Source organism: Myotis myotis, unplaced genomic scaffold (assembly GCF_014108235.1).
Source record: "Myotis myotis isolate mMyoMyo1 unplaced genomic scaffold, mMyoMyo1.p scaffold_m19_p_5, whole genome shotgun sequence".
Classification (NCBI taxonomy): Eukaryota; Metazoa; Chordata; class Mammalia; order Chiroptera; family Vespertilionidae; genus Myotis; species Myotis myotis.
Window position 1 is genome coordinate 86,794,617 of NW_023416357.1, and position 72,089 is coordinate 86,866,705.

Here is a 72,089-nt window from a genome sequence, read left to right on the forward strand (position 1 = left end):
TAGCAGAGCATATGAATACCCCCTAGCCAAAGAGCTTAAATGGTAACTCATTTTTGTATATCCCCCCAAGCTTTGTTTTCCCCCCAATAAATTTTGTTTTCCTCCCACCATTTTTGTCTGTGAATCTATTCTTTGGTTTTATGAGACAAAGAGCTCAGACCCGACCACATTTTGGGTATATTTTGGGTATATTTTGGGTTTCAGGGCTGGGGAATCATGAATTTGCGGTGGCATCTGCCGGGGGCTGGGGTGGTCTAAGTTTCTGTATATAGCAGAGCTCTGTCACCTGACAGCTAGAATGTGGACTTCATCCAGGGGCGGGATTGTTAGTGGGGTGCAATGGACTGGGGGCAAGGGATTTTAATTTGGAAAGAGAAGGAACTGAAGAAAGTGAGAATCCTAGAAAGAGAACTGGAGGGTCCAGAGACTGGAAGTCCCCATATTAACAAAAGAAAGGGTGTGGTGGGAAAAGAGGAGGAGGCTGAAAGGAGACAAGTTTAGAGTGTAGAGCATTGGAGTTTAAGATTTCAGAAGTGCAGGTGTTCAGAGAGAAAAAGAGAAGATCCATTAGTGGAACTGAAGAGGTCAAAGAACTGGGAAGTGAGGGCAGCCGTGAACTGGCCTCTTTCCTCTGCATCCAAGTTTCTCAACCATTCCAGGTGGGCTTGGAGTCCACCACTCCATGGAAACTGCTGTTATGCACATCAACAATAACCCTGTTGCCAAATGTCTAGTCCTCATCATACTCCACAAGTTGGTAGCCTTGGGTAAGTTGACCAAGTCCTCTTCCTGGAAACCTTTCTTCCTTGGTGCTCAGACACACAAGCTCTTGGCATCTATCTCTTCTGGCTACTCCTCATCTCCTTTGCCAGCTTTTTTTTTTTTTTTTTACCTAACTAGAGGCCCAGTGCAGGAATTCGTGCACGTGTGGGGTCCGGCCGGCTTGGCCCCAATCAGGGAGGATCAGGGATGGGCCTGTGGGGAGGAGAAGATGGTGGGAGGTTGGCTGGCCCGCCCACCCAGATCAGGGCCTGATAAGGGCCCTTGATAAGGGCTGGGCCAGCTGGGGGAAGGGGCCATGGGTGATTGGCTGGCAGGCCTTGCCCCCAATTGGGGTTGGGGGACCAATTGGGGGCAGGGCCAGCCATTGGGGGGGGCTGCGGGTGGTGGGCCGGCCGGCCCTGCCCCTGAATGGGGTCAGTGGGGGTGCCAATCAGGGGCCAGCAGCCTGGGGGAGGGGCCATGGGAGGTTGGCTGGCCAGCCCTGCCCTTGATGGGGTGGTGGGGCCCATCGGGGGGCGTGGTTCGCGGGGGGTGGGGGAGGGGATGCAGGAGGTTGGCAATCGGGGTGGGGCTGGCCAGGGGGAGGGGCTGCGGGCCTATCGTGGTGGGGGGACTGATGGGGGCGCGGCTGGTGGGGGGGGAAGGGAGGGGGCATTTGGCCAGCAGTCCTTCTCTTGATTGGGGTGGGAGAGTCCGATCAGGGGCAGGCTGGCAGGGGGGCGGGGCTGCAAGGTTAGCTGGCCCCACTCCCTGATGGGGCCGGTTTGCTGGCCACAGTGGGCGTCATAGCGACAGGTTGTTAGGTTGTTAAGGCCGTTAGGGTAGCTGTCTTTATACAGTGGGGCCTTGACTTACAAGTGTCCTGACTAACGAGTTTTTCGAGATAAGAGCCATCTCTCTGTTGATTTTTTGCTTTGAGTTGCGAGCTAAAATTCGGGTTACGAGCTAGCTTCAGATACCCCACCACTAGTTGGCGCAGCGAACATCACAGTGAACACCACATCAGCCCAGCATCATGTGTCTCACTCATTCACAATTGATTTGACATATGAGTAATTTGAGTTATGAGCTCCGTCACGGAACGAATTAAACTTGTAAGTCAAGGCCCCATGGTATATATATATAGATAGATGTGCCCAGACTCCATCCTCAGACTTCTTCTCTACACTCTTGCCCTAGATCAGTGATGGTGAACCTTTTGAGCTTGGCGTGTCAGCATTTTGAAAAACCCTAACTTAACTCTGGTGCGGTGTCACATATAGAAATTTTTTGATATTTGCAACCATAGTAAAATAAAGATTTATATTTTTGATATTTATTTTATATATTTAAATGGCATTTAACAAAGAAAAATCAACAAAAAAAAATGAGTTTGCATGTCACCTCTGACACGCGTGTCATAGGTTTGCCATCGCTGCCCTAGATGATCCCTTTTGGTTTACATTCTATCCTTACCCTGCTGTCTCTCAACTTAAGTCTCAAGTTTCCACCTTGCTCCTCAACTCCAGGTGCTTGGATCCAAACATTTTCTTGATATTTCCACTTAGGTGCCTATTGACACCTCAACTTTAATGTGTCAAAAATAGAAGGCATGGTTTCCCCTGCTTAAACTTCCATCCATCACTACTGATCCTCATGTTAGGTATTGGTGAATTCATCATTCTAGTTCCTTAGTTTGTTGCTTCTTTATGTTTCCATTTTCTTATCCACAAAACAGAGTGAGTAATGGTACTTATATCAGAGTGCTCTTGTAAGGACTAATTGAATTATTGCACATAAAGCACTTAACAGGCCTGGCTGGGTGGCTCAGTTGGTAGAGCACCATCCCATACACCAAAAGGTTTCAAGTTTGATTCCCAGTCAGGGCACATAACTAGGGTTCAGTTCAATTCCTGGTTGTGCTGCATATAGGAGGCAACCAATCCATGTTTTTTTTGTTTTGTTTTGTTTCTTTGTGTTCTCTCTCTCTCTCTCTCTCTCTCTCTCTCTCTCTCTCTCTCTCTCTCTTAAAATCAATAAAATCATCCTCAGATGAAGATAAAAAAGAAAAGCACTTAACATTATTTTCCAACTCATAGAAAATGCTCAGAAGTTATCTATTATTAGAATGTATATATATGCAAAATCCTGACTCTGCATTGCCTGCAGCTAACTGATAATGAGCTCCTAATAATGTAACTGGCTTAGAATGGAGTTTTTGTTGCTTAAAAGCCATTAAGTCTGGCTTAATAAGGAAGAGTTCAAGATCAGTGTAGGCATGTAAGATTGGAGGAGGAGAGAAATTCCTTATTGCTGTTTTCAATTTTGTTTTGGTAGCCAAAACATGTGGGTAAAAAATGAACATTTCATCTGGATTAAAAAAAAAAGAGCATTTTTACTTTTGAGCCCAAGAGGCCAAATGTGTCATCTTTGGCAACCCACTGCCCGGGCAGCCTGTGGATTGCTGGGGCCCTAGCAGGGTTTTGTGGCCTAAGGCCCAGGCTCAGGGTGAGAGTGGGCGGTGGGGAGAGGTCCCTGGCAAAGCTTTGTTCCAGGGCCTGGAATTTAAACAAATCCTGTTTTCAATTATTCAAATATTTCCTAGCAAACAGATGTTTAACTTCACGTAGCTGTAATCTGACAACAATCAGCTAAATTTCCCATGCAGCCAAGGGAGCAGTGCAAAAGCAGCATTCGCCTCTCCCAGAGCCCTGCTGCTGCAGAGGCTTTGCCGCTGGGATCCTGCACCGTCTTCTTTCCCTTCTCTAAACACTTGGGCATGTTCTTTGGCTGTGAGAGGAGATGTTACTTCAGAGCCCCCAACAGTTCCTTCTTCACTGTTGCCATCTTGCTCCCTCCAGTCCTCTTGTACGTGGATCTGGAGTCGGGGAAATAGTCTTCCTACCATTGTGCACAGAGAACGCCCTTCTTGTACGGGAAGGCCACCCTTCCCCACCCGTGCTTTACTGGACAGCATGCCTGTAAAGGGGTGAGGAGACCTGGAGCTTCCCTCCAGAGCAATCCAATCAGCCTCAAACCCAGGACCCAGTGGGGTGATGGATGCCCCAGCCATGCCCCCTTCATCTCCGGGACGGTATTTATAGCAACTCTGCAGAGTAGGCTTTAAATTTTTAAAAAGAAATCAATAAACCAAGAGCTGCTAAATTTAAACTGTTAGGAGAAAATCAAATATAGAATCTTGAGCGAGAATGAAAACAAATAAGTGAAGAGATGAACCTCCCTGGAGATTCCTTAGTCAGTTTCTCTGAGTGCTCTAAGTGACAGTTTTTATATCCTGAGTATTCTTGCCCCCAAAGCTCTTGTCATGTAAGTGGAGAGGGCATATAGAGGGTAGGAGAAAGGGAAGAGGAAGAGGCTATGTCTGTACGTGCTTACACACCCCCACCATGAAATGAGCCAGGTTGTTAAGCGTGCAGGTACTTATGTATACTACCTGAGAGTGTACTGATTTCGCTTCAGCTCGCCCCTCAATCTATGGTAAGATACTTGGGTTTTTATGCCCACACCTGACAAGGGACAGGGGCTTCAGTTCCTGTTTTAATGAATCCAGCCAAGACAGTGAAGTACAAGGGAGTGACATGTGTCCACGGTAGAACTCGAGAAGAGTCCTGTTACTGGATCCTACTGGCCAGCAAAAGATACAGGAAGCTTCTGGTGAGAATTAAAGAGAGAAAAAAGAACAAAGAGAGGAGGAAGGAAAAAAAAGAGAGAGAAGGAACCCCAAGAGAACAAAAGGAGTACATGGTAGGCGAGGGGCGGCTGTGCCCAATGCCATTTAAAGGTTTTGAGAAATGGAAATGAACGCGCACATTCAAAAGAGAATTACCCAGCCCTAGCCAGTTCGCCTCAGTGATTGGAGCATCGGCCTGGGGACTGAAGGGTCTCAGGTTCGATTCCCAGTCAAGGGCATGTACCTTAGTTGCAGGTTTGTTTCTGGCCCCAGTTGGGGCATGTGCAGAAGGCAACCAATTGATGTGTCTCTCTCACATTGATGGTTCTCTCTCTATCTCTCCCCTTACCTTCCGTTCTCTATAAATCAATGGAAAAAATATTCTCGGGTGAGGAGTAACAAAGAGAGAGAGAGAGAGAGAGAGAGAGAGAGAGAGAGAGAGAGAGAGAGAGAGAGAATGAATTAGCCTCTTTCAAAGAAGCCCCCTTGAAAGGGAAATTGTTGCATATTTTCAAAGTGCAAATATTTTGACAATTTGTATCATGAACCTACAATAATGTCCATACAATTTGAATAGCCATTCTTCGCCTAGGAACCAAGTTTAATCATCTCAAATATAAAATTGCTCTGCATGCGAAGACGTGACTCTCAGCCAGTGGTTCTCAACCCTCTTTAAACTTTAGAATTACATAGAGAGGCTTCAAAATATACTGGTGCCCAAGCCTCAACCCAAACCCTGGGGTGGAGCCAAAGTGCAGCCCATGGTGGTTGCTGTTGTGGTTGTTTATTTGTTTGTTTCAAAGCTCCCGGGGTAATTTCAGTGCACAGTCAGATTGGATGACCAGTGATGGAGATCTTTGCTTGAATGAAGCCTTCACACTATTCAGACTAACTCAAGTTTCATTTCCTTTGAAAGGCTGCCTTAACTCTCTATCCCATCCCATACCCCATCCCAGATACCGTCTACATGTTCCTGTTTCACTGTCTTCGAGGATTACCATTGATTTCTTTCTCCTTGTCTTCCTTTTCCCTAATAGGATCTTATATCACTATATTGTCTTTGGTCTCTAATTCTGAGGACCCTTTCTTGTTGTAGCTATGTAGGATGTTAGAGAGCAGGTGATGGGTCATTGATTGCTAGTAATTAAAACTCTAGCCTGGAGAGGCCATACAGAAAGTTCTGGTAGCTTCTCTGGCCTCACCTACTTCCTACAGCAGCAGCCAGGGACTCCTCCTCTCCTGGTTTACGGTGTTTCCATGATTCCCCTCCCCGGGTAGCGCCTTCAGCCGCTTGAGCTCATTCATTTAGGGGATGTTATGAGAATTCCCAGGCATGTTGACCCTCTTTCTGGATTAGAAGCCACTTTGAGACATGCTGATCAGAATCTTCCACCAGCTACCACTTTTCAAAGTGCAGTCCAAGACGTTGTGTCCCCTCTTGTTCCTGGGGAGTTAGGGGGATGTTTTCTTTCCAATTTCCATTATTTCTACTCTCTCTGACTCATTTTGTTAGTTTGAGGACGTGGAAGAACGACCAAGCCCACTTGACTGCACCATCTTTATCAGGAAGTCAGAACGAAAGTTCACAGTAATGTAATAAAATGCTAATATTTATGGCATTCAATCAAAAGACCAGGCATCAATATATTCATGTGGTATGATAGTGACATTTTAATATAAAAAAGGTGGGAGGAAATAAAATGATAACAGCAATGGAATTTTTATGGGGGATGATGAAAGAGGTTAACATAAAACTTTTTAGTACTTCTCAAGTTTTCCACAACATTCTTATTTTGCTTTTATAGTGATAAAAAGTACTGTAAAAACGAAAAGCAAAAGCAGAACTCTTGGGAGCCTGAACTCTTTTTCACTTAATCCTCTCACTGCTCGGATAGTTAACCCTCCTCTGTCAGAATCGTCCAGATTCTTCGGTCTCTTCCATGACTGTCCTAATTGGGACTCATCTTCATCCAAAGCCCTGAGGCTGGTTAGTGAATCAGTGAGTGGTGAGGCTGGGAAATCCCACTGATGGTTAGCATGGGGCTGAGTGCTGGCTTCGAGGTCTCCTCTTGGGAAAAATCCGAGATGCGTTGCACACTGACAACTGCTAGACTTTCTCATGTGCACTGACTCTGCGCCAGGCACCATCCCAAGCCCTTCACATGTTCGGGTGTACTTAATGCACAGGATGAACCAATACATTTGGAACTACTTCAACCCCAATTTTTTAGATGGAAAAAACCAAGGATAAAATCTTAGAGCAAGTCACAGAGCTTGAATGTATACTTGTGAGCCCAGCTCTCAATTAAGATCCTGTACTAACCCTTGTAGGAAGATGGTAGCATCACTGGAAAGATTCAAAGCAATGTCCCAGGGGATACCTTAAAGAGGGAATGAGAAAACTGGTGTGGGTCTGACAGGTTCGATATCATTGTTCCAAGCTGGCAGGTAAACTGCAGAGTGATGGTGAATGAATGAGTAGAAGATGGAGTGGTGGAGTGTTAACCATATTGGGTACCAATCTGTCCCCAAGCACCTAAACCACTGACTAGTGCCAGTGTCCTGCAAAGCCAATCCCTACCACTGAAGGCGCTTCAGGAACAACTCATCACCCACATAAGGACCCTCACCTGTCATTCTGCCTCCAGAGGGAAAGTTGGTTAGAGGGGCAGTATTTGGGTCATGGTCTCATTTGTTCTCTCAGGACTCATTATGTCACAAAAATGCGTCCACACACACATTCCTCTATTCCTGAGTGCTAATGGGCACATGGACACTTAGTTCTTGGCCTATCTGAGGACCAAAGCCAGATCTCCAGTGCTTCCCTGAGGACTGCTGTGTGCAGAACAGTCCTTATTTCCCTCACATTTCTCCCTTCCTCTCTCTGTCCCCATCCCTTCCCTCTTCCCCTTATCCTCTCTGGCATTCCTCCTTCCCTTTCTCTTCCTTCACTCAGCCTCCTTGGAACTGTGGTTCTGAATCTTTCAGAGGCCACAGATGCCTTTGAGATTCTAGTGAAAGCTACTGACCTTCTCCCCAGCAAAATGCACAGAACACCCCCCCCACACACACACACACACACGTGTATGAAGTTTTCTTATGGACCATCATGAGCCTCTCTGTGCCTGCAGAGATCCCTGATCTATAGGTGAAATTCTCCCTTCCTTACACTATGCCACAGACAAGAGCATGGCCTCCACATGCAAAATCCTCTTGGCAGATCAGAGAGTGAGCATGCTCAGTCCCAATTCTCCTCTCCTCTCACTCAGGCCCGTCTCATGGCCAAGTGATTGAAGGCACGAACCATGAGGACAGGTCACCTGGGAAAAAAATTCTGCTTCATTCCTTTAGTTAAGTGCCCTTCAGCAAGTTTCTTCACAACTAATTGAGAATAATGTTAATTTTCTTGTAGAGATTTATTATGATTCCTTTCATTAATAAATATAAAAGCCCTTAGAATAATGTCTGGCAGGGAGAAAACAGAATCAGTATTTGCCATCGTTATTATTTGAGTGCTCAGTATAAGAGCAAACAGAATAAGCCTTTGTATTAAGGGCTCATTGTAGCTTCCTCCTCTCGCTCCCTGATTCAGGCATTTGTAGACCCTCATAAGAGCAGCCTAAATAATTTAAATATCCAGGAAACATTTAAGCCCTCTGGAAATCACTAAGATACGCTTATTACCACCAAAGAGCTTAAAATTTATCCCCACAAATAAAATAACCAAAACAACTGTAATGCCAGGCAGAGTCTGACAAATAGTTCAAGAGAGGAATTAATCCAGGGCCAAGGAAGAGATTCTGTCCAGCTTTGGAGGTGGGCGGCTTTGGGAGGCGGAGGTGAAGTTGGGCCATGAAGAATGTGTAGGGCAGGCTGCCGTGAAGAGCACGTTTTGCAGCAGGAGTGGTGTGGGGAGGTATGAGGCTGCCTGTGTTGGGGTGCCTGGGAAACGGGGTTCTGGAGAAGACGGTCCTGGGGAGTTAGAAGAAATGGGAAGAAATCTTTAATGATGGTTTGTAAAGGTAATTTGGCTGAAGAGCAGAAACCCAGGAAAGCTAGCTTACGTACATGGTGATTTATTTTAATATATTGTGGTTTCTCACAAAGTCCACGGAGATGAAGTATAGCTGGGTCACTCAAGGGACTTAAACTAGGAATCAGAAAGAAGTATCCATTCATTGCCCCATCTCTCTGCCCTGCCCCTCCCATGTCTGCCTCTCTTGAGTCTCTCTCCTGCATATATCGTCCATTCTTTTTGCTTGCTCTCCAGCATTCAGAGTATCAAAATGGTGGCCCTAAACCAGGGGTGGGCAAACTTTTTAACTCGAGGGCCACAATGGGTTCTTAAACTGGACCGGAGGGCCGGAACAAAAGCATGGATGGAGTGTTTGTGTGAACTAATATAAATTCAAAGTAAACATCATTACATAAAAGGGTACGGTCTTTTTTTTTTTTAGTTTTATTCATTTCAAATGGGCCAGATCCGGCCCGTGGGCCGTAGTTTGCCCACGGCTGCCCTAAACTCATGTCCACATGATGTGTGGGGTCCATGTACCCACAGACTGACTCCATCTCAGCAGGGCTACTGTGCATGGTTGGGTAGATTAGGCCCTGCACGTGGATATTCTGCCAAGGGAGTGAGGAGTGGCTGAAATCCAGTGAAATTCTCTCACTAATGTTTATTGGCCAAAGCAAGGTCCATGAACAAACATCAAAGTAGATGGGTGTGTGTGTGTTCCCACCATGGATCCAGGAGTATTTCTGAACAGCTCAAAAGCTGATTACATACTAAAAAAATGTAACCTGTACAAAGTGGTATTCAAGGAGAACTTTCCACATCAACACATTCCTTTTAACTGCTGCATAATATTCCACCTCAATCTTTTGAACGACTGCATCTCTCATTCCTATTAAGATAGGCTGCATAGCATTGCATTGTAGGCTGTACCATGATTTGCTTGTGCTTTCTTTTCAAGTGACAGTTGGGTTGTTTCAATCTTTCTAATATAAATAACAAGGCAATCAATTTCCATGCCTATATATTTATTTTACACTTAAATGTGTAGCTCTAGTATATGTAGAGAACTAAAAAAGGTGGGTCCCCTCCCTCCCATCGTTACAGCAGGATAAAAGCTAGACAAGCATCACATTAATAACCGGTGAACCCATCAGAAAACTGATGTCATCAAACAAACAGGTACCTTCAGGGAAACACAGAACCTGGGCATTTATTATCTGGAGACAGAAGCCACTGGATACCATATAAGCTGGTAGAAACATTAAAGTAGAAAATTTAATGATTTCCTGGGAGCCCAGTGTGAACCAGTATGAGAGTGTAAAGCTCCTGGGGCTGTGGTCATGGGGGAGGACGTTCCCACCCTTTGCAGAGTTTTCCTCCAGGAACCCTCCCTCACTCCCTCCCTCTCTCTCAAAAATCAATAAAAACATATCCTTAGGTGAGGATTAAAAAAAACATTGAGGGAATTCATTGCCAGCAGATTACTATATAAGGTATGTAAAAAGAGGTTCTTCAGGCAGAAGGAATATTATTAAAATAAAAAAATTAAATCTACAAAAGAAATGAAGTATGTTGGACATGGAATAAAGATAAAATAAATTTTTCTTATTTTTAGTTGCTCTAAAAAATAACTGATTGTATAAAGGAATAACAGTAATTATGCATTGGTGTTTATAGCCCATGTAAATATATAAGGTCTGAACACAGTGACCCAGGGATGTGAGGGCGAGTGTGCTGTTATAAGGTCCTTTCACTTCATGTAAAATGATATAACATTAGGAGAAAAGATGGACTCAGGTGATGTTAAAATGTATATGTAAACCCTAGGGGAGCCACTAGAGAAGTTAAAAAGAAGTAAGTTAGTAGAGAAGAGAAAATGGGATCATAAAAACCCCCAATAAAAACCAGTGAGGGCAGAAAACTAACCAAGAAACAACAACAAAACAAAGCAGGAGTTTTGCATTCAGTTTCATGTATTTCTAAGTTAATTGTGTGTCTTTATCTGTGAAGTATTTTTCCAGGTCTATGCCCACACACTTTTCTGTTGATTAGTTGATATTTTTCTTATTGGTTTAAAAGTAATGTTTATAGTTTAAGGAAACTAACCATTTCTCACATATGAATTATTGCCCCCACTTTGTCCCCTGTATTTTGCCTTCATTGTATTTGCTGCCATCACATTTTCTGAGTGGCTCAGAAAAGTCTTGCCTACTCTAAGACTGTATTTTAAACTCTCCCCTTATTCTCTTTTAATTCTTTTATTTTCTACTTCTAAATATTTGATCCATCTGAGGTTATTTTAGATATCAGGAGTGATTAAGGCATTAGTTATTATTAAACATTTGGAAAGCAGTTTGTTGCTTTTCCCCCCCGAAAGCTTATATTTTTTTCCATAAAGTGGAATTATAGCCTCCACTCTAGCCACCATGTCTGATATGTAACGGTGACAGTTCTGATTCATGTGCATCGTGAAAAATCTGAAAAAAAAAAAAAAAATCACCCACAACTACACTACCCAGGGATATACTTACTATTATTTTTTACCCAACATTTCTCTATGAAAAAGATGTAAATATTAGTGCCCCAGTGCACGAATTCGTGCACATTTAAAGGATATTAATTAAAAAGTGGCTGGCAGGGCGGGACTAGGCAAGACAGGCCTGACACGCCCTGGAGCCAACCTCCCGCAGTCCTTCCCTGGCTGGCAGCACCTGAGGTGGCGCCACGGCTTGAAGGGCATCTTCGGAGTGAGCAGGGTCCCTCCAGCAGGTGGGGTCCCTCGGTCTGGCCTGCGGGGATCGAGCTGAAACCGGCTCTCCGACATCCCCCGAGGGGTCTCAGATTTGCAGGAGGGCAGTTCTCAGGTGACGCACCCCAGAATCAGGTTCCCTCCTCTCTGGTTCTGGAGTGTGTCACCCAAGAACCACCGCTGCCAAGTCACCACAGCTGGGAAGCTCCTGTGTTGAGCATCTGCCCCCTGGTGGTCAGTACACATCATAGCTATTGGTTGGACAGTCACTTTGCCATATATATATGTATATCACTTTAAAAAAATGGAATTGTAGCATGCATACCGTTTTATCAGCTGCATTTTCTAACACACGATATATGTGACTATCTTTCCGAGTACATACTTTCAGTGGAGTTCTGGGTCGAAGCCATGATTATGAGGGCTTGGGAGTGAGCGGAGGGAGTGGAGACATTTGGACTAACTCTTTCACAAAGCACGGTGGTGACAGGAAGGAGAAATATGGGCCACAGCCTGAGGACCAGCTGGGTTGAGAAATCATATTTTAAGGGTGGGTGAAACCATCTTCCTGTAGACCCGGGAACAATTGGAGAAGCGAGAGGGACTGATGGAGAAGATAGGATAGGAGCCGAGTGGAGAGCTCCTGCCAGGAGGTGTGAGCACAGGAGGGTGGGTTGGGTGAGGAGACAGAGAAACTGACACCGAAGGGATGGGATTGAAAGGAGTTCACTCTGTGTGGCTGCAATCTCCCTGAAGTCGATGAGGTCATCAGCTGAGCGCAGTTGGGACTGGTGTGTGTTTGGGGCCTCCAGGAAGTGGGAACATTTGGACAGAGACCCTGAGAAAGTCAGCAGGGAGCCAACAAGAGCAGCAGTGAGAAGCCAAGTAGGGGAAGAGTCAGAGCAGCTTCAGGGCTCTCTACCACCACTCAGGACTCCAAGAGTGGGAAAAGCAGGAAGGAGGCTTGGCACAGCCCTGGTGCAGATGGGGAGATGGGTGCAGCAGAGCCTCTGACTGGTAGGAAGCACGCTTTGGTGTTTGGAACTGAGGACAAAAGCAGGGGAAAGCTCACTTTCATAAGCACCATGCCCTGACCTCTGCTCAGACTGTCTGCTTCTGTCTTATCTGAGTTTCCGTGTATGGCCTCCCACCGATCTGCTGGCCCTGCCAGGCAGCCAGCCTCATCATCCCTTCTCCTCACAGCGGGAGCCTCCTGGTGTCCAGGTGTAGACCCCCTCACCCCCAGATTCCAGGGAGCAGGGAAATCAAGTGGTACTTCATTGAACTCCTCAGCAAAGCACCTGGGTTCTCCACTTACCAAGAACAAGAATATTCAGCTTCTCACTACCCCTACGTCCCACTTGCTTGATTGCTCCAACAGCTTGAGCTTCTTGCTGGTGGCAGGCCTTGTTCTGAGCACTAGGGGACAGGTGTGGATCACATTGAGCTGCTGTCTGAAGGAAGTTCAGAGCAGGAGGCAAGCGGGGTAACCTGCACCTCATCCAGGCACATGATTCCAACTCAGCAGGGTTCCAACAGGAGAGGTCTGCAAAAGGCAGCCCTGGAGGCGAGTCCAGAGGACAGCAGGAGAGGACCCAATGAGCAGAAGGAGCCCCAGGGAGCAAAGGTTCCGAATGAAGGCGAGCCTACAGTGTGGGTCACCCACGATCAGAGTGACTGGAGCACCAGGCACTGCAGACCCCATGCTGCACAGTGCGGGTGGGCGCTTTCCTGTGGGCTGGGTCCTAGTTCCGGTTGCCAAGGTGTGAGCAAGCGCGGGTTCCACTAAGTCTTGGACAGGAGCCCTGCTCTGGGGGCTGCTCAGCATGCGGGTCCTAGGCCCTCAGAGCAGAGATGTGGCTCTCTGTCCTCTGAGTGGATCTCCGCCTGTGGAAAATATCTTTCTACTTTCCTGGTGCTGTAATCCCTGCGGAGGCCTGTTCACTGTGGGCTCTCTGATCTGTGCTGAATGGAGTGCGCTCCCAAGCTGAGTCACTCCCTGCCCCTGGTCTCAGATTCTTCACTCACTGGGCAGAGGGAGGTCTGGAGGGTGTCTAGACCTCCTTTAGCACTCGGTCCATGCTCCTGCCCTTCCAACTCTCCCTCTTGCCTCCTCTTGTTAGGGCAAAAATAGAATATTGGGGACTAGCTATAGTTATAAGAAATATTAATCATGCTCTGTTCACCGTGATTGCCTTGTTATGATTAAAGAAAGCACATTCTAACCTGGCTGGGAGTTGTAAGCCCCTGGGACCTGGGAGTCAACCTTGGTCCTGGGAATCAACCTTGGACCAGGAAGTCAACCTTGGAATGCCATCCATTCTCACTCAAGAACTGCCTATTATCATGGAAAAATTAACAACCTTGTTGCCCAAACAATGGAGTCCTGCCCCAGCCCCCATTGGCTACTTCCTCATGCCTGTCATTCCTACCTCCCCATGGAATCTTTGTCCTACCCAACATAAGCAGCTGGCTTATGAGGGGTTGCAGAGCAGATATTTGTGGATGACCTGCTTTTCTCCCATAATGCTGGCATTACTGGAATAAACAGCTCATATATGCTGAATTGGCTCAAGTAGTGACAGGCAGTCCAGACTCCTTGGTTGCCCAGTTATACTCTCCCTTCCCTCGGCTGAGCTGCGATTTATTGGAATCATGTCCAGTATGTGGCTCATCATATGCTATAATGTAATCACTCAGTTATAGGATCAGGTCAGCAGGACACCAGCCAGGACGGGAACTAAGTCAAAGCCGGGTGTTCCAGGGACAAGGTCCAATGTCTCTCCAGCAAGGCCTCTCCCAGCTCCCAGCGCAGGTTCGAGGCCTCGGAGCTGGGCCTGGGGAAGGAACCTCATGCGGCTGTGGGGCTGTGAAACTACGGGAGGGACAAGCGTGGAGAGCCAGCCCTCCCAGACCAGCAGCCCTGGGGCCCAGTCACCAAGCAGCTTGTAAAACAGTGCCAGCCTCTAACTGGTTCCTGGGGCTTTCTCCTGCCAAAGGTGTGCGCCTCACCCCCATATTGAAAGAGCAGAGAAGTGCATTGACTTGCTAGTCAGGCACGCTAACTGGCTCCTCAGTGCTTAGCAAGACTGGAACCTGGTCTTCGGGTCCCAGAGAGAAGTGATTTTCATTACAGTCCATGCCTCCTCCTCAAATGCCTGCTCATTACTGTGGTTCCTTAGGACCAGTGGGAAGGACTGTGGGTGCCACCAACTCTTGGGTTAAAAGGGAGAGAAATAGGATGAAAAAGAGGGGTGAAAAATGAGGGAAGTCAAGAGGGTAGAAAGCAGACCACGTGCAACAGCCAGGGCTGTGGAGGGCTGAGGAATATTGATCACTGCCCCTCCCTTTCCTCTCTCCACTGGCCCAATGAGCTTTCCAAGGGAAGCATGTGCTTATGGGAACCCAAAGGGCGAGTTAATGGGGATGGCCAGGTACCCACCCTCCCCCCATCTCTTTCTGGAAGATCTCACTCCCAGGAGCCCTTTCCCTTCCAAGACCCTCCCAGGCCCTGGATTTCATTAAATACCAAGGAAGTAAAACACTTCTCAATCATCTGCAAGATTTGAACTCTTAAAGGCTCATGTCAGTGGTTTCAAAATGTGACCCTGGACTAGCCGCATCCACACTGCCCAAGAAGGTGTTAGAAATACTAAGGCAGATGAATTCAATGTCAGGCAAGGTTGGAAAACGTCTCCTTCAGCAGTTACTCCCTCTGCTGATGCCAGGTAATGTGCCCTCGTCCTGGAGAGCAGGGACAGACCAGTATTTACTGAGCACATGCCAAGTACCAAGCCTGGTGCTAAACACCTCATCAAGACACGTCTCTTTAGCAGATGAAGAAACTGAAGGTCAGAGTAGTTCAATGACTTGCCCAAGACTGCTTATATCAATTAGCCTCTCATATAATTGGCTTCATTATATGTCGTTGGGTGCAATTCCAAGAACCAATCCATGACTTAGTGAGGACTTACTGTAAAGTAGTCCCTCTTATCTGCAGGGGATATGTTCCTAGACCCTCAGTGGATGCCTGAAACTGCAGATAGTACCAAACCCTTCATAGACCAGGTTTTTCCTGTACATACATCCCTTCCTACTTAACCCACTGCACCTCTGTAGGAGATGTGGCAGCAGCTTCTTCAACAGCAGGCGCAGCCCCTGAAGGAGTTCCTGCATTTCTCAGCCCAAACCTCTCCCTGAACCTGTGCAACCAGCCCTTACTTGCAGTAAATGGCTTGGTGTCCCTCCTCTCAGAGGATCCCTCGCTCAAGTCTTTGTACAGGCTCAGTGCCTTCTGGCCCAACACAGTGCCGCCAACCGGAGCGAATTTTCTGTTCATGTCTTCCACCCACACACTCAATGCCTTTTCCATCTTAACTAAGCCCTTGTCACGCACGGTGGCCGTAACTTTTGCAGTCTGAGGCACAACGGCAAAAGTAGCATGAATTTCTTTTCCCTTCTTCACAATTTCATGGATAAAAGATTCATTCTTACTGTAGATCTTAGCCACCTCAGCATGGGATTTTTTTTTTTCTTTTACTTATGAAGTTGAGAACTTTCACCTTCTCACTTAAAGGGAGCATTCACAGCTCCTCTTTGGCATCTCTGAATTGCCAGCATCACTCCACTTACACTTCGGGGACATTATTGAGTAAAAAAAGTGCTACGTGACCAGAAGCACTGTGGTACCAGGACAGTCGGTGTGAGAATGGAGAGGCTACTAAGGGACCAATGGGCAGGCTGTGTGTACAGGGAGCATGGGGACACTGGACAAAGGGACAATTTACATCCTGGATGGTGGGAGGTTTCAGCACCATACTCAGGACGGCCTGCAATTTAAAACTTACAAATTGTTTATTTCTGGAATGTTCTGTTTACTATTTCAGACCACAGTTTACCACAGGTAACGAAAACCATGGGAAGGGAAATCATGGGTAAGGGAGGACTACTGTGTTATTGTAAAGTAGTTTTAACCTTGCAGATGCCCTGACAGGTTCTTGGGGACCCCAGAGGTCCCTGGACTGGAGTATAGTGAGGAGTCATCTTGGGTGTTTCAGGAGAGCTTTTACAGAATCCATCTTTCACAAATCCTGAATTATGGTCCCTAGTCTGGCAGGAAGCTGTTGCCACATTTTCTTTTTTTTTAAAAAAAAACAAAACTTTTTTAATCCTCACCCAAAGATATTTTCCCCATTGATTTCTAGAAAGAGGAGAAAGGAGGGAGGAGGGGAGGAACGAGAGAGAGATAAACAATCGATGTGAGAGAGACACATCATTTGGCTGCCTTTCACACGGGCTGGGGAGCCTGCAACTGAGGTATGAGGTACATGCCCTTGACTGGGAACAAGATCCACGACCCTTTGATCCACAGGACGACGCTCTAACTACTGAGCAAACCGGCCAAGGCCAGATTTTCATCTGAGAGGTGGGCTGAGGCAGTGGGGAGAGGAGGCACTGGTGGGGAACGGAATGTGCTGCTGGAATCTGAGCCAGGCCCCATGGTCAACTGGTTGCCGGTAAGAAAGACTGGGTCACTGGCAGCTCGCTAAGTTTGCCGCAGGCCTTCCCTAAGGGTGCCAGCTGCGGAGGCAGGATGCCCAGGCCAGCCCCGCTGCACCTGAGCTGCCCACGGCTAGCACAGCCCATGACTCTGCTCTGGCCTGAAGTGGAATTACAGCCTCCAGAATATTTAAGCTGCCTGGGACCCACCAGTGGGGAAACTGAGGCCCAGAGAATGCAATCTGTTCAACAGCACACGGCTCCTCCCGGGAGGGCTGAGTAAAAGTCAGGTGCTGCCAGGCCGGACTCAGTGTCCAGCTAGCGATCCCTCAGGAAAGCTGCTTGTCCAGGGGAAGCCCTGAGTCAGAGGCCCCCGTTAGCCAGCGCCTGTCGTGAGTGTGTTATATATGGAAGTGACCTGCTCCTTGGATGCCATTTCTCCTTCTTTACATTTTAACAGCCTCTCTGGGGACAAAATGTCATTTCTACCACCCACGTCTGACATGTAACTGTGACCGCCATCCTGGATGTCGTCAGCAGAACCTGCAGGCCACCCACCTGGGGGTTCTTGGCTCTGTTGTTCCTTCCTCGCTGCACCCACATGGTCCCACAACCAGGGCAGCCCGGGGCCCCTTCATTCCTTCCTTCCTTGCTTCCACTGGTCACTCACAACGTCCCTTCTGCCAGTGCTGGGGACACATGGACAACTTGGAGCTTACCCTTGAAAAGCCCACCATCCCAGTGGACAGAGGAAATGAAGGGCACCAGGCAGGGTGTGATGAATATTGCAGGGCTAGAGATGGTGCAAGAGGAAACAGGCTAAGGCAGGCGCTTAACCAGCCATGAGAAGTGGGGAGACTTGGTGCACGGAAAGCCAGCAGCCTGGGATGTGAAGCCAGGGGTGAAGGAGCAGGTGGGAGTGGCTGGAGGGGTGAGGGCCCTGGGGAAGGGGTGTTATAGCGTTCCCTCTCAAGGCTTCTGGAGGGAGCTTACCCAGGGCTGTGGGGTTGTAACACCTCCAGTAGAAGAATTATGTGGTGGCTTCTCCAGATTTTGATCAGCCACAGAATCTGTCTGTCCCACCCCTGGCAGGGGTCTGTCTGCCTCTCGCTCCTGGTGAAGTAATGATTCCCCTGGGACTAGAGGAGGCTGATGGTAAGCCCTGTTTTAAGCAAGAAGAGACAAGGAGAGAGACAAGCTGGAGGAGGGGTGGGCTGGATTCAGAATAGACTGAGCTGGTCTCAGCCATTGTGCTCCCACTAATTAGCACCTTGGGACTCGTTACTGTGTCTAACAGCGCCCCTGTTCCTTGTGTCTAGGCCTCCCTTGGGGGTGTTCAGAGCCAGGACAGCATGGAGGTCCCTGCTGGGCACTGCATCCCACAGCTCTGCTTTCTATGCCCTCTGAAGAAGCACCTGATGGTCCCCATGGGACTGAGCCCTCTCTGTGGAAAGGGTTTTTTGTTCAGTTGTTTTTAGATTTCAGCCTCTTTGCCTCTAGAAATTTTTGATTAAAAAGGAAATCGTATAAAGCTGTAAGTTAAACATACTTAAGTTTACCCTGTTTTGAAAACTCTCCCTGTGTTAAGATGATCACAGATCAAATGTGTTTAGAGAATAAATGCCCTAAAAACCTTGCCATCACATTGCATCAGCATTGAAAGTCAAGGGCAGGCTGAGGCTGTAGCAGAGAGAACTGGGCATATCTGAGCATGGTTTACAGAACACAGCCAGCAGGCAAGTTGGAGGCTGTGTGCACCATCCCTGACCTCCCCATTTCACAGGTGAAAGACTGAAGTCAAAGGAGGTCCAGTGACAGGTTAAAACAGGAAGAGATGTGAACAACAGCAAAGTGTTAAGTGACACCCTGTTAACATAAAAACATTCAAACCTGTAAAGAATTTTTGTGAGTTTATTTGAGCCAAACTGTTGACAATTGCTGGGAAGCAGTGTCTCAACGGATTGGGCTAGTGCTCCGGAGAATGGTGGTTTCTCATCTATTTTTATACATTGCAATCAAAGGAAGGGATGTAGGTGGGTTACATGAAACCCATTGGTGACAGATTAGAGAGGCCGGGGAAACCCCTGGGATTGGATAAAAAAAAAAAAAGACAGACACATACTTAGATATGTCAACAATTAACATGATAACAATGAAGGAATTTGTGGTACCCGTCCTGGCGTCCAGGCACATTAGGTTGTGCCCCAAGGGGTCCGGAAAAAGGGAAGTTACAAGGTACCCAGACATTTTAAGGATATGTTATTATAGATGCAAAAAGACAGATGGGCTCAGTTAAGGTAAAAGTTGACCTTGTCATTGAAGATACCAGCCTAGGACATAATTACCCACCATAACTGCTTTTAGTTAAAATTTAATTTCAGACCATCTTTTGTGGTTACTTTAGGTCTCTGAGTTTGCAAGACCACCATGCAGGCCATCTCTGAGCTTGTCAGGTTAACATGTGGCCCTTTCATCCACAGCCCACAGACTGGACAAGAAATGTGAATCATTCATTCATTCAGCAAATAGGAAGTGAGCCCCTCCTCCAAACCCTGCAAACACAACTACGAAGAAAACAGGAAGAAACCCTGCCTTATATTCTGTGGGCTCTATGTGGTGGGGGACAGACAGGATTAGAAAGAACAATAAGCAAGTGCACAGAAAGGCTAGGTTAGAGGTGGGGTTGCTATTTGGAGATGGTCATGGAAGAGTTCTCTAATAGAGAGATATCTAAGCAGGAACAGAAAGGACACAAGGGAGCAAGCCAGGTGAACATCTGGGTGTAAAGCACTCCCAGCAGAGGGAACAGCCAGGGCGGAGGCACTAAGGCAGGGCTAGGAGAGGATGAAGGGCTTGCTGTGCACTAGGAGCTTCTAGGAGAGGAGGGTTTGAGTAGACTTGGAGAATGGGCAGGTCTTGACAAAAGGAAGGTTGTGATATCCAATGTTAGCCTCTTTTATCAGCCTTGTTGTTTTTAAAAACATTTTTAATTGATTTCAGAGAGAAAAGAAGAGAGAGATAGAAACATAAATGATGAGAGAGGACCATTGATCGGCTGCCTCCTGCATGCCCCACACTGGGGATCAAGCCCACAACCTGGGAATGTGCCCTGACTGGGAATCAAACCGTAACCTCCTGGTTCATAGGTCGACGCTCCACCCCTGAGCTCGCTGGCCGGGCTCATCAGCCTCTTTGTATGGCGCCCAGAAGCTCAGAGCACTTAGAGAGGGCCTGGCAACAGCAGCACTTAGACCACAGGCTAGAGTCTGAGAACTGCTCTGTATACTCCCATTCCTACCCCTATTCAGCAGGACTTGGTTTCTTTGTGTATGTGTGTGTGTTTTAATCCTCACCTGGGTATATTTTTCCATTGCTTCTAGATAGAGTGGAGGGGGTGGGGGAGAAGAGAGAGAAACATCAATGTGAGAAAGACACATCAATTGGTTGCCTCCCGCACACGTTCCAACCAGGGCCAGGGAATCAAACCTGCAACTCAGGTACCTGCAACTCATGCCCTTGACCGGGAATCAAACCTGAGACACTTCTGTGCACAGGCTGATGCTCTAACCACTTAGAAACACTGGCCAGGATGGGTTCTTACAGTTTGAACCAGCTATAGGCCTGATCTAGGTTTCTCCAGCAACAGGACAGATTGAGGCCCACATTAAGGGCGCAGATGGTGTGCTTCAGTGTCTCCACCCACTTCTGTTGAGAACCAAATGTCTCCTTCTCAGTAGCAGTGGGGTTGCTGCTATTCCACAAAGTAGCTCACAACCTCCTCCAAGGCAGTTTGCGTAAAGTCATGAAAAAATATCTAGGCCTCCTCCAAACTGTGAGGTTCTTTAGAGCCATTCTCTTCCCCAGTTATTTATTCACTTAACAATGCCTGAGGTCTAACTCTGGGCAGCTAAGTGTGTGAGGTACTAGGCAGAGAGAAATGAAAGGTTGAACATGGACCTCATGGACCTCGGACTCGATTTATCCAGCCCTACAAGACCCCTGGTGGTCCCAAGCATTATAGTTCTGGGTTCCCAGAATTAACTGAGCTCATTTAAGTGCTCAGCTCCATCACTGGACCCTGCTTCAAGCCCATGACTCTGAGCTAAGCCACTGGAATAGTTGCCCATCCAACCCAAAGCAGACACATGGCTTCACACACACACACACACACACACACACACACACACACACTGCACAAGGTTTCTGTCAAGACCAGCTTCATTCTCCCTTTTACTTCCAGCATCTTATTATGGTTAAATTTACTTAATAGTAGGGGCCCAGTGCACGAATTCGTGCACCTTGAAAAGAACTGTGAGCTGCAAGGCTGCAGTAGGTACAGGGGCAGGTCTCGGCCCATCCTCTGCATCCCCACCCGGCCCTCCCACCGCAGTCCCCAGTCCCCTGTATGCTGGCAGCCCCACTCCCGCCACCGCCACTCCCATGCTGACAGCACTGGCCCCGCTCGCACCTGCTGATGGCGCGGACTGACTGGGGCCAGTGCCTGCAGCGGTGCGAGTGGGGCTGGCACCGACAGCAGGTGGGAGCGGCGGCTGCTGCCCTGATCACTCCTCAGGAGCTGGGGGAGGTGGAGAAGCCCTCAGGGGCGATCCGGGCTGGCAGCTATGGCTCGCGCCCACTGATGGCATCAAGTGATCAAAACCGGCACCGGGCACCAGCAGCTGGTACGAGCGGTGGCTCCAGCACCAGCAGCGGGTGTGAGCAGGGCTGGCACCAGCAGCAGGTGTGAGCACCAGGCAAGACCGTGGCACGCGGGAGCAAAGAATTTTCAGTACCCACCAGAGGCTTGCCCCAATGACAGCAACTGGCACCCTGCCTTGGTCTGGTGCCCCCACTCACCTGCTCCACCATGTCCAACAACGTGGACAACGCCTGCCATGTTCTGTGCATAACCCCTGGTGGTCAGTGCATGTCATAGCGACCAGTTGTTTGGTTGTTTGGTTGTTCCGGTTGTTCCACTGTTCGGTCTATTTGCACATTAGGTTTTTATTATTTAGGATAGATACTAATATATTACATATCTGTACATATGTTATTTATGCATATATGTAAATATGCATAAAACGAATCTGTACACAATGAAGCATTTGCAGGTAAAATGATGCAACTCCTGGAATTAGCTTTAAATTATCCTATGTTGCCCAAATTTGGATGTTTAAATATGTGAAACAAAATTAGAAAAAAAGTGGATAATCGTTGAAGCTGATGTTTATTACACTATTGTTTCTACTTTGAGAAATGTCAGAAATTTTCCAAAAGTACAAGTTAAATGGAAGTAAATAAAGCATATATATATATACAGTTTAAGCAAATAATTATGAAGCAAATGTCTGTATATATACTACTCAGGCCAATAAGTAGAAAATTGGGCCCTGGTGGGTGGCTCACTTCGTTGGAGTGTCATCCCATACACCAAAAAGGTTGCAGGTTCAATTCTCAGTCAGGGCACATACCTAGGTTTCAGGCTGCATCCAGGTTTGCATACTGGAGGCAGGCAATGGATGTTTCTCTCTTTCTCCCTTCTTCTTTCTCTACAATCAATAAATTAATCCTCAGGTGAAGATTTTTTTTAAAAGTAGAAAATTGCTAGTCCTTTAAACCCTCTCTGTCCTCCCACCCTCACCAGACATAACCATTAGCCTAACTTTTTAATTATTATTTCCTAGATTTCTTTATAGTTTTACCACCTATGTAACCGTCCTAAACAATACGATCTAGTGTCGCCTGCTACTCAGTCATGTGAATGGAATCACACAGTATGCGCTCTTTTGTGATAAGAGGAAGAAGATACGCAGATTCGGGCGGAGAGCATGGCTGAACTGGGAACAGTTTTATTTATTTTATTTTATTTATTTATTTTTAAAAAACATTAAGTGGTTTCTTTTTTTCTTTTTATAAAAATATATCTTATTGATTTTTTACAGAGAGGAAGGGAGAAGGATAGAGAGTTAGAAACATCAATGAGAGAGAAACATCGATCAGCTGCTTCTTGCACACCCCCCACTGGGGATGTGCCCGCAACCAAGGTACATGCCCCTGACCAGAATCGAACCTAGGATCCTTCAGTCTGCAGGCCGACGCTCTATCCACTGAGCCAAACCAGTCAGGGAGAATTGGGAACAGTTTTAATCTGTCCTTGTATGAATGAGGAAACTGAGGCTCAGAGAAGTGGGAATCTCACCTGAGGTCCCACACGAGGAAAAGGCTGGACGCCAGGTCTCCTGGGATGAGCACAGAGCTATTCTACTCACCTCACAGTTTCGTTCATGATCATATATTCAGCAGTGGATCAGAAAGAGGGCCATCACACTGACTTATGTGAACTTCATGAAGACTTCTGGCCACCAGGTGGATTTGCACACAAGACAGGTTGCTCAAGGTGAATTCAGTCCAAGGAGGTATCATTTGTGAAGGACCAAAATACTTCACACAGAAGACAGCCCTATGGGAGCAATGCTAAGGACAGGGTCATAGAAAATGGGGTGGGCTAGTGCTTTATTTCATGGAAAATTTACACAGTACATGGTATGTGAACAATGGCACCCAAGAGGTCCATGTCCTAATCCCTAGAACCTGTGGATGACATCTTACATCTTACATGGCAAAAACTTTGCAGATGGAATTAAGGATCTTGCAAGGGGGAGATTATACTGGATGATCTGGGTGGGTCTTAAATGCAATTATAAGTGTCCTTATAAGAGGAAGGCAGAGGGAGATTACAGACAGAAGAGAAGGCACGTGACCACAGACATAGAGATTAGAGTGATCTGGCCACAATTCAAGGGATGCTGACAGCCACCAGAAGTAGGAAGAGGCAAGGTATGAATTCTCCCTTAGAGACTTCATAGAGAGCATGACCCTACCATCATCTTGATTTTGGCCAGTGAAACTAATTTCAGATTTCTGGTAAGAACTGATAAGAAAAGAAACCTGTGTTGTTTTAAGTTACCAAGTTTGTGGTAATTTGTTATAGCAGCCATCCTATATAATAAAGAGGTAATATGCAAATTAACCCTCATGCCATCACACTGACACAAGATGGCTGTGCCCACAGTGGAGGCAGGGTTCCCATAATGAGCTGTAACAAGTGATCAGCAGGGACCTGAGGCTGCGTGGTGCCAGGCCAGGGTGGGGGACCTCAGGCTGTGCCCCCTGCCTGACGGGGTTTGACGGGGAACCTCAGGCCGCACCCCCCCTACCCTGGTGCTGGGCTGGGGGACCTTAGGCTGCGCCCTTCGTCCCGGGCCAGGGGACCTGAGGCTGCACCCCCACTGCCTGCCGCCAGGCCAGGGGACCTGAGGTTGCACCTCCTGCCCAGCAGGGCTCGATGGGAGTGGGGCTGGCCTGGTCTGGGTCTCTCACAATTTTGAGGCATGCGCAGGTGTGTGGGGACTTGACTCTGGGTCCCATGGCGTGCCCCAGACTCTGACAGGAGGAAGATTTTCATATACATTTTACTAATTTTCTTTCATCCATGACACTTCTATTATAGAGAAAGGGCAAATAGCAATATTAAAATATTTCCTCTAATTAATTCCCTTTTAATGTGCATGGATTTTGTGTACTGGGCCACTAGTAGGAAAATAATACAGATGTATTGATTGAATATCTACAGTCTGGCACTTGTGATAAAATAATAAATTAGACTTATTCCCTCATGTCAAGGAGTCTAAATAGTCTGATGGAAGGAGAGGTATGTCAAGTAAGGCTTCTTGTTGGAGGTGGTGTTTGAGCCCAATCTAAAGGAATGAGCAGGAGGTAGCCAGGTGAAGAGAAGGAAGTATATGCCAACAAGAGGAGGAGCTTCAGCTCCATAATGAGAACTCACAGAAGTCCTGGAAAGGCCCGAGAACTACATCTGAGATCCTTAAAATTGGAATGATGCTCAAGGTCATGCTGTACAATGGCTGCCACTTTGTAATGCTTTTCCCAACCCTCCACTGGGATACATGAGAATTATCTTCTACTAGAGGCCTGTTGCACGAAAAGATTCATGCAATAGGCCTTCCTTTCCCTTGGCTGCCGGCACCAGTTTTCCTCCAGCACCCGGGACCCAGGCCTTCGCTCTGGCCAGAGCCACCTTCAAGCCTTTGCTGCTGTGGCTGGAGCCACCTTCAAGCCTTCGCTGCTGTGGCCGGAGCAGCCTTCAAGCCTTCGCTGCTCCGGCCAGAGCAGCCTTCAAGCCTTCGCTGCCCTGGCTGGAGCTGCCTTCAAGCCTTCACTGTCCCAGCTGGAGTCGCCTTCAGTCTTTGCTTGGCCACTTTGCACCTACATATGCAAATTAACCGCCATCTTTGTTGGCAGTTAATTTGCATATCTCCCTGATTAGCCAATGGGAGGCATAGTGAAGGTATGGTCAATTACCATGTTTGTCTATTATTAGATAGGATGACTCAGGAATCTGGATCGAAATTAGGACTTCTTCACATTCCTAACCTCTGACTTGGAGTCCAGGCAGGGAGGGGCACATGATCCACTGAGCCTGGCCATACATCCATGCTTAGCTGCAAGGGGAGCTGGAAAAATTAGTATCTTGCACTTTTAGCTTCTATATTAAAGGTGGGCTGTATTAAGGGCTTTCAGATGTTAGGCAGCCAGAAAGAATGACAATGATCATTCTACAAGAAATGGAAATGAGGGGGTGGATTTAAAGGACTTTGTAGTCTTCTTCGGAGTAAAAGTGACTCAGCTGTGAAGGAAATTAAGAAACCTGATGCCTGGCCATTATGATTTTAACTTGAAGGAGGGCCCTTCCCTGCCTGAGCAGAACCTTTGGCACTGCAAACTGAATGCAGCTCTGTCGCTGAATGTTTTATGGTCAGCGGACAAGGATGCTGTCCTTTACAAACTACTGTCCATTACAGAAACAGCAGGTGTTTCAATTGCTACTTCTCTCATCAGCACGGTCTGACATTTCAAGCATTTTATATTTTAACCCAGAAGGCAATTTTTAGTGTCTTTATCCTGAGCGTTTCAGAAAGCTGAAGAGGTTATTCTGGGGACTACTTCATGCTTCATGGGGACCTGGGAGCCCCCAGGGCATCTTAGATTATTTGGTCTGTGTTAGGGGGCCTGGTTTCTCCTCAGAGAAGTGCTCTCCCTGAAGGTGAGTTTTTCTTGCTTCTTCTGTTGAGATTTCCTCAAATCTGGACATTTTGGAGAGATTTCCATTTTTTTCAGAAAACTTGGACTCGCTCATCATTGTCATTGTGATACCTTTCTTTGCTAAGATCATAGATTCCCTTCACTTAATGCCACACGGCCTTTAGAAGGTATATATACAGAGTATCCCAAAACATGCATACTCATTTTACCAGGTGATAGCTCATTTTGAAAATGAAATGCATTTTAATCAGCACCACCTTTATAATTATTCAGAGTGTGTGTGTACATTTTTTGGGACACCCTCTATATTATAATTCACGTCTTATAGATGGGGAAACGGAGGCAAGAAGAGGGTAGGTGATTTAGCTTGCTGCTGTAGGTGCTGTGAACCACTTAACCCACCTGCTCCCATTTGCTTCCCTAGGAAAAGAGTTTACTCATCAGAATGAGAGAAAGGTCTGCCACTGCTGGGGAGGCACCGAGGAAGCCAGGATGTGACCCAGGCCCCCCGACACCAGAGTGCGTTCCTCTCACTCTGCAGGTGAGCTCGTTTTTGGTCTTAGTGGTGGTCACCCACAGGAGGGCAGCAGGGCTTCCCACGCCGCTCCGGCTCCGGCTATAGCAGTGGTTCTCCACCTTGGCTGCACATTAGAATCACCTGGGAATCTTCTCAAAATCCTGATTTCTGGGCCTCATCCTCCGGAAATTCTGTTTCTTTGTTATGGGGTGGGGCCACAACATGAGTAACAAAGAAACAGAATTTCCGGAGGATGAGGCCCAGAAATCAGGATTTTGAAAAGATTCCCAGGTGATTCTAATGTGCAGCCAAGTTTGAGAACCACTGAGCTATAGGAAGAAAGCCTCTGGGAAGTGGTGAAAATGCAAGGGTTTACAGTAGCTGGAGGGTGTGATTTGGCCCCAAACAACACCCACCTAAGGAATAGGAACATTGCTGTATGATGGTAAAATTAAGCAAAAGCCAGCTTCCTGTTTGAGACCTGGGACCAAGTGGCAGCGCCCTCCAGGTCCTGAGAGACAGAAGTGGCCATGGCCCCGGGAAGCCAGCCCCAGGGCAGGAGGAGTTGGTCAGCAGAGGTAGGAACAGACACAGTAAAGGGCAGAATTAGCGGCCCCAGCAGCGCCAGGAGTGTGTGGAGGGGGCCATCCATCCCGACGGCTCGACTCACAGTCAAGCTGAAGGGCAATCCGTGCCATGGTCCCTCTTATACCTACAAGTTGGCAGCGGCTGGGGGACCTCTGGGTCACATCTGTCCTCCTCTCCCCACTGTGTCAGGCTGCATTTCTGCCACGTGGCTCGCATTTATCTTGGCCATCCTCCCTCCGTGGCAATCGCCACTTGACCCCTCTGAGACATAAACAGGGATGCTGTGGGGAGTGGTTATTAATAGCTCTGAGTTGTCACATGGCTAATTTAGGGGAAATAAACGACTTTGCAGTTTTCATCTTTCCCAAATGAAAGAGAAAGGAAAAAAAATTGCGGCACCAAAATAGATATTTCTGGATAGCGACTTCTAACATGAGAACGATGCTGAGATTTCCCATTTATTTTATGTGCTGTGAAGTCAAATCATTTACAGGCAAAAACAAACACATTACTGAATTAAAAAAACAGATCATTTTAAAGCATTAAGTATTTAAATGTCTTTGGTAAAACTAATTGAGCTGAAAGAATGTGGGGAAAAACATGATGACTTCATTTTGGAGGATGCTGGGCCTGAGGTAGGTGGCCTCCCTCAGGTCTGCCATGCCTCACCCCACCTACACCTTTCCCAGCCTTTGATCTCTTCTCTGGTCAGTCAGCTCATCACCCGCTGCAAGCTGGTACTAAAGAGTATGGCAGGACATGAGTCTCGGCACATGGAGGTGATGCTGACCCACTACCTGCCGGTGCATAATTCTAGGCTCAGCTTTTGCACCCCGTGTGCCTCAGTTGCCCAAGGAGAGAATATTGCCCTTGTGCAGATAAATCAACACAAGATGCTACGTAAACCTGTCAGTAGCCCACATAAATTCCTAATACCTCTTTAGAGAGATAACTCCCTTTGCTTTCTGTTCATAGCTTGCTGCTGTAGGTGCTGTGAACCACTTAACCCACCTGCTTCCATAGGAAAAAATTTACTCATCCGCATGAGAGCAAGGACTGCTACTGCTGGTGAGACATAAACAGTTGAATTGTTGATTCACTTCTGAAAGTAAAGATGAGCACAGCCAAATTCTAAACACAAGCAATGTTGCTGGGTGGGTCAGGAAACAAATAATTGCTGTCTATGATTTCGAGCTTTATCTGTATGAGTGTTTTGTGTTTTAGGGACTCGATTCAGAGAACAGCCAGAGGGTCCTCTGCAAGAGGTTTTGTGGCCAGCTCCGTCCTGTGGGCGCCCTGCCATCTGCACGGCGCGTGAAGGCCAGTCTCGGTCTGTACCGCACTCTCACTTCTCTAGGGCCTCAGCGGAAAGTCTTGAGATGTGAGCCCCTGCTTCAGACATGCCCACTATGGGAGCCAGTTCTGCCAGAGCAGATTAAAGGCGTGAGTGGTAGAACAAATCTCTTCCTCTATTAAAACCATCTTATCCTTGCCTTTTGAAGGTGATACTGCTAAGCCACCATCACCAGCATGTAAACTAGGAGATGTTTTCCCAGAAGCAGAGAGGGGTTTATCCTGTTCCATCCACACGCTCTGGCCCGCTGCTTCTGCAAGAAATGTCAGGCGCCCGGCCAAGGTCAAGAGAACTGTCTGTGGCCCAGACACTGGGACTCGGCAAACTGGCTGAGGAAGGAAATGACACCGTGATCCGTTGAGCCAACCAGGCTCATCAAACCCCAGAGGCGAGGCAACGACAGGGAGGGAGAAAAGGACCCTTGGAGGAAATGTCATCTAGATTTGTTTCATTGTGAAGCTCTCCAAGACATTCATTTAATTATAGCATCTTCCTTGCAGCTTTTACTCAATGCCCTCACCCTTCCATTAGTAACATCCTTAGCACCTTCTTTGGTAAGAATGTTAAAAGGATTGAGGAAGAGAGAGAGATACCATGATGCTACTGCCTGCACAAGATAATCAGCACTTGAAACTTTTAAATCTATAATAATAAAAGCATAATATGCTAATTAGACAGGACAGCCGAATGACTTTCCAGACGTCCTTCTGGATGAAGCCAGGGCTGTGAGAGCCGAGGCAAGCCACCAGGCTGTGAGGGCTGAGCCCCTTGCACGAATTTTGTGCATCAGGCCTCTAGTAGGTAGATAAACAAATAAATAAAGAAGCTTACATATCAGTCTCATACACACCATGCCCCTTCTACAAAGGTTTGAAGGTAGCATACAAGAATATAAACATGTTAAATAGGAAACAAAATTTTAAATTATGACATAAGAAAATAAAGATATAACAGAGGGGTATGTCAGGTGGAAACCCAAGTTATATATGGTTCAATAAGGCAAAAAGATAGCTATAAAATTGGGGACAGTATCCTGGCCACAAAAATAAAGTAAGAAATACGATTTATTACACATTTTCATTGTTCTTGATCCCTGTCTCTCAGATTATATTACTTCTCTGGCATAAACCAAAATTTCTTGAACCAGTGGGTCTAAATTGTTTTGTGTTTTTTTTTTCATTTGGAGCTTCATAGAAAGAACAAAGCAACAGCTTCAATAGCATGTCTGCAATGATACAAGACCGGGTTTGTACAGCAGATTCTTACAGCATTCCTTAGTGTGAACAGAGGGGCCATTTGGGAAGGCTCTTTTGCTGCAGGGGCTAAACTATTGAGTTCTTCAATGGTTGGGTCTAATGTCCTCAAGCTTTGGTGTAGTTTAAAATTATTTGAAGAGCCCTAACAGGTTTGGCTCAGTGGATAGAGCGTTGGCCTGAGGACTGAAGGGTCCCAGGTTCGATTCCGGTCAAGGGCATGTACCTTGGTTGCGGGTACATCCCCAGTGGGAAGTATGCAGGAGGCAGCTGATCGATGTTTCTCTCTCATCAATGTTTCTAACTATCTCTCTCCCATCCTCTCTGTAAAAAATCAATAAAATATATTTTTAAAAAATTATTTGAAGAACTGGTTTAAAAAATATAGATAGGCCTCTTGCTATAGATTTAGATTTAGTGGATTGGAGTGGGCATCTGCATTTTTAATAGTCTCTCCAGGTGACCCTTGTAACTGTCAGATCTGGTCCTGGAACTTCATGAGCCTTGCCAGGGCTCTGGTTCCACCAGCCAGGGTCCTTCTCTGGGGCTTCTTTTAAGAGTTGCTTAACATATTGAAACACTTTGGGTAATTGCTTCAAAGGACACCCCACTGGATTTCTCCAAGTAAACAACCAAATCAGTAATCCTCAGACATTTAAAGCTTTACTTTCATGTACCAGATCAGCAAGTGCAAGGAAACTTCCCCCATGTCTTGAATTCTAGCAGATTTAAATTGTATAACATGAATTAAAGTTGTATTCATTAAACACTGGGAAGGTAATTATATTGGGAAGATACACAGGCTTTCCCCTGTGGCTAAGAAGAAAGGTGTATTAGAATCACTACTGGATTCACTTCCCTTTCTCGCTGTAACTTTTTCCTTTCCAGGATGCTTTCTTGGTGTCAACATGGGGCTCTTGGTTCAGCAATTTGGCTGAAATGGCCAGTTGAATTGAGCCATTTTGGCTGACAAGTTAATTAAATTAGTTGCTAATTAATTAAATAACTAGCACATATGTTTAAAAGAAATCACCCTTAAAAACCTACAAAAATATTTGTACATGTGCACAGAGATTGTTCAATGAATCATTAAATATGTTAGCAAAAAATATATTTAAATATCCATGAATGAAGGTGGCTAAATAAATTATGTTACATCTGCAGAATGAACTAATGTGCAGTTATTAAAAGTAATTCATTTACCATAAAAAGGTACAAAGTACTGATACATGACACAACATGCACGAGACTCAAAACTATTATGCTAAAAGGGAGTGATGTCAACAAAATAGGAGGTCTCCAGTTCAATCCTCCCCCTACAAATAACACTATGGCATCCATTCATGGCCAAAAGTGCCTGTGTGGGAACTTTGGAAACCAGATAGAAGGTTGAAACACCCAAGTGCAGCCCAAGACCAAAGAGAGCTGCTCTGAGAAGGCAGGTCCACATCCCAGTGGCAGCTGGCAGAATGTGGTTTCAGCTGCAGACTGAAAGCAGTCCCATTCTCCTTTGGACTTGGCCTTAGCCTCTCAGCCCCAGCCATTAAGGGACCTGGGAGCTACACCCATCAATACCCCTGGTGAGAAACTCACCAACCTTGGTCCCAACTGAAGATCCTGAATCTGTCCTGTTATTCCAGCTCCAGGTCCAGTCAACCATGGTCCAGAGTCAGCCCTGACTACTCTGGGGCCCAGTGGTGCCAGTCTTTACCCCTGGTATCAAGCCCACTGGACCCCGATGCACCCCTGAGATTGGCTATAGGCCTGCTGTACTGCAATCTCAGAGTCAGTTCTCCCTGTTCAGGGGCCCACTCAGGGACCTGGTGGAAGCACATTTAGGAACCTGGCAGAAGCCACATCCATCTGCACCCTTGGGAACAGGCCTGCTGTCTATGCATCCAGCTGTGCTTGATTATGGGCCTGAAAGTAGTTCCTTCCAGTTGGGGACCCAGTAGGAACCACACTCACTTCCCCCACCCACAGACCTCGCAACAGCTCCAACCCCACTCACTTGTGATCATAGAGGAAATCCCAGCAGAAGGTCTTTATCTGACACAAACCAGTATGCAAAGAGGGTTTGCTTCTTCAAATGAACAAACATAAATGTAGGTTACATCGATCATGAAAAAATTAGGCAAACATGACACCATGAAAGAAAACTAATAAAGCTCTGGTAACTGACCCCAAAGAAATATAAATCTCTGAATTGTCTAATAAATAATTAAATATAATTATCTCAAGGAAGCCCAGCAAACTACAATAAAACACAGACAACTCAACAAAATCAGAAAACTAATACATGAACCAAAAGGAGGATTTGTTCAGAGACATAAACTATGAAAAAGAACAAAACAGAAATTCTGGATCTGAAGAATACTAGTATAATGACTGAAATGAAAAATTCAATACAGAGCTTCAACAGCATAAAGAAAGAATCTGTAAAGAAGGTAGAAGAAAAAAAAGTGAATTTGAATAAGGTCATTTGAAGTCATTCATTCAAAGCAGAAAAAGGAAAAAATATTTAAAAAGTGAAGAAAGCTTGCAGGACTTATAGGATATCATGAAGTAATCAATGTAGGTATTATGGGGATCCCAGAGGATAAGAGGGGATAGGTGCAGAAAGCTGATCTAAAGAAATAATGGCTGAAAACTTCCTAAATCTTGAGAGGAGTAGGGAAATCTAGATTTATGAAACTCAAAAGTTCACAGACAAGATCAACCCAAAGATTACACCAAGACATGTTATAATTATATTATCAAAAGTTAAAGACAAAGAGAATTTTAAAAGCATCAAGAGAAAAGTGACTTGGTACATATAAGAGAATCCCCATAAGTCTGTCAACAAATTTCTCAGTGGAAACCTTGATGCCAGGAAAGAGTGTGTTGGGGTCCAGCCCCAGCAGGTCCAGGGGTTCCCAAAGGTGTGGACGGAGTCGGCAAAGAAGGAATGACACGGAGACAGCATTCAGTTGATCAGCAGCCTAGCCAGGTTCTCTAGCCAGGTTCTAGCCAGGTTCTCCCTTTATTCTCCTGTTACATCTGTATTTATACCATTTGATTTTAATCCTATCCATTCTATTCCAAAGGTTAGGGTGTTTGTTATCTCCATTCCAAGGTCACTACTCTACTGTTCTGTTAAACTACAAGGAAGTAACTGAAGGAGATTATCCTAAGTAAAGATTATGTAGCTTAAGCGTGATTGTTCCTAGTAAAGGTGATTAACTACCCACCTGGTACTTAGTTAAGGGGTTTTATTGATTTATTCCTTTCCTTAGTCCTGTTAATCCCTAACTCCAGGGAAAAATCCCCACCTGGGGAAACAACCTTTCTTGGAGAGGTGGTCCTGGTTAAAACACATAGCACTATGAGGGCGAGCAAACATATGCCATGTACTCCAGGTCCCTTGAAACATATGCTGTACAGATGTTTCTTCCCTGCAGCGACTGTGTCAAGCAGCAAGGGTGGACTGGCTTCTGGCAAGAGTGGAATGATATATTCAAGTAGTAAGATGTAAAACTGCCAACTGGAATTACTGTACCCAGAAAATCTGTCCTTCAGAAATGAAGAAGAGGTAGACTTTCTCAGATGACCAAAAGCTGAGGGAGTTCATCACCACCAGACTTGCCTTCTTGGTATCATACAGACACAGACTAACATGCTCTGGAATGTAGATTCCATAGCTTCTTCTTTGTGGTCCCAAAATACCACTCTCACCTACCAAGCTCTTCTCATGCTTTGTCACAGACCCTGAAAAGACATTTTCAAATGCAGGATCCTCACAATAGCCATCCAAAGTAGAGAAGAGCTCCAAAATCCACATGTCCTCATTCTTTAAAGGCAACCTGGACTTGGGAAAATACGTAAGGGACTGAATGCACTGCATGGGGAGTCCAGGGACCTGGGGCCTGGCTCTGTGGGTTGACATTGGAAAGACAGCCACTTCAGGCCTTGGTTTCTGTGTTATTCTGGCTTATATGATTACGGAGGCTGAAGCTCCACCACCTGCCACCTGCAGTCTGGAGAACCAGAAAAGCCAGTGGTGTAATCCAGCCTGAGTCTGAAGACGTGAAAACCAGGAGCACTGATGTCTGAGAGCAGGGGAAGGATGACCTATCTCACACAATGAGAACAAATCTGCCCTTCCTCTGCTGTTTTGGTTTATTCAGCCCTTCCATGGATTGGATGATACCATGGCATTAGTCAGGGTGAGTTGCTTTACTCAGTCTGCCAACTCAAATGCTAATCTTCTCCAGAAACATCCTCACAGACACACCCAGAAATCATGCTGACCAGCTATCTGGGCATCCCTTAGCCCAGTCAAGTGGACACACACAAGTAAATACCATAGAATTCTTTCTTATAAAATAACTAGAGGCCCGATGCACGAAGTTCGTGCAAGGGGCTCTTCGCAGCCCTGGCTTCACCTGGAAGGTTGTTCGGAAAACGTCCGGAAGGTCGTTTGACTGTCTGGTCTAATTAGCATATAACACTTTTATTATTATAAAGTTGGAATAAATGATTTATAAAATTTGCTCTTTCCAAAGCCAACATTCTGTGCTACTTCTAACTGTATTGCCCAGAGTGTCCTGCTGACCCTGACCCTGACTCTGCCTCCTTGTCTCTTCTATGTCCACTGTAGTTGAGAGCCCTGCACGTTTGCAGCCGGCATTGCCATGCTGTTGCCCAAGCTACATCTGCTCCCTTTCCTGAGCATGATGACTTTTTGTTCTTCCCAGGTGTCTGTGAGAGGAGACGGCTGTGGTTTGATCAGATAGCCCTTGCTCTGCTCACCCAAAGCCTGCTGCTCAGAAAATCATAGGTAAAGCCTCTGACAGCATCATTAGTGTGAGTCAGCATGGTGTTGTTCAGGCCCAGGCATAATGGAGGGAGTGAAGGGTGTAATTTGCTTGAACACACACACACACACATGCTCCTGCAGAATAATTACTTTACAACCCACACACTTTAGGGGGAGGGTAGGAATTCCTCTTGACCCAAGTGCAGGCTTCTTTGACATCTTCTGTCTGAAGAAAGACAGCTTCTCCATAGTCAGAAATGAAAGGGTGAGCGAAACAAATGGAAAAACAAATAATGCAGGGAGACAGGATGTTTTTTGCATCATTTGCTGCTCAAAGGCTTTCTTTGCTATTGGGATGAGCAGAGGTCTCATGCTTTACTGTTTTGGACTTTGATAAAAGCCCAAACAGGAGACCTCTCCAGCTTCCAAGCAAGTTAGTTTAGCAGAAGGACAGTGCTGCTGATGGAATATGAGGATTTCACCTGTTCTTGTGCATCTCCCAACCTTTTGGACTATTCCTATGGCTCCTCTCCCACGCTGGTCTGTTAGCACCTCTCCTCTATGTATGAATCTCAACTTGGAGTACCATGTAAGGAGCTGAACACACCACAGAAGAAAGAGCACTGCATGAGGAACCAGGGGACCTGGGGTCTGGTCAGTGGGTTGACCTTGGAAAAGCAATTAGCCACTCGGGCTTTGGTTTCCTTTCTTATAAAATAATAAGGTTGGAATAAGTCACATTCTGTGATTCTATTTCTACCTCCACTGTAGTGTCCTGCTGATCCTGACCCTGACTCTTTCCTAGGTCCACTGTAGTTTCAAGGGCTGGCTATTTGCAGCATCAAACACATACCACTATTGAAGACCTACCCTGTAGTTTCAGTGATTTAACACAACCCAACATACAACTACACACACACACACACACACACACAGTCAGCCTAGTGAAATTACAATCATTATGCTTTCTTTACCATTCAGATGGTAACAAATATTGAGCTTCTACTGTGGGTCTAGATTGGAACTAGGCACTATGGGGTGTACTAAGGAGAATGTGGCATGGCCCTTCCTACACAGAACTGAAGATTCGCTTGAAGATATGCAACCCCCATAAGACAAGCAGGGAATGATTGAGCCTTAGCTTTTATGAAATAAAAGAAATTCAAAGAAGGAAAGGATGCTTCTTTATCATCTTCTGGACCCTGCTTCCAGAACCAGGTTTCGAGTGGGACATCTGAGCTAAAATTACTGCGCTGTTTGAAGATAGGAACTAAAGAAAGGCTTACGGAGCACACCCATGAAAGTGGAGAGAAGTATTCGGAGCAAGGTGGGGTTGAGGCTGGGCCTTCAAGGACGGGTGGAATCTGGAGAGGGAGAATCCTGTGCTGTCTGCAGCAGAGACTTCATGTTGGAAATGAGGGAAGGTCATGTGGACGTGGTTATCATGCAAATACTGCACTGTGCTCATTACAGAACTCTCTTATCTAAGTTATCTCATTTAATTCTTATAATGTCCCTCTAAGCAGATCTTGCCTCTTTTTTACAGATGAATAAACGATGACTCAGAAAAGTTATATAACTTGCCAACAGTCGCAGAGCTAATAAAAGAGATAGAGGCAAAAGCCCGTGGATCCTGAATTGAAGTCAATGTTCCTTTTATTCTGTAATGCTTTGTGAGCCAGATTACAGTGGGCCTGAAATGACAGGCCAGGCATTGGGGAGAAAGGTCTGAGACTTCGACACACAAAGGTTATCATCATAACTTTCATTTTTCTCAGTTTGTCCCAACAATTTTTACCTGGTGGCCTGACTTGGCATAGAGCTATGGGTTTCTGTGAGGAGCTCTGGAGGGCAGATGGGGCAGAGCAGGTTTTGAAAGTGAAGAATGAGTCTGCCTAAGAATTTTGAGGTAGGTTGGAGCTAAAATGAAGGAGAGAGAGAGAAAAAACTCAGTTGGAGGAAGTAAATTAATGAAGAACTTATGACTTCAAATTCCTTTTCAGATATTAACTTTTTCATTGAATGCCTACTATGTGCTAGGTGCTATGCAGGTACTAGTTTTGGTTCTTTAATGTAATGGTCAGCCATTCCAATAATTCCTCACCATCTTATAACACTTTCCCTCTGTGTTTTTCCACCATTCCAACCTTCAGTTATAAACTCATCCAGCAAATATTTGTTGAGCACCTATAATATAACAGGCCCTATGCTAGGCTTACAGGAAACATACAAACGATATGCTTCCCACTTTAGGTCCAGGAATGAAAAAAAAAATCAAATAATGGGATAGAGTTTAAACCAAAGGATCTGAAATAGATGCAAAGTTGATATTGACATTTTATACATAATTGAAATGGTATTTAAAATCATTAGTCTGACATAATTAGTACACAACTTGGATCCCTACTTGTACACTAATTAGATAGATCCCAGAGGGACTAGAGAGTTAAACATAAAGAAGAAACAAATCATAAGAAAAAATCATAAGATCATGTTTCTTTCTTTTGATGGGAGAGACCTTTCTAACTGTAAAAGCAAGGGGAGAAATCATATAAAGATATCAATAACTCTAACTTCACAACGAAAAAAAATGTACACACAAAGAAAAATACTGTAAGCAATATTGTTAGAGGTCTTCCAGGGCAATTCAATGCTGTGAATTCATAGCTGAATGATGCTCTTTGCTGGAAACTCAGCAATGATGGACAAAACACAAAAGGGAGAACTGAAAGGTAAACTGAGGCTCAAGTACAAGATAAATATTTTTGTGGATAGGACACAGCAGAAACACAAGTTGAAGCCCTGGGCTTGCTAGATCCTGAATCTAGAACTAGACTGAGAGTGGGTATCTGAGCTAACATCACTGCTGTTTGAAGACAGGAGCTGAAGAGAGGCTTACTGAACATGCCCATGAAAGGAGGCTGAAGATGAAATGCTACAAAATGCTGTCAAAGGAAATTCTTTCAGATCATACAGACTATAAGGGACTTGTATCTAGAGTATATAAAGAATTCTTAGAATGGCTATCATCAACAAATCAACAAATGACAACTGCTGGAGAAGATGCAGAGAAAAAGGAACCCTCCTTCACTGCTGGTGGGAATGCAGACTGGTGCAGCCATTGTGGAAAACAGTATGGCGTTTTCTCAAAAATTTAAAAATGGAACTCCCATTTGACCCAGTGATCCCACTTCTAGGAATATATCCCAAGAAAACAGAAACACCAATCAGAAAGGATATATGCACCCCTATGTTCATAGCAGCACAATTTACGATAGCTAAGATCTGGAAACAGCCTAAGTGCCCATCATCAGATGAGTGCATTAGAAAACTATGGTACATCTACACAATGGAATACTATGCTGCTATAAAAAAGAAAGAATTCTTACCATTTGCAGCAGCATGGATGGAACTGGAGAGCATTATGTTAAGTGAAATAAGCAAGGCAGTGAAAAAAAATACCACATGAACGCACTCATTTATGGATAATAAGGAACATTATAACCTGATGAACAAAAAAAGAGATACAGAGGCAGAGCAGCATCGAACAGACTGTCAAAGTACAATGGGAAGGCTAGGGAGTGTTGGGGTAGGGGGGCAGTAAGAGATCAACCAAAGGACCTGTATGCATGCATATAAGCATAACCAATGGACACAAGACGCTGGGGGGCGGGGGTGAGGGCATATGCTGAGGGGTTAGGGGAGGCTGGGAGAAGGTCAATGGAGAGAAAAAAAAAAGGACATATGTACTACTATTTGTAATACTTTAAACAGTAAAATAAAATTTTTTGAAAAAATTTAAAAAAAGAATTCTTTCAACAATAAAAAGACAAATAATCTAATCAAAAATGGGCAAAAGATTTGAATAGACCATTTCTCCAAAGAAGATAACTCAAATGGCCAATAAGCACATGGAAAAGTGTTCAACACCATTAGTCATTACATACATGCAAATTAAAACCACAGTGAGATACCATTTAGCACCCACTGGAATAGGTGTTATAATAAAAAAGATGGATAATACAAGTGTTAACGAGGATGTGGAGGAAATAGAATCCTCATACATTGCTTGTGGGAATGTAAGATGGTGCAGCTGCTGTGAAAAACGGTTTGGCAGTTTCTCAAAAGCTAAACCTAGAATTGCCATATGACCAAGAAATTCCATTTCTAGAGATATAACCAGGAGAACTGAAAATATATGTCCACACAAAAACGTGTACGTAGATGCTCACAGCAGGTGATACGGGATGAATTGTGTGCCCCCAAATTTCTATGTTGAAACCCTAATCCCCAGTGTGATGGCCACTGGAAGTGGGGCCTTTGGGAGATCATTAGGTTTACATGAGGTCCTGAGAGTGGGGCCTCTTGATGGTATTAGTGCCTTCATAAGATGAGACACCAGAGATCCTTTCCCTCCCTCCCTCCCTCTCATGTAAAGACAGAGAATGTGGCCATGCACAATCTAGGAAGGGAGTTTTCTAAGTGCTGGCACCCTGATTTCAGGCTTCCAGCTTCCAGAACTGTGAGAAATTCAGTCTATAGTATTTTGTTATGGCAGCCTGAACTGATTAAGACAGATTTTGGTGCCAAGAATTAGGGTTCTCCTATAACAAACACCTAAACATTTGGAAGCAGTTTTGGAACTGGATGACGGGGAGAGGTCAGATTAGTTTTGAGGTGCATGCTAGAAATATGAATGGTAGGAGTGATTATGATGAGATCTCAGATGGAAATGAGGAACAGCTTACTGAAAATGGAGGAAAGATGATCCTTGTTATAAAGTGCCAAAGAACTTGGCTGAATTGTGTTGCAGTGTTTTATGAAAGGCAGAATTTGTGAATGATGAAATTGGATATTTAGCTGAGGACATTTCTAAGCAAAGTGTTCCTCTTGACTCCTTACAGTAAAATACAAAAGAGGAGAGATGAATTAAAGAAGAAATTGTTAAGTAAAGAAAACACTTAGACCTTGAAGATTTGGAAAATTCTAGTCTATTCATATTGTAAAAAAAAATGAGAAAACTTTTAAAAACTTTTTAAAAAATGAGAAAACTTTTTCTGAAAAGAACAGTAAGGCCGAAACCGGTTTGGCTCAGTGGATAGAGCGTCGGCCTGCGGACTGAAGGGTCCCGGGTTCGATTCCGGTCAAGGGCATGTACCTGGGTTGCGGGCACGTCCCCAGTGGGAGATGTGCAGGAGGCAGCTGATCGATGTTTCTCTCTCATCGATGTTTCTAACTCTCTATCTCTCTCCCTTCCTCTCTGTAAAAAATCAATAAAATATATTAAAAAAAAAAAAAAAAAAAAAAAAAAAAAAAAAAAAAAAAAGAACAGTAAGGGTTTATCTGAACAAACATTCGATAAAGAGATTATGGGTGCAACTCATGGACTTATCAGCTATCTCTGCAGAAACCAGGCATTGAGGTGGTATTATACTAGCAAAGACACTGCCAGTTTGAACTAAAGGGGACAGGGAAAGCAGTGTAGAATGAAGGAAGGCTGTTGGACTTCCTACAGGACTGGACTATGGAGATATTTTGCTATGAATGTGCACTATCTACACTAATAAAAGAGAAACATGGTAATTGGCGTACGACCGCTACCCTTTTCATTGGCTAATCAGCGAGATATGCAAATTAACTGTCAGCCAAGATGGCGGCCGGCAGCCAGGCAGCTTGAAACTAACATGAGGCTTGCTTGCCTCAGTGACGGAGGAAACCAACGTTCCCCGCCTGCGGCTGCAGGCCTCTGAGCCTGCAGTTTAAGAAACATAGTAACAGATACCGCCGGACTTCAGCCTCCAGATTCGCAACATTGTAAGCAAAGGCCAGAAACCTACTTTCAGCAGCAGAGGCCTAAGAGCTGGAGCCAAGCCTCAAGCTAAAGCTGGCCCAGAATAAAAAAAAAAAAAAAAGGAAAAAAGGAGCGGTTGGGAGCTTCAGTCACCCCCAGCCTGAAAACAGCCCTCAGCCCCTCACCCAGACTGGCCAGGCACCCCAGTGGGGACCCTCACCCTGAATGGTGTGTGACCAGCTGCAAACAGCCATCATCCCCTCACCCAGGCTGGCCAGGCACCCCAGTGGGGACCCCCACCCTGATCCAGGACACCCTTCAGGGCAAACCAGCTGGCCCCACCCATGCACCAGGCCTCTATTCTATATAGTAAAAGGGTAATATGCCTTCCAGCACCGGGATCAGCGGAGCCATGAGGCCTCCCGGCACCGGGATCAGCGTGACAGGGGGCAGTGCCCAAACCCCCTGATCACCCTGCGGCTCTGTGTGTGACAGGGGGCGGGGCCACAACCTCCCTATCCACCCTGCTCTGTTCGTGACAAGGGAAGGCGCCCCAACCCCCTGATCAGCCCTGCTCTGTGCCTGACAGGGGGGAGCTCCCCAACCCCCCCCCCCCCACGGGCCCTGCTCTGTGTGTGACGGGGTAGAGCCATAACCTCCCCATCGGCCCTGCCCTGAGTGTGAGAGTGGCGGCGCCCCAACACCCTGATGGGCCCTGCTCTGTGGGTGATAGAGGGCGGTGCCCCAACCCCCTGATGGGTCCTGCTCTGTGTGTGACGGGAGCAGCGCCCCAACCCCCTGATTGGCCCTGCTCTGTGTGTGACAGGGTACAGAGCCCCAACCCCCCTGATGGTCCCTGCTCTGTGAGTGACAGGGGGCAATGCCCCAACCCCCTGATTGGCCCTGCTCTGTGCATGACAGGGTGTGGCGCCGCAACCTCCTCATTGACCCTGCCTTGAGTGTGACAGGGGTGCCCCAAACCCCCAATCGGCCCTACCCTGATCGTGACTGAGGGTGGCATCGCAACCTCCCAATCCGCCCTGTTCTGTGCATGACAGGGGGCGGCGCCCCAACTTCCCAATCGGCCCTGCTCTGAGCCCGACCAGGGGCTGCACCTAGGGATTGGGCCTGCCCTCTGCCACCCGGGAGCAGGCCTAAGCCAGCAGGTCATTATCTCCCGAGGGGTCCCAGACTGCGAGAGGGCACAGGCCGGGCTGAGGGACCCCCCCTCCCCCCTGAGTGCACAAATTTTTGTGCACCGGGCCTCTAGTCCTATATAATAACGTAATGACCAGATCACAGATCAACAGAAGGGTGGGGCAGCGAGCTACAAGCAGGCAGTGGAGAGCTACAGGAGAGGGCAGGGCAGTAAGCTATGAGGTGGGGTTGGCGGGAGCTACAGGAGGGCGGCAGCGAGCTACTGGCAAGCTACTGGTGCACGGATTAGTGTGCAGGGCTACTAGTTCTTCATAAAAAGGGAAGAATGCCCCCAAAGATGATTCAGTGATGATCAGGGCTGCCTCCTTGGTTTCAAGAGTAAGGTCATCCAAGTGCTGGAGGGGATGTGGAGAAAAGGGAACACTTGTGCACTGCTGGTGGGAATGCAGACTGGTGCAGCCACTATGGAAGAAAGTATGGAGTTTTCTCAAAAAGTTAAAAATGGAACCCAGTGATCCCACTTCTAGGAATATATCCCAAGAAACCAGAAACACCAATCAGAAAGGATATATGCATCCCTATGTTCATAGCAGCACAATTCAGCATAGCTAAGATTTGGAAACAGCCTAAATGCCCATCAGCAGATGAGTGCATTAGAAAACTATGGTACATCTACACAATGGAATACTATGCTGCTGTAAAAAAGAAGGAATTCTTACCATTTGCAACAGCATGGATGGAACTGGAGAGCATTATGCTAAGTGAAATAAACCAGTCAATGAAAGAAAAATACCACATGATCTCAGTCATTTATGGATAATAAAGACCATTATAAACTGATGAACAAAAATAGATACAGAGGCAGAGCAGCATTGAACAGACTGTGGGAAGCCTGAGGAGGGTTGGCGGGGGGGTATGAGATCAACTGAAGAACTTGTATGCATGCATATAAGCATACCCAATGGACACAAGACACTGGGTGGTAGGGGAGGTCAGGGGAATGTCAAGGGAGGGGAAAAAAGGAGACATATGTAATACTCTTTATAATACTTTAAGCAATAAAACAAAATTTAAAAAAAGGAAGGAAGGAAGGAAGGAAGGAAGGAAGGAAGGAAGGAAGGAAGGAAGGATGGAAGGAAGGAGCCTGGCGTTTACCCCAAGACCTCACTGAAGCCAGGTGTGTATTTGCTGCAGTGATAAACATAAAGCCTCAAAAATAAAAAATAAAAAGAGTAAGGTCATCACTTCAATTTCAACAGGCCAGGCAACTTCTACCTTAGAACCTCAGGGATGGGGTTGCCCCAAACCTTGGAAGTAGGACCCTCACTTGGCAGAGGTTTGGGGGCATGACCCTTGCCTAGTAGAGCCAAGGGAGTGGGATTGCCATCCAGTGGGTCATAAAAGTGGGACTGCTGCCCTATGGGTCCAAATGTTGGAATACTGACTCACAAAAGAATTATTCTCAAACTATAAGATTGTAATGGAATTTGTCTTGCAGGTTTTGAGTTAGCTGGGACCCATTACCCCTTCCTTCTTTCATATTTCTCCCTCATGGAATGGGAATGCCATCCTGCCTTCATATGTTTTTCATATAACCTGTCTGATTTCAGATTCACAATTGGAGGGGAATTTTTCCTCAGGATGAATAGTACCTCAAATTTTACCTATATCTGATGATATTTAGATGAGACCTTGGACTTTAGACTTTAAAGTTAATGCTGGAATGAGTTAAGGCTTTTGGGGCTGTTGAAGTGAAAGTAATATATTTTGCATGTTAGAAGAGTATAAATTTGGGGGAATCAAGGGCAGAATTCTAGACTAAATAGTGTCCCCATAAATTCATGTGTTGAAGCTACAATTCCCAATATGATAGTATTTGGACATAAGGCCATTGGGAGGTGAGTAGGTATAAATGAAATCATGAGGGTGAGGCCCTTGTGATGGAATTAGTGCCCTTATAAGAAAAGATACCAGAGAGCTTGCTCTTTCTCTCATGTGAGGACACAGCAAGAAGGTGGTCATGTGCAACCAGGAAAAGAGCTCTCATGAGGAATCTCCCTGATCTCAGATTTCCAGTTTAAGCCACCTGGTCTATGGTATTTTGTTATGGCAGCCAGTGATGACAGATAAAACAAAATTATGCATAAGTCTAAAAATGAAAATATCACACCCTAGCCGGTTTGGCTCAGTGGATACAGCATTGGCCTGCGGACCAAAGGGTCCCAGGTTCAATTCAGGTCAAGGGCAAAAACTTTGGTTGCAGGCTCCTCCCTGGCCAGGCCCTGGACAGGGCTTGTGCAGCAGGCAACCAATCAAGGTATTTCTCTCACATCGATGTTTCGCTCTGTCTTTCCCTCTCTCTTCCATGCTCCCTTAAGAAAAAAAAAATCAATGGAAAAATATCCTCGGGTGAGGAGTAACAAAATAAATAAATAAATAAATAAATAAATAAATAAATAAATAAATAAATAAATAAATAAATAAAAATAAATAAAATAAAAGTGAAAATATCCCAAATTTCCATCAATTGATGACTAGATAAATAAAATATAGAATACTCATATAATGGACTATTATTGAGCCATAGAAAGGACTAAATACTGACATATGCTACAATATGGATGAACACAGAAAACATTATGCTAAGTGAAAGAAACCAGACACAGAAGGCCACATATTGTATGATTCCATTTACATAAAATGTCCAGAATAGGCAAATCCAGAGCGAGAGAAGGATTAGTGGCTGCCAGAGGCTGGAAATAGAAGGGAAGAAGGACCACTGCTAATGGGTACTGGGTTTCTTTTGAGGGTGATAAAAATGTTCTGGCATCCATGATGGTGCTTGCGCAACTTTGTGACTGTACAAAAACTACTGAATTGTGAACTTTACAAATACAAATTTTATAGTATGCAAATTATATCTCAATGAAACTATTACTTTTAAAATGTTGCCTAGGGCCATAGCTCCTAATAAGCTGTAGGCTTAGGGAGAAAGGTGAATATAGCTAGCCAAGCTCTGAACTAGCTCTGTGATTGAATATGTGATGGCTCCAACATCAATACAAGGCCCAGTCTGGATTGGGATCCTGAAGGATCAGTGGAGGCAACTGCAAACCACTAGACAGAGAGGAATAAGAAAAATGAAAATGAAACAAAAATATTCAATAGAAAATTAGACCATAAACAAAAATATCAAAATAAAAGAAAAAATATATCATGGAAGATAACCAAGGAAATCAACATTTAGAACAAAACATAGACTCATGCATAAGAAATTAAATTTATACAACAGTTTGACAAAGACTTTCAGATTATAAAATATAAAATCAATTTACAAAATATTATTTTTATAATATTAGGAGGCCCAAGCAGGAAAATGAAGACATACATTGTTAAAAAAGCAAGAGATTACAAATTTAAAGCAAATAGAGCTAAAGAAAACCAAATAGATTTAAAAAAGAATCAATTAAAACAACATAATCACAGAAAGAAAAATCATTGTCTAATTTTACAAAATGGCAACAAAAAGAGGTTTAATTACTTAAAAAATAGAATTGAGAAATTCACACAAAATGCACTATAGAAAGGCAAAGAGATGTTAAAACATGAGCAGTTAAGAGACATGGAAGATAAGTTGAGATACCTCAACATTCAACTGGTAGGGATTCTAGGACTTCCAGAACAAAAGAATGGTGGGGATGATGGAAAGTCCATTTTTTGAAGAAGTAATTCATGGATATTTTCTAAAATTTTATTTGAAAAATAGTCTTCAATTTGGAAATGAACTCAAAGTATTGAATAGGATTAAACTGCATAGAAAGCTCAGGAACATAGTATATGAAAACTCAACGTAGTAAAAAGATAGCATCATAAATTAATGAAGAAAGAACTGTTGCAGGAGAAATATGGAAAATACTAAGTTCTGACTGCAAACTGTAAACCAAATAAATTTTAACTGGACTAAAAACCTAAATTTCAAAAGCAGAGTTTTAAGAATTTTAGACTAAAATATAAAAGAATATCTTTATAATCTTTTGGTAAGGAGGATCCATTTAAAAGAAAGCACAAAACATAAAGAAAAAGATTCATAAATTGGATTATGTTCATATAAACCTTCTTTACAATCAGAATAGAAGAAAAGAAGTTAAAAGGCAAGCCACACATTGAGAGAAGATATTTACAATGTGCAAAACAGACAATTATATACAGAACATTTAAAGAGCATCTACTACCAATAAAAAAGATGATCCAATAAAAAAGGACAAACAATATGAACAAGCAAATTATGATTTATGAATAAACATATAAAAGGATTCTCAATCTCACAGGTCATCATGGAAATACAAATTAAAATGACAATGAATGTCAATTCATACCTATCTGAATGGCAAAAGTTAAATACAGAGTGTGGGTAAGAATATGGAGAAGCAAACACTATTACACTGCTCCTGGGAGTGTGAATTGATGTAACAACTGGGGGTGAATTTGATTGCATCTAGTAAAGCAGAAGATTTTTATACTCTACCATCCAGGAAAGAAATTCTCACATAGTGCTAACAGAGACATATTTACAAATACTCATTGCAAAATTGTTTGCAATAGCAAAAAAGAGAGAAAACAATGTGAGTATTCAATCCACTCTAGGGAGAATGAATAACTCATTTGTGACATGTTAATATAGTCAAATATACTGAAGCTAAAGTGAATGAAGTACAGTTACATGTATGAACATGGAGAAATGTTGGGGAAAATGTTAAATGAAGAGGGCACAGTTCAGAGGTATATGCCAAATACATAAAATGTAAATTAAAAGTGTAAAACAATAATATTGAAAATCTGTAGATATCTAAACTTGTAGCAAATATATGGAATGAAATTACCAAATTCATGATAGTGGTTAAATAAATGGGGAAATAGCGAAGGGCTTGGCATTGGGGAGGAGATATGGAGACCTCAAGTTTATCTGCAAAATGGTATTTCTTTAAAACAAGTCTGAACTAAATGTAGAATAATGTGAAGATTTTTAAAAGCAAAGTAGTGGGTGTTCATTTTACTATTTTAAATTTTAGCTATATGTTTTAAATGTATTGTAATAAAAATATTAAAATCCAAACACGCCAGTACTAATAGATAAAAGTATATATTAGGAAAGAATAATTGCAATACATGTCAGGTAAATGATTGAGGTTCTTATTCTATAAACGGTCTTTATTAAGTAATGGAAGTGAGATGAGGATCCGAGAGGAAGGTTGACTCACAGGATTAACAGGCAATTTGCAAGAAGAGAAGTACAAATGATTTGTGAACTTATGAAAGCAAATTCGATAGCACTGCAAAAATGGAGACTGAAGCAGCAAATGAAACACAATTTTTAATCTATCCAATTCTAGGAATTTACCCTTAAGACATGGCCAGGAATTCTCATAACTTTATTTCAAGGATATTACTCATGGTTATTACAGTGGTGAAAACACTGACAACAATAGAGTAGGTGCATCTATCCAAGCTGGCAAACCAGGAGAAACTTTTTTATTTTATTTTATCCTTTTACTCCTCATGACCAAATACTGATTGTTCTGCTTCTTAGATTCGATGTCACACATTTTTTCCTTCACATTTTAGCATCTGTGAAATTGGGATGTGTCTTACAGTGACTGCCTGCCAGGGGGCAGTCAGGATGCAGTTGCACTGTCTAAAATACTCATCAAAACTCACACATACATAGGTGTCCCGTTCTCCTCAGGAGCTTCATAAGTGCTATACGAACTTTGTACGTGCACACAAGCTCAGAAGTGCACAGCCATCTCAAAAGTACCCATCTTGGTGCAAGTTAGAGCACATTAAAGTGAATCTAAGCAGGTTAAGTGAAAACAATGTCAAAATCACACGTTTATACCTAAGCTAACTTCCTAAGATGACACAAACCAAATTGGAACGAAATCAAGCAATTTGAAGCAACCAGGAATTGGCACTTTAAATCTTTTAAAAATGTAGAGTAAGTTTAGACAAAACTAAGCAGTTTAGGTCAAATGATCTCAGAATCTATCATTCTTCTTAAAATCAATTTCTTATGAGGCAATAGAGCAAGTTCTAGTGGATACTAAACAGTTCATGTGAAGCCAAGCTCAAAATCCCTTGTTCACATCAAACAAAACTTATTTCTCATTAGAACTCATTAATATGTAATTGAATAATTTATATTAAACCAAGCACAGAGTCAAACATTCTTTTCAAAAGTAGCATCTTAGATGATATAGACTCTATATGATAGAGTATGTGCAGTTGAAACTGAGCAATATATGTCAAACCAAGCTCAAAATCTCTCACAAGCCTCAGAAACTCTGTATGTGCAAACAGACAGAAGTGTTTCTTGCCTTGGCTATCAATGGGCCATTGCATTGGATTCACTGACCATTTGTTCCTTGCACCCCTTTAAGACAGATTTCGGTTGCTTTGGATGAAAAGGATAAACTTAGCAGCTCCTCAGGGAAAGCATTTTAGGGACACACTAGGGAGGATTTGTGGGTCCTCTAAAGAAATGTACACAAAGTGATGCGGACAAAGACTTAATATATCTTCTTTGTGTAAAGGGCCTATGAAAATCTATTTTTAAAAACACACAAAAACATTAGCCTCCAAAAGATGAGTGGGCCAAGAAGAGAGAGCTCAGAAAGGAGGAAATACAATCAACCGAGAAACACTGGAAACATATACAACCTCAAAGGAGATCAGGGAAATGCAGGCCAGGACAAGAAGTTCATTTTGCCTATCAAATTACCAAAAAATTAAACAATCAACTATCCACTATGGCCCCGGTTCCAGTCAAACAGGAACTATTATCTCCTCCTCATGGGAGGGTTTATTGAATCAGCCTTCCTGGAAAGCAATTTGCCAATATGTAAAAAGAGCCTAAAAACAGCCATACCTTGCTCATTTATGCAAAAAAAAAAAAAAGTATAAGAAGGATAAAAGGAAAGCTAAACAAATTGGTTGTCTGTGGCAGGAGGAGGGGCATAAAAAGGGAAGAAGTGGCAATACTCTGAATATACGTATATACCTTTCACATCTGTTTGAGTTTTATAAAGACAGTAATGCTTTACCTAATTCCATAAATAAACGAATAATTAGGAATCAACCAGGATCTGGAGATTCCCCAAATGGAATATTCTTCAGTCTTAAAGAGGAAGGGAATTGTGTCACATGCTACAATTTGGGTGAACCTTCAGGATGTTATGTTCAATGAAATAAGGCAGTTATAAGTCAAGTTCTGTATGATTGAAAGATATGAGGTATCTAAAGTAGTTAAATTCATAGAAACACAGAGTAGAAGGGTGGTTACCAGAAGCTAGAGGCAGAGGGGGAAGGGAGTTGTTATTTAATGGGTATAGAGTTTCAGATTTTTTAAATATTTAACACAGTTTACGAGAAATGCAGATTACTTTTCCATCAGGTGGAAAAAACCAAAAAGCTAACATTTAAAATTTTTACCTCTTGGAAACAGTGTTGTAACAGCATCACCACATGATCCAACAATTCCACTACCAGGCGCATCCCCACAAGAGCTGAGCACAGACACTCAGGTATCTGTCCATCCATGTTCATAGAGGCATTAGTCACAACTAGAGGCCTGGTGCATGAAATTCATGCACAGGAGCGGGGAGGGGAAGGGGTAGGGATTCCTCAGCCTGGCCTGCACCCTCTCGCAATCCAAGAACCCTGGGGGGATGTCCTGTGGGGATCAGTCGGACATCCTTCTTGCATTCTGGGACCGCTCTCCCCTACCCGCTCGCCTGCCTGCCTGCTTGCCCCTAACTGCTCATCTGCCTGCCTGCTCAGTGCACATCATAGCGATTGGTCATTCTAGTCGTTCCGCCATAAAGGTCGCTTAGGCTTTTATATATATAGATAGCCTAAAGAAATGACCAAATGCCCTTGACAAGGGAACGGACAAAATGTGGTCTACACATACAATGGGATATTATTCACGCTTTAAAAAGGAACAAAATTCAAACACACGCTATCACATGGACAAAACCTGAGGATATTTTGCTAAGTGAAATAAGCCAGTCACAAAGGACAAATATTGCATAATTTCACTCATGAAATACCGGAAGTGAGTGGTGGTTGCCAGGGATGGGAGTGCAGGGAGGGATGGAGAGGAAATGGAAGGTTAGTGCTTAAGGGGAACAGAATTTCAGTTGGGGAAGATGAAAAAGTTCTAGGGATGGATGGTGATGGTGGCACAAAAATATGAATGTACTTAATGCTACTGAATTGTACAGCTGAAAATTATTAAAACGGTAAACTTTATGTCCATTTTACCACAATAAAATATTAAGTAAGATTTAAATATATCTATATACACAAATTGTATCCAGTAACAGAGATCCAGTTCTTCTGAGGTGCCTGCCCGTTTCAGGTTGCAGGGACCCCACCACAGGGAGCACATGCAGGAACTACAGACGCTGTACCTCGCACACACAGAGGCCCAGGGTTACACACTGCACCTCGCACACACAGAAGCCCAGGGTTACACACTGCACCTCGCACACGCAGAGGCCCAGGGTGACTGACTGTGCATGGACCCCACCACAGGGAGCACATCTAGAAATTACAGACACACTGCACCTGTGCACACGCAGGGGCCCGGGGTTACACACTGCACCTGCGCACACACAAAGCTTCCCAGTGGCAACAACTCAAAGGTTCATGGGCATAGGGTTGCTTAAGTAAAGGAAACAAACCAACAAGCCCTCAAAGAATAAGTAGTACATACCTTTATAGTTGATGCCAGGCCCTGTTATCAGGATTTTGAATAAATTCATTCATTTAATTCTCACAATCACAAGCAAACTCATCCCCAGTTTACAGAGGAGGAGACTGAAGCACAGAAGGTGTACAGCTTACTCCTGTTGGGCAGGGCTCTGAACAAAACGGCCCGTGAACTGCTGTGTGTCAGTGCCTCTCAGGTTAGGTGACATCCGAACAAGAGCCATCAAATGGAGGCCAAGTTCCACAGTCTTGAGCTGCTCTGTTCCACGGGAAGTCAGTGTCTATTCTGCTCCCACCTGTGCGTAGAGCCAGAGGCTGCAACCTGTGTTGGCTGGAGCACAGCGTAGTCTTTCCTGTCAGTCCCCCACCTGCCCTGGGTTTGGAGCAGGGACAGGTGAACAGGTGGAGGGGCCCTTACCTTTTGCTTACAGATCGTTTACTTTTGTTTGCACACCTGATGCATGCAAAACAAAGCTGTGATGATCTGTAAGTAAGTAACGGACCGCTCCATTGGCCTGTTCCGAGAGGCTCACTGTCACGTGATGCTGAGAAGGGAGGGAGGCCAAGTGCCGTGTAAGGGACAGCAGACGTGCAGTGTCCCCGGCGCTTCCGTCTGCACGCGGCGTCTCCACGGTTCACGCAGGACTTACGTGCTCGCACTGGACAGAGTTTTCCGCGTGTTACAGTTCTCTTCAGGGAGGCCAACTGCTGGTGAGCGTGTGCGACATCCGGCCTGGCCCCCGGCCGCCCCGCCTCGGGGCTTTGCAGCTTCCGGGGTGGGGAGCGAGCCCCCACGTGCCTGCGGGAGCAGCCCTGGAGCCGCCTGCAGAGCTGGGCTGGGCCCTCGAGTTTCAGATTTTCAAGAAGTTATGGAGTTCTGTTTCACAGCAATATGAATATACTTAACACCACTGAACTGTACGTTTACAAATGGTTAAGATAGTCATTTTTATTCAAAACAAAAATAAATAAATAAAAATGTGAGAAGAAATTGGATTTTTGCATATTCTTAAAGAATCTCCCCTCATTCAAATATTTATTAATTACAAAGGGAGAAATAGGAACGCTACAGATAACTGGCAGATACCATTTTAACAGTGGTTAACATCATAAAAAAAAAAGATTTATCGATCTTATGAGACCCTTATGGGATTCATTGAGAAGGGCATATCATCTCTATGGTTTTCTTAAAGAAAAAAGAAAAAAGCATGACCTCAATCTAAGTATGAGAAACCATAAAATAAACTCACTTTTAGGGACATTCTACAAAAGCTCTTTCCAGTGCTCAAGGTCATGAAAGACAAAGCAAGGCTGAGGAACTATCATGGATGGAGGAAACAGAAAAAAAAATTGTAACTAAATACAATGTGTAACCCTGAATTGGATCCTTGCCCACAAAAAATAACATTAGTGAAAAAAACTGGTGAAATTTGAATAGAGTTTATACTTTAATAGTATTTTTCCAATTTCTAAATTTTGATAATTGTCCTATGATTATGCAAGATATTAACATTAGAGGAAGGTAGAAGAAATATTTATAGGAATTCTCTGTACTATTTTTGCAATTTTTCTGTAAGTCTAAAATTATTTCAAATTAGAATTTTTTAAACATCCATACGGGGGGCCGGGGGGGGCGGGCCTCAGGAGTTCCTTTTCCAGCAGTGTTTCCTGAAGAAATAATCTGAAATATAAAAGTGTTTATATAAAAGGTGTCCATCATAGCATTATTTATAAAAATTAAAAAATCAGAAACAACCTCTATGCTCCGAATAGGATGCTGGTTAGTAAATTATGATCTCCTCTGGGCTCTCCGCTTTAAATACAGCCTGATGACATCCAAATATACGTCTTTCATATAATTGACTCTTGGGTCCCTCAGAAGAAGGACTAAGGATCACATCAAATTAATATGGCTACGAGAGAGTTCTTGTCTCCTTCCCGGACCCCAATCTTTATCTTCCCTGGGGCTTAGGTGACAACCTGCAAATCATCTTTGATTCACTTCACTTCCTTGTCTTCCCTACGTGTTGCATAAGAAGGTCCCTTTGCTCTCCCTCCGAAGCATTCCATTGGTCCATTTATTTCTCTCCAGCTCCATTGCTTCTCCTGACGTAAGCCACCATCACCTCTCCTGGACCACTGGACAGGTTCCAGTGGATCCCTGTGCTTTCTCTGCTGCCCTCTGTCACCATTCTCCATGGGGCAGTCTGAATGACGCTGTGCATCAATCAACCCATTGCTCCCCTGCCTAATACCCTCCAGTGGTTTCCCATTGCACTTACAATAAAGTCCAGTTTCCTTGCCATCTGCTGGGTCCCACAGGAACTCTTCAAGCCTTCATATCCGGCCCCACTCCTTCATCTCCGGGCCCCACTACCCCCCTCTCTCCTGTATTCTTGCCACAGGGGCCTCATTCAGTTTCTTGAACAGCAAGCTCCTTTCCTCTTTCAGTCCTTTGCTGTTTCCTCTGTCCAGAAGGTTCTGTGTCTAGATCTTCCCATGGTTGTTTCCTTCTTACCATTCAGGGTTTGAACCAACTGTCACCTTTTTGAGAAGCCTGCTCTGACCAGTTAACATAAAGTAGTCTCCACCCACACCCACCGTCACTCCTTCTGCCAACAATGTCTTTCAATGACTTCTGAGCACTGGTAATACATACTAATTATTTTTTTCATGCATTTGTTCAATGGTTAACATTCTGCCCCTCTTCTCTAAAATGTAATCTTCAGTCCGGTTGGAGTGGTTCAGTGGTTGAGCATTGACCTTGAACCAGGAGGTCAGGGTTCGATTCCTGGTCAGGCCACATGCCTGGGTTGCAGCCTCCATCCCCAGTGTGAGGCATGCAGGAGGCAGCTGGTCAATGATTCTCTCTCATCAGTGATGTTTCTATCTCTCTCTCTCCCTCTCCCTCCCTCTCTGAAATAAAAAGTAAAACAAATGAGCATAGTTTAATTGTATTTGGGAAAAATTTAGACCTCCATAAAAGCTGAAAGAATGAAAGAATAATACATACACCTTACCTAGGTTCATCAAATGGTAACTTTGTATCACATGATCTTTCTCTCTCTCATTACACACACACACACTTTTTACCTTAGCTATTTGAAATGAGTTGCAGACATTATGGCATTTCACTCCTAAACACTTTCTCATGCATTTCCTAAGAATAATTACATTCATCTATATAATATCCAATATCATCAGCACACTTAAGAAAAATAATAATTCCATCTCATCTACTGTATAGTCCAAATTTCTCCAACTATCCTAAAGATGTCTTTTATGTCAGTTTTATTTTATTTTTTTCTTGACTCAGGATCCAGGCAGTCGCAAGCATTGTGTTTGGTTGTCATGTCTCTTTATTCTCTCTTGCATACCTGCCTCTTACTTTTTCATGATGTTGACTCTGATGTTGAATGAACAGCATGCCTTCTTCAAAGAGCCGTATGTCTTATACAATGCACTGCACTCTGAATTTGTCTGATTACTTGCTCATGGCCAGTTAACTGTATCCTTTGTGATTTCTTTTAGCCAGAGGTGAACTCCAGAGCAGCACTGTCCAATGTGGCAGCTACCGGCCATGTTTCTACTGAGCACTTGAAACGTAGCTAGTGTGACTGAGGAGCCAGAATTCCACTTTCATTAGGTTGTAATTAATTTATATTTAAAAGTTTAAATGTCTACTCTTTTAAGTTATTGGGAGCTTTTACAGTAGGTTTGGAGAAATAAGGTATGTTTAGGTATGTGAATCTGTTTGTTTTTTTAATATATTTTTATTGATTTTCAGAGAGGGAGAGAGAGAGAGAAACATCAATGATGAGAATCATTGATTGGCTGCTTCCTGCACGCCCCACACTGGGGATCAAGCCCGCAACCCGGGCATGTGCCCTGACTGGGAATCAAACCGTGACCTCCAGGTTCATAGTTCGATGCTCAACCACTGAGCCACACCAGCCAGGCGTGAATCTGTTTTGTTTTGTTTTTTTAACTATATATTATGAACTCTCTGATTTGAGACCACTTTAATTATAAAATACAAACTGGACTTTAAAGATTTGGAAGTAAAAAATAATCCAAATCCAAAATCTGAACTCAAGCCATGATTAAAAATGTAAACACACACACACACACACACACACACACACACACAATTTTAAGTCAGAGAGGAACAGGAAGATAAGGGTGTGCTGAAAATCTCACCAGGCTGTAAATTCTACTAGGTGGGAATCATGCATCTCTTGCTCACCAATGTGGTGTCTACACACTATCTTATGTGGAGTTGATGGGTAACAGATGTTTTTTAACAAATGAGAGTGAATGACCCAGTGGTTAGGTCTTTGAGGAAGGAAGAATGGCTGTGCTCAGAGAGTTGGGGAGGCCCTTCCTAGAGACCAGCAAGCACTAACAGCAAACAAAGGTGTCCTAATAGTGAGAAGATGACTAGAGAGAACAGAGGCCGGGAGGGCTGGGAAGACTGGGCAAAAGCCCAGGGCAGCATTCAGGATTTCTGGAACTGGCTCTGTGGATGCAGCAGGGGTGCCAAAGAGCAGACAGAGTAAGTGATGGAATGAAGCAGGACCTTGCCCTTCTTTGGACATTCTTGGTGGGGGCCTGTTTTGGCTTGCACACCCCCTGAGGGTGGCAGCCTGGCATGGTCCCCACCCTGAGACATGGCTCTTGGCAAGCAGGAACGGCAGGCTGATACCTGCGTTGGTGAGCGACCTGGCACAGGCACAGCCCTGGCAGCTGCATCTGGCCTCCCTGTGCCCCAGCTGTATTGGGGACTAATTCATTTAAGCTTACTGAGCCCAGTTCTTACATACTGTCTATTCTAATCCTGCGAGGCAGGTGTCCTTACCCACCGCTTAGATAGGAAGAAGCTTGGTTTCAGATAGGTTGAATAATTTACCTAAGGTCACACAGCTAGTCAGCGCCTGTGTTGGCTTCTGAGAGTAGCTGGCCCCAGGATGACCTCTGTTTTCACTGCTCTCTTTTCTCTAGGGAGAACAGACCTTGTAACCACTCTCCTCCCCAGGGTGGTCCTTGCACAGCGCTGGGGGCGGTGCCCCCAGTAATAACTCCGTCTTACTAAGTTGTGCTGTCCCAGAGGGCTACACGTCACTTTGTGTGATTAAGCATAGGCATATATATATATGTGTGTATTACATATACTAGTATAACACAGATACTGCACTTTTTCATTATATCACAGGGAGAAAGTCTTGTCATCCAAAGCTCTGGATATTATTATTAAAAGCTTAAAGTAAAAACTATTAAATCATAATGGGCACAAACCAATTCCTCATAGAAATGATTTTTCATATTGAATCGGACCCAATCCTGAGAACGGCATGGGAACCGTCTTCTTGCAAGACCAGCATTCCCGATCAGTGCCAGGCCTTATTGTTGACTACAAAACTGGGGTCTCGGCCTATACTGCCCAATCCTGGGGTGTCAACCCTGGGTCTGTCTAAAGTGGTTTTATCGCCCGGCCAGTGTTGCTCAGTGGTTGAGTACCAATCTATCACCAGGAGGTCACGGTTCCATTCCCAGTGAGGGCACATGCCTGGGTTGCAGGCTCGATCCCCAGTGGGGTGTGTGCAGTAGGCAGCCAAGCAATGATTCTCTCTCATCATTATGTTTCTATCTCTCTCACCCTCTCCCTTCCTCTCTGAAATAAAAAAAAATACGTAGAAAAATAAAAAACAAAGTGCTTTCATCTAAACATTCTCCTATGGAAAGGTTGAGTGTGTCCATTAGAGCGGGCTCCAGTTTTACAACGATCAGAAAGCGGGGCGCAGGGGGGCTCTGGTCTCCCCACTGAAGAGCATTGCCCATGGAGAACACCTAAGAGATGCCGAACAAGGTCCTCTCAGAGCCACACGTAAACGCCCTGCGAGGAGGAGGGGGCACTGCCCTTCACACAATTCTTCAAGACTCCGGGGTAAATGTGTATGGAGTGTGGGCATTTATTTTCACTTCCTTCCTAAACCCCACTGAGAAGATAGAAAAGAGATTTTTTTTTTTTAAGTAAACACAAATGTATGGAAAAACAAGAGGGAAGATAGCAACACCGTTTTGGAAGATGGCTGGAAGCAGATGTATGTGTGGAAATGGACTCAGGAGACCCAATAAGGCCTCGGGCGCCTGTGGGCATCGCTGGGAACTCTGATCCATGTGGCGGAATCCCAAGGAGTGAAGGCAGAGGCTAGCGTGAGAGAACTGGGGAGAACACATCTGGAGGGAGGCAGAGAGAAGGTAGCTCTGCCAAGCAGCTTCCTCGCGTCTGTGGGACCCACGGCCGTCCTGGGGTATCACCCCTAGGCCTGTCTAACGTGCTTTTATCTAAAATTCTCCTATTGAAAGGTTGAGTGTTCAGAGGGCCTAGCTAGGAAAAGCCTTCCGCATGCTTCTCTCAACCTCTGCCTAAATTAAACACGTCAACTTGAAATTGTGAACATACATGTAAAAAACCAGTAACTTTAAAATAAAAAAAAGGCAAGAGCTTGAGGATGTTAAACGAAGTGAGAATTTATAGGTTAGTTGCCATGTACCAGAAGGAGTGAGTCTTTGCCCCGTGGAGCTAAATTCCCTCTCCCACTCACTCTGCATACCCTCTGATGGCAGGCAGCCGCCAGCTCCTCCAGGCCGTGCCCTGGGTAATGATGCTCTAATTGCTCAGGGCTAACGGATGGCTCCACGCGGACTCTGAGAACACTGTCAGCTGCCTAGAATTTCTTTCTTGGCACCAATTGCTTCAAACACCTTTGAGTCACACATTGCAGAAATTCATCGAGAATTACCTTCTAGAAATATCCTGAAATGTCTTTGTCTGAGCTGGGAGGTTTTCGTTTTCAGCTATCTAATTCAGCACTCAGTCAGAGGTAGGAGCCTGCTATTGTGCCGGCACCAGAGTTACTATAAAAGTCAGCCGAAGAAAGATAAATACCACATGATCTCACTCATTTATGGAATATAATGAACAACATAAACTGATGAACAAAAACAGATCCAGAGACAGAGAAGCATCAATCAGACCGTCAAACCTCAGAGGGAAGGGAGGGGAGGGTGGGGGTAAGAGGGAGAGATCAACCAAAGGACTTATATGCAAGCATATAGGCCTAACCAATGGACACAGACAACAGGGGGGTGAGGGCATAGGGGGTAACATGGGGATAAGGACACATATGTAATAACTTCATCAATAAAAAATTTTTAAAAAAACGGCATTGAAATAAATTTTGCGACAGGTTTGAGTAGTAAACAGAGAGAAGGCTTAGTGTGGCATAGCATTTTTCCAATTTTAAGTAAAGAATCTCCCTTAAGGGAAGGGAAAAAGCATCTTTCACACAACTTCAAGCATTGACTCAAATTACTTATTTGCTACTGAAACATATACAACTTTAAACAAGACATAAATGCCTTATGCTATAGCTCCAAAACTATAAAGCCAAAACAGATGTTCAAGTTAAACAAAACACAAGGAAAATAATACTTTTAAATGGATGACATTGAGTTTCCCTCCCTTCTTAGGATATAGATCGTGGCAGATTATTGCTCCTGCCATAATGACTGAATAAAGTGACATTTCACGTATCTTCAGAGATCAGAGAGATGTTGGTGCAAATAAGTTTCAAGAAATAAATTCCAGAGAGGAGAGAGCCTTTTCTCGGTGAGCAGAGACCAGCAAGCTTCTTTCCCAGGGAAAGAGAAGCCATTGCCATTTTTCAGGACCTCCCGGGCTGGGATGAAGAATTGGAAGAAGGGGTTTCCTACCTGCCAGTTTTCTATCACATGACATTTATTGAGCACTGGGGTTGTGATTAAGACTAGAGCTTGGCTAGAAAAGCAGAGAGAGGGGAAAGAGTTCCTGCCCACTTCTGGAAAACTACTGGAGGGAGGAGGGTGGGGAGCATGACATGAACACAAGACAAGTCTCACCCTCAATATACTTGAAATGAAAGAAAAATCAAAACTAACTTAAACTGAAACCCAGTGCCCATGTAGCTCAATTTCTTGACAGAGAAAGGAGCATGTTTCTGTCTGGGGGAAATAACACTGGCCTCAGTCTCTACGGCTCTTTTAGACACACTATCTGGCATACAGTAAGGAATTAAGTGATTTGCAAGGAAACAGGAAAATATGACTCATAATAAAAAAATAACATTCTACTGAAAAAAACCTACAGAGAACCCAGGTTTTAGAAATAGCAGAGGACCTAAACATAATCATTATAGATATATTTTTCTACAAGAAAATCTAGACAACAATGGGTGAAAAAAATAGAGAATTTAAACAAATAAATATAATCTATATAAAAAAACCAAATGTCATCCTGGAACTTAAAAGGTAGTATTTGAAAGCAAGTGGGAAGGGGGTGAGGAAGGACAGGACTTCCAAGTTGGTGGAATGAAATATGTCAGCAAAACCTCTCCCCCAAAACAACTAAAAACTGGGTATAGTTGTCAAAAATAAAAATTTTAGGATTCTGTAAATTGGCCAGAGGCGCGTGCACACACACACACACACACACACGCACGCACACACACGCACACACACACGCACACACACACACACACACGCACACACATGCGCGCACACACACACACACCCCGAGTTGCATTTTATTTGAGGAAAACTACTGGACTTCATTGGGAGCCTATGGTTTTTTAGCCTGGAGCTGCTCTCATTCCCCATCCTCCCCTTCCCACTCTGCTGGGGCAAGTCAAGAAACCCAGCAGTTTTGCTATGGAAGGGGGCTGACTTGATTTGTTGCTGAGAGCAGAAAAACCTATGCTCAGGGCCATTAATGAAAATATCATGACCTTGGCAGCCAACAATTGGAGAAGGCCAACATTACTTCTAGCCTATTGTTGAAGTAAACAACAGATCAGGCACACAGGCCAGAGAGATTCGGGGAATGAGCTAGTCACAATGGGCTAAGCTCCTGCACATCCCTGGTAACCTGGAAGCTTGCATGCACACTCCAGGTTGTTCGTGCGTCCAAGTGAGACCGGAGAGGGCCTTATTCGTCTCCTCTACTTGCAGAGGAGACAATAGAAGGCCCAGTAGAAAGTATATGTAAGGGCCAGTTCCAGCTTATAATTTGCAGAGCCTGGTGCAAAATGAAAATGCAGGTCTCCTTATTAAAATGTTAAAAAGCATTTCAAGATGGCAACAACATAATATTAAACTAAGTATGGGGTCCTTTTAAGTAGGGACCCCAAGTGACTCCATAGGTCATGCACCCAGGAAACTGGCCCAGGCTGGATCTGACTTTTAAACAGTGTGAACTTTGAACGTTTTTCCCGAACTACACACAGGTTGGTAAAGAGTCGAAGATTTACTGGCTTAATGTATTTAAGCTCAACCTTTGACCAATCATTGGCTGACCACTAAGCTATGCTGATTCAAGATCAAATTCTAGAAAGGTAGGCTTAAATATAAACACATTAAAAATTGAGCAGACATGCTAGTAGCTACACACTGGATTGTGTGAATTAAGGGGGTAGAGGTGGAGTGAGATGGGAGACAGAGTTTACAGAATTAATCAAAGCAAGGCATTGAACAAACAAAAAGAGCAATAATGATCTCAGAAGGAGAGAATAAAAATCTAAAATTGCTACAATATATTTACTAAAATATTTAATTTTCAAAGGCAACAAAAAACGATAAGACATGCAAAGTAACAGTAAAATGTGACCCACATCCAGTTAAACAAAGCATTCATTAGAAACCATCTCTGTTAAGTTCAAATGCTGGCATTGCTGCCGGTAAATGTGATAGGCTCTTTTGAGGTGATGTGAGAAAAGAATTCCAAACACACACTTGTGGAGAGGTTTAAAGATGAAGGTAAGATTTTATTGTGAATTAAGGGGGATTAACACACCCTCTGGGGCTGTTTTGTCACCCTGACTCTCATTGTGCATGCCCGAAAGTTTCATTACATCACCTAGTTCCTATTTCACCTGTGCCCAGCAGAGGGAATCCCCCTCCACCCCACACCGCCCCCTCCATCCCCCCTCCCCCCCCGCCTGCCACACACACACACACACACACACACACACACACACACACACACACTTCATACAGGGCTTTGCTTCGAGCACCCTGGGGAGATTTCCTGTCCTGTTCCATTGGGAGAATTCAGTCTCCTGGCTGCAGTGCCCTAGAGTTATGTGAATGCATCTGTTTACCAGTAAACTAGATGGAAATTCTGCTCTGTTACCTGCTTCTGCTTCCCAGTTTATTCAGATTACTTAGTTCCGTTTTGCTTTCTTTCTTATATTAATAACTAGCTATTTTCCTCATATCAATAACTTGCTACCTATGCTGACAGTATGAACAGCACAGACTTGAAAAAAGTTATTATAAATACGTTCAAAGAACAAAAGGAAATCATGTTTACGAATTAAAGAAAAGTTTGATGATAATTTCTCATCCAAGAAAATAATAAAATGATAGGCATAAAATAAAACAAATTATTAAAAACATGAAAACTCTGGAATTGCTTGGTACTGAAATGAAAAATTCATTAGAAGGGTTCAAAAGCAGGTCTGATGTGAACTGACAGAAGGAAGAATCAGTGGACTTTAAGATAGATGAATAAAAATGATCTAATCTGAAGAACAGAAAAAAAACGAAGAATGAATAAAAGTGAACAGTGCCTCAGAAACCTGTAGAACACCATCAAGTACACCAGCATGGATTTCTAGAATCAGATAAGAGAGGCCAAGGAACAGAAAAAATATTCGAAGAAATACAGTGGGGCCTTGACTTACGAGTTTAATTCATTCTGAGACCAAGCTCCTTAAGGAGCTCGTTAACTCAAATTACTCTATCAACTCAATGCAAAAAATCCGAGGAGAGACAGCTGGTATCTCAAAAAACTCGTTAGTCGGGACACTCGTAAGTTAAGGCCCCACTGTAATGGATGAAGCCTTCTCAAATTTCATGAAAAACATATATCAACACATCTAAGAAGATTAATGAATGAACTATCTCTCCCCCTCACTTCCTCTCTGAAATCAATAAAAAATATATTTAAAATAAATAAATAAATAAATACTGTCGCATGTAATCATCTGTCTATAGCCACTAATGCAAAAGAAGCACATGAAAAGATGCTCAACATCATTCGTCTGTAGCAAAATGCAAATCAAAACCACAACATGATACCACTTCACGCCCACCAGGATGACTTTAATAAAAAAGACTGACATTACCAAGTTCTGGTGAACATGTAGAGAAACTGGAAACTTCATGTATTGCTGGTGGGAATGTAAAATGGCACAGCCACTTTGGGAAACAATCTGGCATTTTATAAGTAGTTAAACCCAAACTTATGAGATAAAAATCTCACTCTTAGGGATCTATGAAGAGAAATGAAAATATACTTCCACATAAAGATAGATACAGGGTGGGACAAAAGTAGGTTTACAGTTGTTGGTATGAAAAATATAATTAATAAATAATGATACGAGAATAAACTCTGTGTTTCACATACACAACTGTAAAACGATTTTGCCCCACCCTGTATGTATGTGAATGTTCACAGCAGCATTATTCATAATAGCACCAAACTGGAAACAACCCAACTATCCATCAATTGGTGAATAAACAAAATGTAGTGTTTGCATACAATAAAATGATATTCAGCAATAAAAAGAAATAAACTATACATGTCACAACAATAAAAAGAAATAAACTATACATGTCTAACATGCATTAGAAAACTACATATAAAAATCCTAGACAAGTCAAATCTCTCTAGACACAGGAAGCAGATCTAGGACTAGGGGTGGGAATAAAAAGTGACTGCAAATGAGCACAAGGGGACTTTTGTGGGTAATGTAAATGTTCTCTAACTATATTATGATGATGGTTTCACAACAGTATACACTTCTAAAAATCACATGACTGCACACTTACACTGGGCAAATCTCATAGTATGTAAATTAAATGTCAAACTATTAAAAATTTTGTTAAGGGCCCTCGCTGGTTTTGACCAGTGGATAGAGCATCAGGCTGTATAGGCTGAAGGGTCCCGGATTCGATTCTGGTCAAGGTCGCATGCCTGGGTTGCAGGCTCAATCCCCAGTGGGGGGCGTGCAGGACACAGCCGATCCATTATTCTCTCTCATCATTGATGTTTCTATCTTGCTCTTCCTTTTGCTTTCTCACTGAAATCAGTAAAAATATTTTAAATGTTTTTGCTAAGATATTGTAGTAAAAGAAAATGACAGGCCCATTTTACTCATGACTGCAGACACACAAACCCTACCCAGAACAATAACAAAACAAAAGGTATAAAGAGGGATACTATATCACCAGTTATTCCAAGAATGCAAAGTTGGTTGGACTTTCAGAATTGACCAATGAAAACGGTCAACAAAAGTGATGGGACCAATGTCTCACCAGCCTCTATTGGGTCAGTGGTGAGGTCTCAGCCACCTGCACAGTGTGTGCGCTCAGCTTCACGAGTCGCCTGTGTCCCAGGTGGTTGGGGGATCCGATGCTCTGCCTCCAGGGGAGCCTTGCTGGGAGCATGGACGGGGCTGCTGCCTGTGCCCCTGAGGTGCAGTCTGTGCTCTGCCTCACTCAGATGGAGCAGGGCATGGGCTGTGGCTCTAACCAGAAGGGCTTCTCTACAGTTAACCTTCCAGAAGAGCAGGAGGGAATCTTCCAACCCATGGATTTACTGGGAGAATATGAAGATGCCTTGATTGGGCTGATATGGATAATGGAGTTGTCTATAGATGGTAGTAAGCCTAGGCAGGAACTCACACTATAACAGTACAAAAAAATTCATGGAAAACCATTATTCATAATGTGTGAAGAAGGTTTTATGGAGGAAATCCTCACCGTGGCTACCTTTTTCCCACTATTAGAGAATAATTCTTCTCCAGAGGTAAGAAAAACAAATGGGATGGATGAAAATGATACGTTAAGAACATATAATGAGTAATCTATTAGCTTGTGAGGTATATCCAGAATTCCTAAGGCATGTTAAGATTAGCTAATAAGTAAGTGGTAAAGTTATTTTCCTTGATGAAAGAGATGGAACACCTAAGAACATTACTTCTGGACAGAAAGGGATGGAAATACTTTCTTCAGGTACAGATGATGCCCCCACTTGCATGGCAGCTATGTTATCCCCAAATCGGCTACTCATTGGTACCGCCCACCCCTCCATCCCTGTTCTGGCCCACATCTACTCTGCCTGAGAAATGCAGATAAAATTCACAGGTGTTCATGAGTGTAATTGGTGCCTCAGCTGTAGGCAAGCATAGTTGTCCCTAATCCTCTCATGGAGCAAATGTGCTTTATTGACGCCAGCCAGTCCTGTCCTCTTGACTCCTTGCACAAACTCAACTCTGGTGATTGTAACCCCATCATCCAGCAGGAAGGCTGATGCAGGAGGCAGGGAAAGGGGAATAGAGGGAAGGAGGAAGTGAGGGAGAGAGAGAGAGGGAGAGAGAGAGAGAGAGAGAGAGAGAGAGAGAGAGAGAGAGAGAGAGAGATTGGGAAATTATATGTCTACTCCATCTCTGTCTCTTTTTTCTGGCTTTTCTCTGTGCTTTAAGCAGCTTATTTTGGTCTCTGAGCCTTTCTGTTCTGTGAGCTCTGGAAGATCCTGCCAGGCAGTACACTTGGAGGTTATCATCACATCAAAGTAATTTTCCATGTGACATCATTGTTGGCTATATCAAACCAGAAACGATCTATGATTCTTTAGAATCACTTACTTTAGCACCGCAAGATAATTCTGAAGAAGCTCAGATGGATTTACTGAGCCATGATTGAATTTACTCATCGTCTGAAACTCAAAGAACACAATTCCCTTCTGGTTCCTAAAAGCAAAATAGTGAATGGCCACTGTTGAAAAGCCATCTTGTTTATTTGTTTACTATTGTCATGTTTCCCTGCTTTTTAAAAAAAATATATTTTATTGATTTTTTTACAGAGAAGAAAGGAGAGGGATAGAGAGTTAGAAACATCGATGAGAGAGAAATATCGATATGCTGCCTCCTGCACACCCCCTACTGGGGATGTGCCTGCAACCAAGGTACATGCCCTTGACCGGAATCGAACCTGGGACCCTTCAGTCCGTAGGCCGACGCTCTATCCACTGAGCCAAACAGGTTTCGGCATGTTTCCCTGCTTTTATCTCTAAGTCTAATTCATGGTTATATTAAAAAAACCTAACAATTTCCTATGGTTGGAATTAGTTTAAATAGTATAATGTAGTTACCATATTATTTTTCAAAGGTCATATTAAACCCATATTGGAAGAATACTAAGAAGACTATTCATTTATTTTAAATCTTTATTGTTGAAAGTATTAGATATGTCCCCCCCCCCCCTTTTTTTACATGTAAGACTCTGTTTTTCATTTCTCTTTTCCTTTCCTTTCCTTTCACTTTTCTTCCCCACTCTTTTCTTGCTTTCCCTTCTCTTGCCTTCCTAAACAATTCAATCCTGAGGCCTTTAGGTGGGACAGAGCAACAGAAGTTCATGGTGGCAGCCATGAGGGCCCAGGGCAGTGTCAGAGTCCAGGTGGGGGGTGCAGGAGGGACATCCACACTGGGACACCTAGAATGGGTCATATAACCACAAATAAGAGAAAAGTGAGACATCACTTCAGACATAAAATTCAATTCCAGGTTGATTGGAGAACTAAATGTGAGAGGCAAAACAACCAAGCTTTTAGAAAATAATACAAGAGAATATTTTATGACCCTAGAGCAGCCCTGGGCAAACTACGGCCCGCAGGCCGGATCCGGCCCGTTGGGCTGTTCTATCCAGCCCGCGGAGCCGAAAGAGCGGAGGGTTCTCTTGCTCTCCCCTCTGCTCCTTCACCAGCAGCAGTGTTAACATGGCAACGTCGGGAAACACGGCCGCAGCTCCTTCTTCTGAGTCCAGTTTAAGAACCCATTGTGGCCCTCAAGTCAAAAAGTTTGCCCACCCCTGCCCTAGAGCAATGATTTTCAACCTTTTTCATCTCATGGTGCATGTAAACTAATGACTAAAATTCTGTGGCACAACATAAAATATATTTTTGCCGATCGGATGAAAAAAAATAGGTGTAATTTTGATTCATTCATACCAGACAGCTATTGTGTTGGCTGTTGTAAATTTTTTCCCCACAATCTAAGGGTAAAGAGGTCAGTACCTTGGACTAGTCAGGTATTGCATGTTTTAAAAATTCTTGCAGCACACTGGCTGAAAATCACTATATTTTATGAGAAATGCCTTCAAGAACATTCTGATTCATGCTCTTCTGCATATGTAAGGATGCATATATATTGGGTAGAATTTTTAGGAGGGAATTTTTTGGTCATTGGCTCTGTGTATCTTTACATTGAATAGAGAAAAAATAAATATTCCCCAAAGTGGCTTTAACAACTTACACTGAAGACAATTCTGAAGAAGCTCAGATGGATTTACTGAGCCATAATTGGATTTGCTGAACCTCTGAAACTCAAATAAGACAATTCTGAGTAGAAGAAGAGAATTCACCTGCTGCACTTCTTTGGCAATAAACTTGTTATCCTCAGATTTACAGATTTTAGTCGATCTGGTGGATGCCCAGTGGTGCAACTTTGTTTTCAATTTGCATTTTCATAATTGTTAATGACATTTAATACCTTTTAATTTGATTACTGGATGTTTAAATATGCTGTTTCGATGTGCTTATTCAAGTCTCTTGCCCATTTTTATTTTCTGTTTTTTTCTTATTAATTTGCAGAAGTTATTTACATGTTTTTTCACAAACCCTTTTGTTGGTTATATTTATTGCAAATATAATAAATATATTATACATCTTCTACTCTGTTAATTGGCTTTTCATCCTGTTAATGGTGATTTTTTTGTCAAAGTTTATTTTTTTAAAGTGTTACGTGCTGAAAGGCATGAATTAGAATGTCCTTGAAGGCATTTCTCGTACAATATAGATCACCAATAAAGAATTTATTGTAAAACTATATTAAACATTCTTATAAATCAATAAGAAAACAATCAACAGAAATATAGATGTAACATATAGATAATTACTTGACAAAATAAAATATACAATGGCCAATAAGCATTTGAAAAGTTGTTAACTGAGTTAATCATCAGGGAAATGCAAATTAAAACCACTATTCAGTAACACTATACACCCACCTGAATAAGGAGCACACAAACACTGACCATTCAAATGACAAAGACACGGAGCAATTAGAGCTCTTATCTATTGTTGACGGGAGTTGAAGCTTTTGCAACACTATTTATTTCAACTAAAGTTAAACATAGACCTACCCTATGGCATAGTTATTCCTCTACTTTTAGGTTTATACCTAAAAGAAATATGAACACATGCACTAAGGGATATTCATAGCAGCATTATCTGTATTAGCCCTAAAAAATGAGACAACTCAAGTCCACAGACAAATCAATTGTGGTACATTTATTCAGCGGAATACTCAACAGCAGCAGAAATGAACAAACCAACTCTACACACACCACTCAAATGGCCCTCACAGACCTAGTACTGAAAGATGCCAGGCACAAAGAATGCACAATGTGTGAGGTCAACCAGCTAGGAAAAACAGAAATAACGTGGTTAGGGACTTGTGGTTAGGTGGTAAAACTGTAAGAAACTACAAGGAAGTGCTTACCATTGACAAAGATCCTCTCCTGGACCAAACCCTAGCCAGGCTCACCTGAACTTCTTCTTAAACCTCAAGATTGACTTTTGAAAGCACAGACTCTCAGCTCCCGTCCCTCACATTAAAAGTCTTAAGCAAATAGTAACATAGTTTCTAGCAGCTCAAGGCTGCATTCCTAGGGTGGCCCTGGGCTCCCTTAAAGTGTCTGCCTGAGAAAGCGCAAGGTCAAAAGAATTTACTGTTTCTTCCACTCAACCCTGGAAGATAGATGCCAACCCCAGTCTTTCTCAGAGCACTTATTAAAAAGGCCTTGCGAGGGTGAATCTTCTCTCTCTCCCTCTGAGATGCGTATGTATCTCTGGAGTGCCTTTTCCAAGGACCTGAAAGCCACGCCTTGACAATGAACTCATCAGGAAGGCTGGGGCCTCTGTCTTCCTGCCTCTGTGGGAGGATGGAAGCCTAACTTCGGCCATTGCCAGCTGACAGACACAGCTGGCCTAATTAACGTGTACACTAACCAACCCTTCGTCATTCTTCACTTTCCTGACTCTTCTGAGCCTGTGCTCTCCCTTCTCCTTACTCCCTCATCCTTCTTTTAAAACCCCCAGTCATCTCTGCACAAATCGAAGTTCAGTTCAAGTTGGACTGGCTTACCCACTGCAATAGTATGCTCCCCATTAACATCTGCCCTTAGCGCTCTCACTAGTGTCAGACCTTGTTTATCTTCCACACCATCAGGGGTGGGGGAGGATGGAAATGGGAGGGGTGCCAACAGCGCCTCTGGGTGCTGAAGTTCTATTTCTTGACTAGAGTGTTGGTGACACAGGTGACTGCTTTGTGGGAGTCCCTGTGTGTGTCCATTTTTTATTTGGAAACATTTCTGAAGGTGTGTTATAGTTCACCATTTTTAAAAAGGGTTAAGAAACCACTCCTGGCTTTGCTCCTCCCCAAAGGCTTTCTAAGAATGGAAACGCAAATGCCGCTCATTGTTAGCTTTAGAAGAATTGCCGACAGAGGTATTGCTAATGCGATTCATTGTAGGAAGAATATAGATTTTTATGCATTACTAGCTTTTTGAGAAGCTACTTGTGTTCGATTTTAAGCGTTTGATATAAAATCTTTCCACGTACTTAATGGTTTCTTTACATTTTTTATTTTTGAATTATTGACAGTATTAGAGATGTCCTCCCTTCGTTGCTACCCTCCACCCAGCCCCCACTCCACCCCAGGCCCTCACCACACTATTGTCTGTGCCCATGGGCTATGCATATTTGCATACAAGTTCTTCGGTTAATTTCTTCCTGCTCCCCACCCCCTCCACTCTGAGATCTGTGGATCTGTTTTATGCATCCATGTTTCTGGACACATTTTGTTCATCAGTATATTTTGTATATTAGATCTCACATATAAGTGAGATCATGTGATATTTATCTTTCTCTGACTGGCTGATTTTGTTTAGCATAGTAGTCTCCAGGTCCCTCCATGCTGCTGCAAAGGGTAAGAGATCCTTCTTTTTTACAGGCAGATAGTATTCCATGGTGTAAATGTACCACAGCTTTTTTATCCACACATCTACTGATGTCACTTGGGCTGTTTCCAGATCTTGGCTATTGTAAATAACGCTGCTATGAATATAGGGGTGCAGGTATTCTTTCTGCTTGGTGTTTTGGGATTCTGAGGATATATTCCCAGAAATGGGGTTGGTGATAGGAAATTCCTTGGAGTAGCAAACTGGTAAAGCTTGGACTTCAAAGGATGTTGCATGTTGCTGTTGTTTTTTAGTTTTCTTATATCTATAATAATGTAAGGGTTATATGCTAATTAGACCAGATGTCTTCCGGATGTTCTTCCTGACGAAGCAGGGGCCAGAGGGAAGCCGGTGCTAGAAGCTGGTGCCGGCAGGAAGGTCTACTCTTGCATGAATTTTTGTGCACTGGGCCTCTAGTTTTTCTGTCTAAGTGCTCCATGTACATTAACCCATTTAATCTTCAAAATAAGTCTATAAGGAAGGTATTATTTTGACCTCTATTGTTCAGGCAATAAAACTGAGGATCAGAGAGGTTGATCTATTAGCACAAGATCACACAGCCAGTGGTAGACTTGGACTTTGAACCATGTAGTCAGGCCTCAAAATCCACATTCTTAATCAATATACTGCATTGTCTTATAAATGGTATTTGAATAATTTCACTGCATATGACACCAATAATAGTGCAAGTATACAGACAAACAATGGCCAGTCCTTATATTAAAATAGAACTACAACCCCCAATCTATAGTAACCAGCATAGGAAACCAACCCATTAGCTATAGTAACCAGCCCAAGAACTGCTATCTTAATCAGACGTGTAGGAAGTCAGACAACTAACTTTTGGTAACTGGTCCAGGAAACCAAACAATAACAAACAGCAACAATTCACCGAGAATGACCAGGACTTGATTAATAACTGACAGCTTCCCTAATTTTTGTTCCTGCTTCAACTTCGGACCAATCAGAGAAAGCAAAATATGCTCCCCTACCAATCACATGGAATGCCCCCTTCTGCTGCTCCCCCCTACCGCTTCTCAGGGCCAGCAGCTGCCAATTAGGACACAGCTAAGGTTTCCCTTTTCCCACGCTAAGCCTCTCCCACCCTCTGCCTGCCTTTAAGTCTCTGCGAAGTACAAGTAAAGGTGCTGAGTCCCTTGCAACAGCAAGTTCTCAACAAACTGCCTTTGCTTTTTCTCATTTGATGGTCTTCATTTATTTCCACAAGTGACAGCCATGTCATAACATCTGACATTTAAAGGAAATAGCCACCATCAGCATAAGGAAAATACGCTTCTGAGTCTATAATTATATTGATCCTACTTTCACCTGGGGATACGTGATCACAGCCATTACTTTGCTACCTCCACCACCTTTACCTGGACCCCTGAGCCTCTCTTTCATCTCTTGCTGGTCCCTGCTTACTTCCCTCTCTCTGTACTCCAGCCCTTCCCAAGTTTTAGCTAACATTCATCACCTCCCTTTCACGTTCAAGGCCAGTATTGGTCCTCAGCCCTAAACAACAAATAAACTTTGGAAGAAGTTTCTAAAAACAGCCGTGGAATTTTCTTCTGGAGAGTAGTATGCCTCAGGGCCATTAGAGAAGAGGCTTACTCAGGATTTACTTCAAAAAATCAAAGGGAGAAGGACTATTTGACTTGCAAAATCCCTGTCTCAACTTTGAGATTGTGCAGATTTCTTTTAGAGGGAATGAAGGATGGGGCCCTGGCATTTACCCATTAAAGTAATGACGAGTAGGTCTAATTTGTGGTATCTGTAACTGATAGTTTGCATTTTAAGGTTAAGATATTTTATTGCTTCCAGATGGTCAGCTTACTTCCAGCCAGAGGAACATTACTGCAGAGTTTAAGAATAACTATGATGCAAAGAGAGACTTTAATTATCATGTGAAGGATCTAATTAAAAAGACATACAGTGGTCGGCTTTTCACATGCTCGAGCCTATAAAAATCAGTAGTTTAAAAAATTACCTTGTGGAGGAAATTGGGAAATTATTCAATTTGAAGCACAGACACTTGAGGAATTTCTGAAATTAGGGAACAAGAATTAGGTTAACTGCTTGCTCCTAGATGTCTCGATCTCCACCTTGTTCCTTCTGGTCTGTTTTATGCCACAAACTTGTGAAGAAGGTTCTTCCAGTCGTTTGCTTCTTTGTTAGTTTATTTCTGGAATGAAACAGATCCTCTTCGTTCACTCAATCAAGCAGCAAGCAAGCAAGTGATCAATTTCTTAGTCTCTGAACTTGAGACCTGTGTTCAGGCCCAGATTCTTGCACTTCCTGGGTGATCTGGGGCAAAGCATGCAACTGCTCTGAGCCTCAGCTTCCTGGTCTGTAAAATGATCAGCCCTCTCCTGAGGGTTTCTGCAGCATATCAGGAAACAATGGGAGTTAGCTGTGCTTATCTGCAGAATTGTAGATGAGGCCAAGGACTCCGGGGGGGGGGGGGGGGGGGGGATGCGTGACCAGCCCGAGAATTCTACAGGTTTATTCTACAGTGCACTGTCTTATCTTTGACTTCCTCTCCCTGACTCCTGAGCTCGGCAGCGCAGGAACATTTTGCAAGAGGAGCAGTGGTGTTTGTAGGGAGGGATGGGCAGAGTCCTGCTGCAGACAAACTGAGCTCCTCGGACTTAAATGAGTTGAAACCAGGAAGCTACGAATGAGTGATAACAATGACCTTGAATAGACACGGTCTTCCCACTTCCCTGGATGATACCATCAAGACCTCCTGACCCACCCTTCCCTTTTCTCCATTTGGCACCTGGGGACAGTGCTGGAACATACACCTGAAAATGGCCAGCAAAATGCAATTTAAAAAAACGCCCCATCCATACTCTCTCCCTTTGTGGCCCCATTCCCACTCCGTTCCCCTTCCCTTTCGAATTTGATCCAGGGAATTAATTTAATTTGAATAAACCTGAGGTCTCCAAATATGTTCATCTTGGAGGTGGGTATTTCTATACCCCAGTCTTCTTTAGAGCTCTGTTGAGTGCCATGAGGCTTGGCCAGATGCTAGGAAGAGGAAAAACACCCCTTCTGCTGCTACTCCCGGTTGGAAATCCTAATTTATTTGTCACCAAGGCTGTTTCCTTGATAAGCATAACTCAACCTGAGAGCTGACCCACAACCTATAGAATCTTTAAATTTCTGCTTTCTACTTCAATTGTTGCACACATTGTTTGAGTAAGGGGAGGTGGAAGAGGCCTGGAGGGATCGTTATGGAAGAATGAGTTATGGTCTCCTTTCCTTCAAGCCAGTGGGTAACGGGATGCACATTCAGTTTTCTGGACTCGGTAGAACTCATAAGGCAGAAAAGTGGCCCAGGTCAAAGGATATTTACTTTGTTCCCGGAGTGACTGTAATAGCCTTACCTGGGTCCTGGTGGGAGTTGTAGGTAGCTCATGCTTTTCTGAATGTCCTTTTCTGTATTCCCACCCTCCCCTTTCTCCTTCCTTTCTGCTATGTTCAGAAGTCAGATTTAAGAGAAAGAGAAGAAGGTTGTAGGCCAGAAACAAAGCCAGGGAAAAAGAAGGTTGTTTCCCCAGAAACCAAGCACAGAGCACCAACTAAATGCAGCAGCTATCAGCCATAGATTGAAGGCCAGGCTAGTTCACGTAACTGCTGTGGACAAGGAGGTGCTGATGACTAGGATTCAGCTGGTTCTGGTAACTAGATTAAGGCGTGTAACACAGACCACCTCCTTACTTCCAATTACATAGAAGAGGGACTGTGTCTAGAATATGTAAAGCAATGAAATAATAACCCATTAAAATAGAAAAGAAATTTAAACCAATACTTCATGAAAGAAGATGTAC